The 72,089-nt window shown below is 40.3% G+C and overlaps 4 protein-coding genes across 4 annotated transcripts in view; 1 reads left to right on the top strand and 3 right to left on the bottom strand.

The window, feature by feature from the left end:
• Positions 1–4,560, top strand: part of LOC141800563 (scavenger receptor cysteine-rich domain-containing protein DMBT1-like) — a 5,857-nt gene extending 1,297 nt beyond the window's left edge. Inside the window, 9 exon segments of the mRNA XM_074683170.1 lie at positions 1–84; positions 133–492; positions 697–984; positions 1,131–1,448; positions 1,620–1,934; positions 2,082–2,399; positions 2,505–2,715; positions 4,090–4,202; positions 4,508–4,560. The exon segment at positions 1–84 is cut by the window's left edge and continues 399 nt beyond it. Of these exon segments, the coding sequence (XP_074539271.1) occupies positions 1–84; positions 133–492; positions 697–984; positions 1,131–1,448; positions 1,620–1,934; positions 2,082–2,399; positions 2,505–2,715; positions 4,090–4,202; positions 4,508–4,560 (2,060 nt within the window).
• Positions 4,561–13,879: 9,319 nt separating this feature from the next.
• On the bottom strand, positions 13,880–18,673 carry eny2 (ENY2 transcription and export complex 2 subunit). Its single transcript, XM_074683769.1, has 5 exons — positions 18,404–18,673; positions 18,186–18,263; positions 15,812–15,882; positions 14,537–14,611; positions 13,880–14,222 (listed from the first exon to the last, which is right to left on the bottom strand). Exons 2-5 carry the CDS (start codon positions 18,251–18,253, stop codon positions 14,149–14,151), a joined length of 288 nt encoding a protein of 95 aa, XP_074539870.1. The 5' UTR covers positions 18,254–18,263; positions 18,404–18,673; the 3' UTR covers positions 13,880–14,148.
• Positions 18,674–22,259: 3,586 nt separating this feature from the next.
• Positions 22,260–26,660, bottom strand: LOC141800564 (scavenger receptor cysteine-rich domain-containing protein DMBT1-like). The gene is made up of 5 exons (XM_074683171.1): positions 26,609–26,660; positions 25,537–25,882; positions 25,104–25,465; positions 22,583–22,702; positions 22,260–22,477 (listed from the first exon to the last, which is right to left on the bottom strand). Exons 1-5 carry the CDS (start codon positions 26,658–26,660, stop codon positions 22,260–22,262), a joined length of 1,098 nt encoding a protein of 365 aa, XP_074539272.1.
• A 4,252-nt stretch (positions 26,661–30,912) lies between these two features.
• Positions 30,913–38,288, bottom strand: LOC141800565 (scavenger receptor cysteine-rich domain-containing protein DMBT1-like). The gene is made up of 7 exons (XM_074683172.1): positions 38,273–38,288; positions 37,097–37,438; positions 36,659–36,976; positions 35,785–35,902; positions 34,334–34,467; positions 34,101–34,229; positions 30,913–30,965 (listed from the first exon to the last, which is right to left on the bottom strand). Exons 1-7 carry the CDS (start codon positions 38,286–38,288, stop codon positions 30,913–30,915), a joined length of 1,110 nt encoding a protein of 369 aa, XP_074539273.1.
• Positions 38,289–72,089: the final 33,801 nt, after the last annotated feature.

Consider the following 72,089-nt stretch of genomic DNA (forward strand, 5'->3'; position numbering starts at 1 on the left):
CAGGTGAGAAAACTGTTGAATTGAATTGTTGTGAGTAGGCTTTTGATTGTTGTGACAATTTTGAGAACCATGAGAAACCAGCAGGTATGTCACAGTTGTTCTGTTAGCCCTTTATACTGTGGCTTTATCGAGCAATGTCTGTCCTGTGTTCTGTTGTAGGTTTGGAAATCAGATTAGTTTTGCCTGGGCAAACAGCACCTTGCTCTGGGAGAGTAGAAATTTATTACCAACACAAATGGGGAACAGTCTGTGATGATGACTGGGACATGGATGATGCAGACACAGTGTGCAGACAGTTGGACTGTGGTACTGCAGTGAGTGCCCCAGATTCAGCTCACTTTGGTGAAGGAACCGGACCAATCTGGCTTGATGATGTTGCCTGTTCAGGAAATGAAATTTCTTTAAGTGAGTGTGAACACAGTGGATTTGACCAAATCGACTGTGATCACTCAGAAGATGCAGGTGTGGTCTGTTCAGGTAAGAAACAGCAAAGCTCTACACTTTTTGCCATATGAAGATCAATACCTGGTATCAAGGGTTCAAACCCTTAGCTCACTACATCAAATGCAATCAGAAAAAAACAAAACAAAACAAAACAAAAAAAAAAACAGCAACAAACATTTACTTGCAGCAGATACCTTATTGAAATGTAAGTTTTAATCTTACAAGGTGTAACAGTCAGACTGGCTGGTCATGGATCTACCCAGTGTTCTGGGAGAGTTGAGGTTCTTCATAGATCAACCTGGGGAACAGTCTGTGACACCAGCTGGGACTTAGAAGATGCCACAGTGGTTTGCAAACAGTTGAGCTGTGGCTCAGCACTAAGTACACCAGGTTCAACCAAGTTTGGAGAAGGAACAGGACCAATATGGCTCCATGATGTTGCCTGTTCAGGAGGTGAAAGCTCTTTCATGGACTGTCAACATGGAGAAACTGGCCAACATGACTGTGGGCATGATAAGGATGCTGGTGTGGTCTGCTCAGGTGAGAAAACTGTTGAACTGATTTTTTGTGAGATTGTAGTGACAATTTTGAGAACCATCAGAAACCAGCAGATATGTCACAGTTGTTCTGTTAGCCCTTTATACTGTGGCTTTATCAAGCAATGTTTGTCCTGTGTTCTGTTGTAGGTTTGGAAATCAGATTAGTTTTGCCTGGGCAAACAGCACCTTGCTCTGGGAGAGTAGAAATTTATTACCAACACAAATGGGGAACAGTCTGTGATGATGACTGGGACATGGATGATGCAGACACAGTGTGCAGACAGTTGGACTGTGGTACTGCAGTGAGTGCCCCAGATTCAGCTCACTTTGGTGAAGGAACCGGACCAATCTGGCTTGGTGATGTTGCCTGTTCAGGAAATGAAATTTCTTTAAGTGAGTGTGAACACAGTGGATTTGACCAAAGCGACTGTACTCATGATGAAGATGCAGGTGTGGTCTGTTCAGGTAGGAAACAGCGAATTTAAACACCTCTGTTCATATGCAGATCTTTCCTGCATCTATCAAGTAACATCGTTCAAACCTTTAGCTAGTTACTACAATTAATGCAAAAAAAAGGGGAAATTCAATATGACTTGCAGCAGTTACATACTGTCATGTGTGTCTTTATTCAATGAGGTGTGACAGTCAGACTGGCTGGTCATGGATCTACCCAGTGTTCTGGGAGAGTTGAGGTTCTTCATAGATCAACCTGGGGAACAGTCTGTGATACCAGCTGGGACTTACAAGATGCCACAGTGGTTTGCAAACAGTTGAGCTGTGGCTCAGCACTAAGTACACCTGGGTCAACTGAGTTTGGAGAAGGAACAGGACCAATATGGCTCCATGATGTTGCCTGTTCAGGAGGTGAAAGCTCTGTCATGGACTGTCAACATGGAGAAACTGGCCAACATGACTGTAGACATGATAAGGACGCTGGTGTGGTCTGCTCAGGTAAGAAAACGGTTAAATTTAATTGTTCTGAGGAGACTTTTGAAAATAATTACATCTTTATAATCAGAAGGTATGTCACAGTGCTTATTTCTATTATCTTTACAGGCTGTGGTTTTATCAAGCAATGTTTGATGTGTTCTGTTGTAGGTTTGGAAATCAGATTAGTTTTGCCTGGGCAAACAGCACCTTGCTCTGGGAGAGTAGAAATTTATTACCAACACAAATGGGGAACAGTCTGTGATGACGACTGGGACATGGATGATGCAGACACAGTGTGCAGACAGTTGGACTGTGGTACTGCAGTGAGTGCCCCAGATTCAGCTCACTTTGGTGAAGGAACTGGACCGATCTGGCTTGATGATGTTGCCTGTACAGGAAGTGAAAGTTCTTTGAGTGAGTGTAAACACAGTGGATTTAACGAAAGCAACTGTGATCACGATGAAGATGCAGGTGTGGTCTGTTCAGGTGAGATATAACAAAGCCTATCACTCTTGCCACGTGCAGATTTTTAAAAGTAGCCTCCCAAAATCAGAGTTAACTAGACCACTCCCTTTCACTCCTATTTTCCAGGAATGGCTCCTTCCTACAGTGCAGTGGTTATGGGGAGGAGCATAGAAGTGGTGGAGAGGAGGCTGTGCTGGTCTGATGCTCTGTTCTACTGCAGAGACTTCTACTGGGACCTGCTCAGCATACGCAGTGAGGAGGAGCAGAGGGAGGTGGAGGAGGTGCTGAGGAGCGTCTCCTTCCCTCTCACCAACCATGTTTGGTTGGGCCTGCGCAGGTAACGAGTCCATTTCACATAGGATGGATGCTTCCCTTCTAGTTTGTTGCTACTCTTTGGAAAATTCTTTGAAAAGCCACAAATGTTTTTGTTTTAAAACAAATATTTAAACAGACTAATTACAATATCTGGGACATTTTACAGATCATTTATTAGCTAAGAAAGTGATTAATGGTAAAGGATCCCCAACCAAGAAATTACTTTATAAAGAAACAGAAATTTAAAAAGAACTTTATTTGGTAACTTAAAATCCCCTTTAATAGGCATGGGAACAAATTTGAAACAACCTGAACTATGAGCTATAACCATCAACATGACTCAAAATATTTGTCTTTACATATACTGTTATTTAGGAACTCTGAAAGACATATTTCTTGTTTTCCGATTTTAATCAACTAGATAAATAAATGGTTCGCTGCAATTTTCTGTGTTGGGCCAGTTTCTGCAGGCTTGGCACAAACTATACAGGGTGACAGGTCTCCGTCCACTACAGCCTACTTTGCAGCAAACAGGGGAATGTAAAGAATCTTTCTTTTTGGCAGGACCCTGCTATAGCACAGACTATAGAAAGGTGGCATCCTGAAACTAAACTTTTTTTCAAATGCCACACATAGATCGTAATAAAGTGGTATGATCATGCTATTTTCTACAAGTATTACACTTTGTATGTACTAATAGTCTCATTCTTTTATTATTATTATTATTATTATTATTATTATTATTATTATTATTATTATTATTATATAATTTAATTTAACCAGATAAGAACTCGATAAGATCAGGATCTCTTTCAGATGGGTGACCTTGCCAAGAGGTCAGCAGCACATATCATAGAAACACATAGATCGTAATAAAGTGGTATGATCATGCTATTTTCTACAAGTATTACACTTTGTATGTACTAATAGTCTCATTCTTTTATTATTATTATTATTATTATTATTATTATTATTATTATTATTATTATTATTATTATATAATTTAATTTAACCAGATAAGAACTCGATAGGATCAGGATCTCTTTCAGATGGGTGACCTGGCCAAGAGGTCAGCAGCACATATCATAGAAACAGTTACAAGGAAGCGTCGGTCTACAGTATAACATAGTGTATTCATTAGAAGACAAAAAAAGTGCCATAGCGGTAGCACAACAATAAATCGTTATAGAACGAAAATTTAGTTTGTTTCATCTGTCTTCTTTTGCACGGAAAAAAATGGCTAGTGGAAATTCCAATTGGCAGGTATCTTCCAAAACTTACCTATCACATTGGCTGGTGATCAGAAAAGTTTATGTATAGAAAAGTATAAATAAAGAAGCATAAGATAAAAGATCATGTCTGACTTTTCATACTTTGTCCTCGGCATTAACTGAAGGTACCTGATGGGTGACACCTGGTTTTGGATGTCTGGTGCTACAGAGAACTTCACCTACTCTGAGACAAAATCCAACTGGAAGGAAACCAGTCCATGTGGTGCCATAGACACCGGTAACAGCTTCCACTGGGGGGATTTTCCCTGTGAGGAGCACTTTAATTTCATCTGTTTGAAAGGTAAAGACTGTGTCTCTTTATCTTCCTTTTAATCATTGCATTAAAGGTTTTCAGCAGCATTACTATAAATTCACTTACACTGGCTGCTCCTTCTTCTTTAATTACTCCCTCAGAATTTAAAACGTATGTGCTTACTATTGTGTACTTATTACTGTAATGACTTTTAAGCATTCAACACTTTACCTCACTGTTCATTACTCTGACCGTTCACCTCTCATACCTCTTCCCTTGACTCTTCACAGACCATCAGAGTGACCACAACAGAGTGGAGTTCTTCAGCAGCACCAGGCCATGAGCACAGCATAGAGACAGTCATTTAGGCTTTTTTTGTCCAGTCTTTATGGTTGAGTTGTTTTTCTTGACTTTAACATCTGAAACTAGTGTATACATTTTTCAGAATAATTTTCTTGAGATTTTCAAGGCCATGACTGTCAGTAAACGTCCAAAAGAAAATTAGAGCTTTCTTTCCAAAATGTTAGAAAATAATTTCAAATGAATGGAGATAAATTACAATGTAATAAATGAAAGTGTATTTTTGTCTGTTATGTATTAGCAAAATAAAACCTTAATAAAATGACATTACAATAATTTTTTTTTTTAATAATTAGGCAAATAAATCAATAAATAAATAAATAAATAAATAAATAAAATTAAATAAATAAGATAAAACATTTATGTAAGCATGCAAATAATCTAATAGACAAATTTTATGACCTGAAACTTGGCATCAAAAAAAGAAAAAAAAAAAGAAAAAAAATGTGTCTATTTTATTGTTGTTTTATATGTCAACATAAGTAATACTCATTTGTTTCTTTTGTCTCTTTGTCCTCTTTTTTTGTGATGGAAGGTCTTTTTTATAAGAGCTTGGCTTCGAGTGGACTTTGAAAACTTGAAAACTTAACATCTCAATCCTCTGCTGCTCACCCTGTTTATAATTATTCCTCTTTACAACACAACGCTAAATGTGTTTTGACCGTAGACTGTTTTGACATCTGATATTTCAGTTTTTCTTTTTTTCACGAACATTTAATTCGTTTGTGCTATCTACATTGTTTTAAAGTAAGGATCAGCGATTGTAAAATATTGGCCAAAAATTACAACTTATAAGGACTGTTTTGAGAACCAAAGGTAAATTTAACATAGTGTCTGAAACTAATCAACTTCTTACAGCACCAAATGTGAATATAGGTTTTTTTTTGTTTCTGAAGGAGGAATAAGGTAGGTTGTGTCTCTCATTATTACACCATAAGTCTCCTACAGATTTCAGTCTTCAAAGAGCATTTGAAGAATGTGATACTGAAAAGCTTGGCATTCAAACAAAGAAGATCTTTTGTTGCTCTTGTGTTTATCATCTAAAGCACTGGGGGAAAAAAATAGTATCTCAGAGCCTCTACCAATCAGAAAAAAAGTTCCCCAAAAAGTACATCACCAGGGTTGCCAGATCTGACCATCAGTTTCCAGCCCAACACAAAGTAAAACTCACCCACCTCAATAAAACTCATGTGAAAACCATAAAGCTTTTTAGCAGAATTGTTGACCTAAACTGCAGCCAGCCACCAGGGGGAGTGGTTTTTGTGGTGACCTCATGTCAAACTGAGTAAAATGACTTTTTTTTTTTTTTACAGTCTATGGTCATGACGTGAAAAAGCCCAGAGCACCCCTTCACTCATGCTCTGACTGTTGGTGCCGCGCTCATGGACAGAAAATGCCAAAGCGTCAAAGCACTTTAACACTGAAACAACAAAGGGTACCCCCTCTTTTAGTCCTGGTGGTGACGGGTAAGAACCACTGTCTACCAACAGCAAAGCTGGCAGCTATGTGTCAGTTGCAAATAAAAGTTCTGGAGACTTGGAAAACCAGTTGAATGGATAAAAACAGAGCTTACTGGTGATCTTCACTTCAGACAGAAAAGGAACGCAACAAAGCTTCTTTGCCGTCTTTGAGCATCTTTGGGTGTTTTTGCAATACCTCCAAGAGGCTGATTAGGGAGTCCTTTTGTAGGGTTTTCAGAATATGGTCACCCAAGCTAACCATCACTAACCTTAAAGGCACTATGTAAAAAATTACTGAATTGAACTCATGAGCAACATACAGTTTAGAAACAAAAAAAAACAAAACAAAAAAAAAAAAAAAAAAAGGCAATTTTGTCAACTGGAGAAGAAAATAAACCTAGGAGGTTAAATATTCTTAAAAATCAGATCTAATCATTTTACATTAACAAAACATATCCTAACACATTTAACTGAAAAAAAAAACACACACAAAGATATCCTTACCTACTGATATACCCCAGTGAATCCAGTAGCTGTTGTGACCTCCAAAATGAGGTTTAATGAGGTCTGAGGAGTTAGAGGGATTTGTCCTTGCTTTTTCAAGCTCTCTGACACTATCACTCGTTTAGTAAATCCCAGACAAGACCAAGCCAGCAGACCCATGGACCAGCATCTTTCTTTGTGTGGTTGATAATGTAGCCTGCTGTATGTATGTGAGGGTCTCGAGTATGGTCATTTTATGCTAGTCTTACTCTTCACCTCATTTGGCTAACATTTCAATACTATACCTTTAAAGGACTGTGCAAGGGTCCCATTTACTTAATGATGTTGCAGCTGGTATACATTTACTCCTGACCGGTGTAGCAGAGGGAGGAGAGCTTGGGAATAAAGCAGGAATGTGTAGTGGGTGCTAGGCAGCTGGTGGCTGAGCCCTGCTGGGTCGCAGGGAGCAAGGCCAGGCCAGCCACATGAGCCTCAGCTGATTCACACTACCAACACCATGCACACACAAGCCCAACCTGCTCGTCTGCACATACCCAGAGGAGTATGTATGTGTGGAAAAGACGTTCCTGGATGTTAATGGTAAGAAAGCACAGTGCCAAAAAGTACAGCTAAATTAGCTTGATGCTAATTAGAATAGACATGTTATTAATAATAGTTGAGCCTTATAGCTTTTTTCGCCCACCCAGGAAGCTACGCGCTCTTCCGCTGAATTAGCGATAATTAGGGAGGGTCAAAGAGTCTTTTCCCAAAAGTTACCATTGACCACAAGCAAATGAAGTCAGCTCTCCACTCACAACTAATAAGGCAACTGCTTTATCAAAGTCTGAGCAGAAATCCGTCCAGAAGTGCAACAGATTATTTTCTCTTACCGTAAAGACTCAACACTAATTAGTATCAAAAGAGCAGCTGCAGAACAGCAACAGCAGCCCAAGCATCCAGGTATCAGACTTATCAGTCTGCCTGGTACTGAAGCCTCTAAGGGTCACAGATCATTTACCCCTGGTACCTCTCCTCCTGTTTGCTCTCCAAACAAGGAAGCTTATCAGCTGCTGAAGGGAATGCTGGAATATTTCAGGAAGAATGCGCCACACCTTCACTTCCTCCTCATCACTTCTGGTTACAAACAGGAGTTACGTCATTTCTGACCTGGATATAGACAGGTGTAAATGAATACCTCCAGGAGCTGAGCACTTGTATCGTTCTTGTAAATTGCATGTCTTTAGTGGCCTCTTTAGGACCAGGCCGACCTGCAGTGGCCCTCACAGATGTGTGGCAGGGTAGAGTTCATGATTTAGAGCTTGTGCAAGGTGTTTTTCTTTTTTTACATGTTTACCTCTAGGATAGGCAGGCCATGTGTTGAGTTGTTCTCTCACATGCTCCAATCGGGAAACATTTCTTTTCTGCTTGTCTTCCAAGTTTTTCCAAGGAAGGTCATAAAAGCACAGGACTTCCTGTGGTCATTTAATGACACGGCATGCACTGTCATTAAGTTGCATAAACAGCCATTGCAAAGCCAACTAAAGACAATATTTCTATCTCATCATTAGAATTCATTAAGTCATGATATAAAGCTTTGGAAAAACATGAAGAACAATGAAAACATTCTACATTTGTGAGTCTTTGCCGTCAAGGGAGGGAGATGATGATGTATACTGGAGCCTGGGATTATCAACAACATAAAAAGACACCTGAGGCTTCATATTTCACACATCTGTTACATGAGAAATCTGACAAATAGGATACAAGCATTTTACCTCCTGGTCCTGAATGTATAGATTTGCCTCTGTCATCTGTTCTGTGACGCCCTCAACTGGCTACTTGCAGGAACTTTCTGCTCTGTAAACCACAAACTCCTGCAGTCCTTAGCCTCCCTGCTGAAACAGAAATAAACATGTAAATCATTTTTTTCTGCAACAAAAACAAACCAAACAACTTTTTTTTTTTCTTTTTTTTTTCAATTTTGCATGAGAACAGAGAGTACACCAGGAAGCATTTTTAACAAGAGCATGAAATTAGAGCAGAACATGTGAGTCACAAATTACAAATTAACTGGGATTAAAGCAGCTGAAAGATATTTCCCCCATTAAAGCATAAAGGTCAACATGTTGATATTGTTTACAGATGTTCTGCAATGCATTGGGAGATATTTACTGTTACAACATGTATAAAGTTGATTGAAATGATGTTATAGTACTCTGCACAATAAACAAGACCAGAAAACACCATTCCTGAGCTATATGAGCTGGTATATGAAGTGTGATCATGCACATGAGTGTAACTGAATAAGAGGAAACAATTTTACACAGCAGAGTGGAAGCTGAGACACCTGGGCTGTGTTCACACCAGTATGTATTAGGTTATTAATAGTTGCTATGATACCCACATCCTCTCTCCCCACTCCTTTGTCTGAGCCTCCTGTGATTTAGAGCGCTATATAAGCCCTACTGGGCCAGCCTTCTGTCCTTTTCTGGTTGCTGTTATTGTTGCAGAGCACAGGCCACGGTGTTTGGCTGCTCCAGCTGAGAGGAGAGCACCTACTGGGCTTTTCCCAGGATGATGAGAGCCGCGCTGCTCAGTCCAGTCAGCAGGCAGTGGACGAGGGCCCCCGAGCTGCTCCAACCTCCACTCTCCCCCCTTCCCCGAGGCCTCCTGAGCCTCTCCCCTCTCTCCCTCCCACCTCCTCCCTTTAAGTTCCCTCAAGTCATGATGTGGCCCGTAAATTAGTACTGGGAGAAAAATAGGTTCTGTAAGATGAAACTGGGTTTCTGTGTGTATCAGCACACGACTCAGGGGAGACAAGAGAGAAGAAGCAGGCAGTAAATCCACTGGAGTCCACTGATAGCGCCTGTTTGCACAGCCACTGCCGCTTCCTTTGATCAAATGGCTGGGGGAGCGGGGGGTCGTGTGGCGCTGCCGAAGGTCAGCTATATATTACACTCCTAAAAGTGATTACTGAAATTCTTAAGTGAAACCATTCTGCTGCCAGGGTGTGCTCTAATCCCCTGCAGCGTTGTCTGGGCCAAGGCTTGGGCTGGGGCCTCTCTGTGGATCTGCGCGCCCAGCACTCCTTTTCCCCTTCCCCACTTGTGTTTTCTATCATCAGAGCAGGCCTAAAAAGAGCCCCTACATGGAAACATGGCCTATCCAGTTGCAGTATCAACCGCTGGGGCTCGGAGGAAAGAGAGGGAGAGTAAGTGGAAGGGAGAAAGGAAAGGTAGTGTCAGGAAACAGAAATATGCACACACTTCAAAGGCCGGGGCAGCAAATTAAGGGTTAGGCATTGGACACGACAGTAAGTGGCCTTTACATCAGCAACAGGGTAAACAATGTCTGGATTGTGTTTCGCTTCTTTCCTCTGTGTTGTTGCACACAGACCCCCCGGCTCTCCATCTGCACGCTGGCTGTGCTGTAGGTAGAGCACTTCAACAGCTCACTGAAGTTTTTTTTTTCTTCCCCCATTTATTTTGGCATCCAGCAAATCATTTTCATCAATTGACTGTGATGAATTTGTTTTGTGTCTTTGCCACTGATGTGTGTAAATGAATGGAAAAACTGACACAGTGGTGCGGAATGAATGGTTTTAAGAGGATGTATAATTTAATAAAGCCTGTGTAAAAATTCCACAATTTATGACTGGTAGCTAATCCCTGCCACAATGTTACACCATATCAAATCAATTACAAGCACTTATAAAACACAAGTGCTGCGTTTAAGTGTGATACAAACAAGCTACAGGAGGGAACGCTGGCTGTGTGTGTGCGTGGCTTTGTCTGCACCAGTTGCAACTAAGCCAGCCAACATGATCTAAACAAGAATTATGTGAAGTCATGCTCTATGAAACTTTATACACATTTGCTGATCATTACCTAAGATTGCTTTGTGTTAACTTTGGCAGCATGGCTCTTGGCCCTCGCACTGAAAAAAGGGATGATGTATTTCCTTTTATTTATTATTTGCAGTGAGCTACTGAGAAGGGAAAGGGAGAGGAAAAAAAGTGAGTGTGAGTGGTATGCCTGTGACTGGTGCATTGATGCCAGGAATAACAGAGCGAAGCTTGCTCCTCAGCCTCATTAGGGTTCAGAAAACAGTTCCCAGGAGACACAACAGAGTGTAACTACATTTAAAAGTCTTTACACTGCAGGATGCTACACGCCAACTTCTCCCTGTTTCTGCTTCCTCCCTCCCTTTTCTTTAAAATGAGAATGTAAACGCCATCAAGTGCTGCAAGTGTGGAGGCTTCAAAAGAGTTGCAACCCCATGTTGCACGTCTCATAAATTCTAGTGAGGGAATTCAAAGAGAAATTTATCGAGCATGGCATTCACACATGTTGACAGTAAAGTGGGCCAACTGCACACCGGGTCTTGAGAATTTGTAGGAGCACATGGCCCCTTTTTCTTGCTTTGAAACACCCTCTTTGACCCTTTGTCAGCTTATGCAATGTCTCTGCCCTTTCCATCAAGAAAAAGAAAAAGATTGGAGAATTTATCTGAGACACACAAGCCCATGGCTGTGTCCTATAAATTAGAAATGTCAGACATGCTGTTGTAAACATTGAGAGATTTATCCACAATGTTGCATGACCAGGGCATGAGATATAATATTTCACAGACGGTTCTTGAACTACTACCCCTGAAGCAGGTGCACTCCTATCCCAAAAAAGGCAATGTGCTATAAAATCATCATTTCCCAACATTTGTTTATAATATGAACGAGTCCCTGCCATCTGTTTCCACCCTGTGCTGCCTTTTCTTCATGTTTGTACAGTAAGGGAGGTGTTTATGGTCTTTGGATGCTGCCAATTTCACTAGAGAGAGCTCTGCAGAGCACCTATGGGACTCAGTGTACATACAGAACCACACTTTTGGCTCAGCTGCCTATTGACACAGCTGCTATCATGCTGCAATGATCTGATTCCAGGGGTGGTGAACATATCTGCACACACTTACCTAGGCGCGCACAAAAAAGCACACAGGGACGTACATAACATGTTTGTCTTTTCCCTTTAAATGTCATTAAGCGCTGCTCAGACACAGCTTGATATTGACTTTGGTGGAGTGAACGCACCCTTGCCCTTTGTTGTTGCTTGACTTATGGTGGTTCACTCAGAGGCTGCCTCTCAGGGTGCTACAAAGTGTGCACTTCCTCACTATCAGCTGCTGCTCTTCAGCTTACTTTAATCTTACCCTGTCCCTGTCCGAAATGTACAACATTAAGCCAACTGAAAGTTAAAGGGAATTTTTCCGATAATGTTTTTTCTTTTTTCAGGGATAGCTCCACTTTTCTCTTTTTCCTTCTTGTCATCTGGTTACTGTTCAGCTGCTCTGTGGAGCTGTGCAGGTCCTGAGTGATGGGGAAAAGCTGAGAACAGAGAGTGAGAAAGTAAATAAAATCATGAATGATAATAAATTGCATCACTTGTAATACTATCCAGTGCTGGTCTGCTGTGCGCTGCAGACCCCTTTACATGCAGGGGCCCGGGGAGATCTGCCGATAACATGGGGATTGATGTAGGCCATTAAAGGAGCGTGTGTTGCCGGGCTGGAGGGGTGCATTACATTTGGCCTCCACAACAGCACTGTATATCAGCATGTTGTCACCTGGGCTGATGTCACAGCAGGTCCTTCGGCTAAGAAAACACACACTCAGTCTTGGGTGGGTGACCAGTGCAGACTCACTCACTACTCACTAATGTGCTGCTTGTGCAGGGACGGGGTTGTTTAGGGTGCACAGCCTCTTCAAAAGTAATCTATAGCTAATTAGGCAATGTATGTGAAACTAAAGAGGCCTTTTAAATAAAACAATGATGTGGCCGAGCGTGTGGGTGGAAAAAAGTGAAATGAAGAGGGCTTCAGGACTGCACATTCCTGTTATAGTCCTGTTTTTATTGACTGGATGAGGAGATTATGATGCTGCACCACAACTTTCAAGAGTTTCACTTTTCCAAGAAATGGTTATAACTGATACCCTTTAAATACATTTCATTACTTTTGCTCTCAGCTCAGTGACTTTTATATGGAACATTTGTTAGCTCTAGTTCAAGTCATACACAACACCAAGGAACTTGAAATGATTTGACAACTGATTTCAGGCAATTTTTCCAGAGAGTGTCCAACTCTCCCTCTGAGCAAAGTCATTCCAGCTAATCTCTTTGTGCCACCCTGCTCTCCCAGCACTCATGGGAACATTTTTTTAACCTGGGAGGTAAAAGCAAGTGCAGATTTGTCATTACAGGGTCAAGGTTCTTTGGATTTACAGTCTATTTCATGAATGTTGTATTGTTGGTATACAGCCAGAGCTGTTTGTGATTCATGTCTTTGGAAAGTTTGGTTTTCCTGTCAAATACATTGCCTATGTCGTTGCTAGGCGCCGCTGTGTTGTGGCTGCCTGTTGCAGCAGTTCTCTCTTCCTTGTCCGTTTCTTGTGATTTTCTCATATCTCTTTCGTAATCTTTGTGTTTGGAGTGAGTCAGTACTTTGTGTGGCTCATTTGTTGGTCATGGACAACAAACTTTTTGTGTATTCAGCAATATTTTTACTATTTTTAGTCCTGTGTTTGTCTAGAGCTCCTACATGTAACCATGGCTGCATTGTTTACATGTAAAATTAGCTGTTAGCAGCCTGTAGCATGTCAATGCTAACTGGTGCAGGGCCTGATGATTTCCGACAAGGTGAGGAGAAGGAGGTGAGGACGACGTGCTGGTACTGAGGTGTGAGCCAAGAAGTGACAACATCGACCTGTCTTTCCATCCATGGTTATTGGGAGCGTAAGTTTTATCTCCAATAAGATCGTCAAGCTAGCCATGCTAACCAAGCAGCAGAGGAATTTTCCCTCAGAGATAAATAAAGTATTTTTTATTCTATTCTATTTTATTCTCTTTATTTGAACAGATCCAGCTGTAAATGATCGTTTTCTGTGGATGCTGGGGTTGACACACCAAACTTTGGGTTGGCGCCTCATGTGGATGTGGGATGTAGAGGAAAAGGTCTTTGATTAATCTATACCATGGGAAGGGTTGTTTGTATTTTAATGTTGCAACATTAAAGCCTAGAGTGTCTCTTTTGTTGGAAATAACTTCTTTGAGTTAAACTTTTTACACCCTTCAGAAAAAAAAAAAATAGAACCAAAATTAGTAAAAAGGCTTCACTTACATTTAAGATTATTAACTACACATAATTTCACTTAAATAGTGGCTTTAGTAATCAAGATAGCCCAGGAACTCATAATGTAGTGTAATTGAAAAGACAGATTATTGTGACTGATTTGACTTTGAGACTGTAAGTAACTTGTTTTTCCTTAATCAAAATATTGTTTAAAAAAATGACTAATTTCAATCTATGTCTGATAAAACAAAAACTTTATTTAAACAGCACATCTTATACAAAGCACAACAACATGTGTAAGATAAACTCATTTGCAAATCATGACTAAATTAGTAACTGAGTAAGTAAAACAAAACAGAACAGGCACATTTATGTCTGCATGAACTGGTAACTTAGGAACACAGCATCTCTAATTTTCTGGTAAATTAACTTCATTGAAACCTCATAGAAGACGTCCTGGTAGGCAGGTGGTGTAACCGAACATTAACATTGTCAAAGTGAGTGGATTATGTAGCGTGCTGGGCCAAAAAGGCTCTTATTCTGTGGAGGAGCTCTTTCTTGACACTGTCTGGGACCAAAGCTGCAAAAGAGAAAAATAAACATGAAAACTGTTCAGTTTTTTGAAAGGGTGCTGGATGCTAATGATCCTGTAACAACATACACTCAAATCCATTTCTGAAAATGCAGCTCCTTATGACTGAACCAACTCCTTGAAATTTCAAGTGTAAAGTAACTGGGAAGCACGTTTCATCTAGTGTGTTATCAAGTTATGAGGCTATTCAGGTTAAAGCTTCAGAAGCTCACGGAGGAAAAACATAAACACAACACAGCTGCAGAAGCTCTGTGCGACATAGGTTGCACCATGAGTTCCACTTGACAGTGGAGTAAATATACCTCTTCCTTTGGGAGTGATCTCTACCACCAGGTCCTCCACAGTGACATGCTCCAAGCCCTTTTCTTTGATTACCTCTGAAAAAAAGGAGAACAAACATTAAACGTTTTACGATCACCACGAGGAAAATCCTGGCAGCTTTTGTGGGGGAACTCTTGGAAACTTGCTCTAACAGTCAAATAATACTAAACTATGATGTAGAAATTGTCTCCTCCTGAAGCTGTGCATGCTGGAGTTTGTTACCGCTCACTTCTAGCTGCCAACATGATTCATTCTTTAAAATCAGTTGGAGGGAAAGGTTTTATGTATCAGTTATGTCTATGATTTCCTACCAGTTTTCTGAGGCTGCTGTAGTAAAAACAGGCATATGAATAAGATTTACAGCAGTTAAAGTCTGCAGGTTTAATTTTAAGCCACAGTGTGACAGTGAGCCAGGTGTAAGCTTCTTCACAATCACATAGTTATGGCTTACCTGACTAAAACAAAGCTGTTATAACTGTGTTGTTGTTTATTGGCACAGATAACTTCTCATTATGCAAATAAAACAGGAACAGGAATTGAAGGTAATATTTCTCTAGTCCACTTCATTCTGAAGTATTCTTGGGCTCTAAAAGACGACCAGTAATACTCCATACAGCTGAGTTTTGACCTTGAAACTGTGATTAAAAGGTGGACAGCAACACTTGAGAATAAGAAGTGGTGGGTCTCTCAAGTGATTCCCATTATTAAAAAGGGTTTATGAATGTATGAAAATGGACTGTAAACTGTGATTTGAAACATTTCTAATTTGAATTATTTCCAGTAGAAATATGTAATAAACTTAAAAGTATGCATGTTGGATCCACAGAGCTTCAGGTCTTAAGCACATAGTCTGAAAATCAATCCTCCTCCATACCCACCAATCATAAGCAGTCAAGAACCAGAGACCCGACCACAGTGACTGACCCCTCATCTTCAACATCACCTGTTCCTTTTTACTATCACCTTTCTAACCACTTATCACACACCAATATTACATTGCCAAATATTTAGACAGAAACCTTCCTCTCTCAGTTTACTATTAACCATCCCAAGGGTAATCAAACTAAGGGAAGTTTTCTTTTCTTTTTTTATTTCCTGCCCATTGCCTTGTTTTCTTATTTGCAGTTCTTTAAATCTCTCTTTTTCCACCAATGGCTGTTGTTCTTCAACACTAAGTTATGCCTGAATTGCTTTGTGTATCTTACGAAAAAAACATGTCAATGATCCTCCATGCTGTGGGCTGCTGTATTTTTTACCTTTGCAGTGAGCTTTCATCTGATCCTTCCAGCCGCACTCGGTCAGTTTAGCTCTCAATAGCTCCTTTAGTCTGGAATAAAAAGCAAACACAATAGCAAAAAACACTTTTATTCATAGAATGTTAATACCACTTAACCATCATCTTAATCATAACTGCAACACAAGTTCAATAAATGTGTGATCTTGTAAAATGTATACGAAACAGACTGTGATGATTCACAAATCTTGCAAAACTACTTTTAATTCCTGATTGAACATAGAACAGATCAGATATTTAAAGAGTCGTTGTACCATTTCATGCAAAATATGTCCCGATTTGGAATTTGATGACAGCAACACCTCTCAAAAAAGTTGTGCCAGGGGCGAGGTAAGACGTTCTGATGAGAAACAGTTTGAGGAGCTTTCTGTAACTAATGGAGTTAGCGTAAGTTCATGGAGGACATGGAAGTCATTCGCCCAGCTGTGGTCAGCTGACAGGCTGATGTTCAATCTCCAACCCCTCTCAACCAATCACAGCGTGCGTCTAACAAGACATGGCGGCGTATTTATTCACGTCATCACTCTGTCTTATCCCTACTACCTTTTTGCTACCCAGCTGCTGCTGTCTTAATAATTCCTCCTCCACCTCAGCCTCCTCCTATTAAGACTCTGTATGTATCCTATTGATATGTATGCATCCTTCTAATTTGAACGTACGTATGGGGGTTTTGCCTTGCACTACCTGGAAACCTCGAGCAGGCTGCTCGGCTAACCCAGGGAGTACTCTAAAAAGCAGAGCTTCAACGCCAATTCTAACTGTATCCATTTGACCATAAATGTTTCAATGTATGACAAGAGTGTTCCTGACTGAAATTCGGTTAACTGGCGACAAGTCAGCCAAATGACTGGGTAAAAAAAGACCCTGGAGAGGCTGAGTCTCTCAGCAGTAAAGATGGTCAGAGGTTCACCAGTCTCTTAAAAAACTGTCACAAAATGTGGAGCAATTTTAGTAAATGTTCCCCAGCTATAAATTAGGATGACTTTGAATATTCCAACATTTATGGTTCATATTAATATGGTCACTAACACTTCATCAATCTCCCTGTGTGCAGGAGACAAGGAGAAAAACCAGTACTGAACTGCTGCCTTCAAAACAGACTTTACTCTGTAGTAGAAACCACTGCATGAGATGAGGAACACTTTCACAAATCAATGTCTGTGAACACAGTTAACTATGCCATCCCCAAATGAAAGTTAAAGCTCTGTGATGCAAAGAAAGAATCATTGGTGAACACCTTCCCAAACCATCTTCTCTGAGCCAAAGGTCACACAAAACAGACTGAGGCAAAGTGGAAAACTGATCAAATCAAAATTTGAAACTCTTTTTTTGAATCTGGATCGTGGACACTGTGTCCTTAGCTCTATAGAGTAGGGGAACTATTCGACCTGTAATCAATGCTGCACAGTTAAAATCCTCCATCTCTGATGGTATGGGGGTGCATTAGTCACACATTACACATCTGTAAAGGCTCCATCATTACTTTAGGATATGTACAAGTAAAAAAAAACAAAACAAAACAAAACATAAGCTTCCATCTGGATAATCTATCCCACGGCTGTAGAAGAGTCTGAGTGCTAAACTTGCCGGCTTGCAGTTTAGACCTTCAACAGTTTCAAAAACTGGTAAAAAAAAAATAAATAAAAAACCCCTGGCAGAGAGAACCCAGGACTGTTAAGCAGCTAGAATTTTTAAGCAGACAATAATGGGACAAAATTTCCCTCCCAAACTCCAGAAACTGGCCCTCTCAGTTCCCATATATCTACTGTGATAAAAAAAGACAGTACGCTACAGAGTGATACACATGTCCCAGCTTTTTTAGACGTAGTGCTCTCCCTAACAAAAAAATAACCTTGTTTTTTTTCCCTTAAAAAAGTTGATTTGTGTAGTTGAGACCTTCAATGCGTTTTCTGTTTGATTGGTTTATGAGATTTGAATGCCTTGTATCAGATCACAATTTTCTTTAGAAATGTTGACATTTCTCTCATTATTCCCATAAATTTAAGGACCCACTTTAATTCAATATCATGACTTGAGCTATATCCTGCCAGTTTAACATCTCAGAGCAGTGCGTTGGCTTAGAGACCCATCAGTCATAAAAGGTAACTCTTAGCCCAATTCATAAAGTACTACCCTGAACTACTAGCATTGTGATAAAGCCCAACGTAAGATATCTCAAGTAAAATATATTCTGTGCAAATATCAAAGAAAGGATATCCATAATTAAGCTATGAGGACGATGTACCGGAAAAAAATAGTCAAAACATTGCAAACCACGTCACCAGATTTTCTGCTGTGTACATCATAAAGACTGTTTCAGGGTTATTTTACGTCACCTCTCTCGTTCCCCCATCTCGGTCAGCTTCTGGTTTATCGTTGCTCTCATCCTGGTCTCTTTACTCATAGTCTTTTACCTTGAGAAAGAGAAACAACACAGCATACTTTCACCATAACAAACAAGATTAAATGTTTCTGGACACCCAGTGTTTTTAACAAACAGAAGCTGGGTCACTTCCCCACTAATGTTGCTGAGTATGTTTTTAAAAGTACTTACACACAGGAGGAAAATGAATAAAAGAGGTCCCAACTCCTCAATCTCAACGGAACAGCCAGACTGTGGCGCACATCAGAAGTTAGGACGACATTACGGTACCCGTGCTCAATGCGAGGCAAAGAGGAAAAGTCTGAGAAAAGCTTTCACTGCTGGTTCAAGAAAAGGTTTGACCAACGTTTAGGATACATACAGCTTCAGTCAGACAGAAAACAGGCTGTTTATGAATTTACGAGGTCAACCCTCAGATATTTCATTCCGAGAGGAAACATCCAGTGGGAAACAATGGTTCCTGGGCATACATGAACTGCACTACTCCGTTACACCACACGGCGGCAGTGTTGGTAAAGAAATTTAAGTTAGTGTAAGAGCTGTATTAAACAAAGTCTACGGATGAAATTTAAGTTAGTGTAAGAGCTGTATTTAACAAAGTCTACGGATGACATTTAAGTTAGTTTAAGAGCTGTATTTAACAAAGTCTACGGATGAAATTTAAGTTAGTGTAAGAGCTGTATTTAACAAAGTCTACGGATGACATTCAAGAGTCAAGGTTGGTTAAAAATTTAAAATTCAGCTGTGCTATTTTAATTAAATGGCCAGAAAATATTTAATGAAAATACAACGAAACTTGTTCAAAAAAAAATAGATAAAGATAAAGATGTGTGTAAATTTGTCAGAATTTGAGAAAACATTTCAGAGAAAATATTAACAAAACACTTCCCATGAAAGGGAAAAAGAAAAGAATTAAAAAAAAGTTAAAGCTTACACATTTTAAATAACTGTTGTGTCCTTGCACTCACATCGTGAGTTCATTTATTTTATAAGTTGGGTTCTGGTGTTTGGTTACTCACATTGCATGTTGATATTGGATAACTGTTTTGTGGTTGCCTTAAAACAACATCATTAGTAGAGAAATCTGGGTCAACTGTTTTGTTGTCAGATGCACTTTTTGATTGGAGCCTGTTTGTCTGGCATCTTCTTTTTTTTTCTTTGGAGTAGTTGTGTGCTGTTGACATTCTGCCTGTAATAGTTTTATAGTTTCAACATTAGTTTCTAGAGAGGTTGAGTTTCGGGGTGGTTTTGATTGAGATGGGCAGGTTTTACATCCTGTTCAGTTTAAAAATTCTAAGTCAAATCTGGCAACCCTGATGACCTACCTTGACATTGTGACATTAAACAGTTTGTTCACAATGATGGCAGTGGTGGGGGTGGTGGTGGTCGTGGAGGTGGGTGTCTGAGTTTGTAAGTTTTTTTTTTAACGCTTGAGATGATATACAACAGAGCAACAAATAATTTTCTAGTTATTTTCTAGTTTTCCATCCAAATAATTTCAATCTTAAAGAAGTACTTTGGAAAAATCCACTCTGAAGATTATCTGCAATCTTTAGGAGATTTGTAGTGAAATAAAGACAGAGTAAATTTAAACATGGCACCGAAAAACAACTGGATACTTTAAGAAGTTTGATGTTATTCTTAGATTGCATGTCCATTTAATTTACCTTTGATTCTTGAAACAGTCTTTATCAACAAGTTGTGATTTGCTGACAACATTTTACAATCACTGACCATTATTTTAATATCATATAAATAGAAGAATGACTGGGTCCTAAAGTGTTTGGGAAATTATTATAAAACAGCGTGAAGAGGACTGAACCGTTAAGTATATATTCAATAAATAATTTAAAGGCATTTTATAAACCTTTTTCTTAAGACCTTTTAGGTTGATTCTTGTACATTTTGACTATTAGGTGCCCAATAATTTACATTCTCAGACAAAGGATGTTTTTTTTTTCATGTGGGTTTCTAAGTGAGTAACAAATGTAGTAATTTTATCAAGGATTCATTTCAAAAATGCATAACAAAAGGCAAGAGTTAACTTTCATTCATTGCATTGTGATTTATTTCATTCACCTGACTGTATTTTCACATTTTACACACCAAGCACTAAAGTTTTATTTGAAATGTACTGAAAGTTATTACCTTAGAATTTTAAGGAAATGAGTTCAGAAAGATGTTAACTGCTGAGAGATGCTGGAGTCAGGAAAAAAAATAAATTACAGACTAGACAAAGAAGACCTAAATGACTGTCTCTATGCTGTGTTCATGGCCTGGTGCTGCTGAAGAACTGCACTCTGTTGTGGTCACTCTGATGGTCTGTGAAGAGTCAAGGGAAGAGGTATGAGAGGTGAAAGGTCAGAGTAATGTACAGTGAGGGGAAAGTCTTGAATACTTAACAGCCATTATGTAGAAATGCATCAGGGACAAAACAGACAAAAATATTGGTCAGTAGGTTTTAATACTGAGTAACTGAGAAAAAGGGAGCAACCAGTGTGAGTGAATTTATTGTTAAACATTGCGGCTGAAAAACTTTGTTCCAATTATTGAAAAAATGATGATGAGACACAGTCTTTACCTTTCAAACAGATGAAATTAAAGTGTTCCTCACATGGAAAATCCCCCCAGTGGAAGCGGTTACTGGTGTTTATGGCACCACATGGACTGGTTTCCTTCCAGTGGGATTTTGTCTCAAAGTAGGTGAAGTTCTCTGTAGCACCAGACATCCAAAACCAGGTGTCACCCATCAGATACCTTCAGTTAATGCCGAGGACAAAACATGAGAAGTCAGACATGATCTTTTATCTTATGCTTCTTTATTCATACCTTACGGCATTTTCTCTTATTGAGACAGGTCAGTTGTTGAGAGAATGAACCTGTGGGAAACCGGAAGAGCAGGGAAGGCTACAGCAAAGTTTCATGCCTGGAAGTCAAACCACTGACGGCTGCAACAAGGACTGTAGCTTCTGTGATTAGGATGAGACAATGAAGAACTCTACTTTCACTTTTTTGATCACCAGCCAATGTGATTGGTAAGTTTTGGAAGATACCTGCTAATCAGAATTTCCACTAGCCAATGTTTTCCTGTGCAAAAGAAGACAGATGAAATAAATTAAATTGTTGTTCTAAAACTATTTATTTTCATGCTATCGCTACGGCATTTTTTCTTTCTTGTAATTTCTTGTAATCGCTACGGCACTTTTTCTTTCTTGTAATGAATACACTATGTCGTTATACTCTAGACTGACGCTTCCTTGTAACTGTTTCTATGATATGTGCTGCTGACCTCTTGGCCAGGTCACCCATCTGAAAGAGATCCTGATCTTATGGAGTTCTTATCTGGTTAAATCAAATTATATAATAATAATAATAATAATAATAATAATAATAATAATAATAATAATAATAATAATAATAATAATAAATAATAATAATAATAATAATAATAATAATAATAATAATAATGAGACTATTAATACATACAAAGTGTAATATTTGTGGAAAATAACATGATCATACCACTTTATTACCATCTATGTATGGCATTTGAAAAACAGTTTAGTTTCAGTATGCCACCTGCAGACTCTTGCCGAACACAGGAAATTAAAATTACCCTTTTATTTATCCGGTTGATTAAAATCCAAAAACAAGAAAAATATCTTTCAAAGTTCCTAAATAACAGTATATGTAAAGACAACTATTTTGAGTCATTTTGATAATTAAAGCTCATATTTCAGGTTGTTTCAAATTTGTTCCCATGCCTATTAAAGGGGATTTTAAGTCACAAAATAAAGTTCTTTTTACATTTCTGTTTCTTTATAAAGTAATTTCTTAGTTGAGGCTCCTTTACCATTAATCACTCTCTTAGGTAGCTAATAAATGATCTGTAAAATTTCCCAGATATTTTAATTAGTCTGTTTGAATATTTGTTTTAAAGCAAAAATATTTGTGGCTTTTCAAAGAATAATCTAAAAAGTAACAACAAACTAGCAGGGAAGCATCTCTCCTTTGTGAAATGGACCAGTTACCTGCGCAGGCCCAACCAAACATGCTTGGTGAGAGGGAAGGAGACGCTCCTCAGCACCTCCTCCACCTCCCTCTGCTCCTCCTCACTGTGTATGCTGAGCAGGTCCCAGTAGAAGTCTCTGCAGTAGAACAGAGCATCAGACCAGCACAGCCTCCTCTCCACCACTTCTATGCTCCTTCCCATAACCACTGCACTGTAGGAGGGAGCAGCCATTTCTGGAAAATATGAGTGATAACAGATCTGGTTTACTCTGTTTACCAATGGTTTCATTTCAAGATCTGCACATGGAAAGAAGTGCCAGGCTCCCTATTATTACTCACCTCCATACACCTCCACCTCACACAAAGTCAATACATCGTATCTCCTAAGTAACACGTTGACAAACTGACCAATCATTCCCCCACAGTTGAAGGTTACTGTACTTCCTGCTCCCATGCTGTCTATAATAGCACATCTGAGAAATAGTGAAAGAATTCAAAAAGATTTTTTTGGTTTGTTGTTTCACAGTGAAAAAAAAAAGAGAGAGAAAGAAAAACAGCACAGGACAAAGGGGGAGTTCAGGCAACAGAAGAGGAGTGTGTTTGTGATAACGATGGATAGCGATGAAAGAAAAAATATCGCCGAAATGAGGGATTTTGCAGAGATTATGTTCCGCGCTGAAGCTCCCTTGCCGTGCCCCCCACTAAGTGCGGCTAAAATTGGTTGGATCTAAATACATTCTGAAGGACTCCGAGCTGCACAATGTTTGTCTGAGTGAGTATATGAGCATGCACACACCTATAAATAAGGTCCAGGTGTCAAAAAAACAGAGTTGCCCTTTAAGAGGAGCCACTGCAAGATACCCATGCTGCCAAAATATTGTCAGATATCAGTCTGATAACATACTGTACAATGATGTCACCTGAAGAAAGTGGTCCATTATGTATTTGTAGTTTTACCTTGGGTTATTGTTACCGTACTTCTCTGGGGAGTTTCCAATGAGGATCTCAGCACCTCTGATCCTGTGATAGCAATCAAGTCTGTTGGTGATGGTAATGTGTGTGATCCTGTACATCGCTGGAAGGATCAAACTCCACCAGTTGTTGCTTGTTTGTGCTGTATGGGTGCAGGAGTACTCCCAAAAAACTGGGTTTCTATTTCCATCAATAGCCACTGAAGCACTGGTGTACCATGTCGATGACTGAGATGCTGTTCCAGTTGGTGCCACATTTGGTGAAGAGGCAGCTTGTTGGAGAGGAAAAAAAATCAAACATGTATTTATTTTCGTGCTGTCAGGCGATAAAAAAAAAATCTAATTAATTACAGGATTTATAATTAATTAATCTAAATAATCGCATTTTAATCTCATATCTGCTTAAGGTCCCAAAATAAAGAATTTGAATTCCAGGACATTAAAATTACATTAAAAGACATTAAAAACTTTTTATTTAAATAAGGTGGGAATATATACAACACATGTTTAGCTACCCTGAGGCATAAGGAACACATGAAAAAAAGTTTTATGGTGTTATCTTTACAAAATCTACACAGTCCTGCACCTAAGATAAGCTGATTTGATTTTTAGGACGGTTTTTGCTTCTGTCACATTTTTACTCAATTTTCACTGCAATATGAACTTCTATACTTCTATGAGGTCAGGAGAACCAGGGCTAAAGGCTAGAAACTGTGAGGAACTATGTACAAAACACTTATTTCAAGTCTTGGATCAAAGAAAAGTGAAGTATTTTCAGTTTTACGTGCTCTGAACACACAAACTGTTGCTCATTGGTGCAGAGCAGCCCCAAGCTGAAACATGACACCAGGAAGATGGAAGGAAATTTTCTAAGAATTCTTTAGATTTAAATTAAGGACAAATATCAATCATTCAGGATTTGTTTAATGCAGTAAAGAGTGTAGAATTATCTGTTTTTTACAGAATTGAGCTAGAGCAAACGGTTGATTTTCTGCAGATTTTCAAAAAGGACGTGTGAATAAACGAGATGTGGACAGCAGTCCCCCAAAAATCACTCTCTTCCCCGGTTTAAAGCATGTTGCTGACGTCACATGTGATTCAGGGAGCGTCAGAAATTTGAAAATCTGACGAGAACAACCCTTTTTCTTTTTTTTTTCAGCTTTTGAAAAGGACAAACAGTTTGAAAATGCCAGACATTTGAAAATAAGTGCGTCTTTGAACGCCCCACCGGTTTAGATCTAGATTAATCTGCGTTAATTTTTATAACGCGTTAATGTGCGATGTAATTAGTTAATATAATTAATGCGTTAAAATGACAGCCCTAATTTATTTATATATTTTAAGTGGTCAGTTTCTTTTCATGATTTCCAATGGTTGAGAATGCATACAGTCTGAAGTACATGAAACATGTGATGATCAGGGGTTGTGGAGTTGGTGACCAGTTGGAGTTAAAAAGGTGTAGGCTGGTTAAGTTCTGTGCCTCGAAACTGAGTGATCCTACATTTCACTAACAAACTATTTAAAACCCGACACCGGCAGTCTTTAAAGAACACTCTTCTCCTGTTAGGACAACCGACCAGTGTTTGCTGGGAGGATGTTGAAGATCTTATTCTTTCTATTCTTTCTATTCTTCTGGGTGGCTACACCAAATAAAAGCACAGCTCTTGTTGCACATATCTCCTTTTTCTCCAGAGACTGAGGTCTGTGCTGTCTGCTCGTTGAAGCTACATGGCCTGATGCCCTGATGGAATCTTATAACCACTGCACCACCCAGCTGAACCAGAGAGGAGTTGACAGTTGATATTATGACCAAAGGGTCAAAGCGAGGTGCAGGATGGGAGGGCAGGGCAGAAATTTGATGCAAACACTTTATACAAAAGTTTTCTCACCTGAACAGACCACACCTGCATCTTCATGGTGAGTACACTCACTTTGGTCAAATCCACTGTGTTCACACTCACTCAAAGAACTTTCACTTCCTGTACAGGCAACATCATCAAGCCAGATTGGTCCAGTTCCTTCACCAAAGTGGGCCAAACCTGGGGCACTCACTGCAGTACCACAGTCCAACTGTCTGCACACCATGTTTGCATCATCCAAGTCCCAGTCGTCATCACAGACTGTTCCCCATTTGTGTTGGTAATAAATTTCTACTCTCCCAGAGCAGCGAGTTGTTTGCTCAGGCCAAACTAATCTCATTTCCAAACCTACAACAGAACACAGGACAGACATTGCTTGATAAAACCACAGCCTGTAAAGATAATAGACATAAGCACTGTGACAAACCTGCTGATTTCAAAGATGTTACTTTAAAGAGCCTACTCACAACAATTCAATTCAACAGTTTTCTTACCTGAGCAGACCACACCAGCGTCCTTATCATGTCCACAGTCATGTTGGCCAGTTTCTCCATGTTGACAGTCCATGACGAAGCTTTCACCTCCTGAACAGGCAACATCATGGAGCCATATTGGTCCTGTTCCTTCTCCAAACTTGGTCGACCCAGGTGTACTTAGTGCTGAGCCACAGCTCAACTGTTTGCAAACCACTGTGGCATCTTGTAAGTCCCAGCTGGTATCACAGACTGTTCCCCAGGTTGATCTATGAAAAACCTCAACTCTCCCAGAACACTGGGTAGATCCATGACCAGCCAGTCTGATTGGTAAACCTTATCAGAAGCAAATAATGAGATGTTTAAATATTTGATCTTTAACATCAAAAGCTGTTAATGCTAGTTAATGAACTTATATCTGACTATCATATTGACTTACTTGCTCTGTCTGAATATGTTCCTTTAAACGTGTCCACTTCTCCCAGTCACTTTAATACTCATAACCCTCGAGACACAGGCCATGGGTGTGTGTGTGTGTGTGTGTGTGTGTGTGTGTGTGTGTGTGTGTGTGTGTGTGTGTGTGTGTGTGTGTGTATTTTCAGATGCAGCTTTAATATTAGCACTAGGCCTAAACTAGGCTTTAGCTCTTTTGAAAGTCTTTTTCTGAGTTTCTTGCAGCAACCTGTAAAAACCGTGCGGCCGATTTTGTTTGTTATCGTCTACTGGCCTCCTGGCCTCCTGGCCCATACTCTCAATATCTCTGTGCTTTTTCTAAGTTTCTTTCCAACATCGTTTTTCTTTCAGATAAAATCACCATCGTTTGTGACTATTCTATTCATGTGGACGTGGATGATGATAGTCTTTGTATTGCCTTCATGTCATGACTGAGTTCTTTTGGTTTCACACAGTCTGTGAACCATCCTACTCATTGCTTTAACCACACCTTGGATCTTGTTCTTGCTCATGGCGTGGAACCTGTCAACTTGGCAGTCTTACTGCAGAATCCTCTTCTGTCGGATCATTTCTTCATTACTTTCAAATTCTTGCTGTAGGATTTCTCACCTGCGAATGAAATCATCTTGTCCAGGAACTTGTCTGACAGAGCTGTAGACATTTTCAAGGAAGCTATTCCTGCTGCCTTGAATTCTTGCTCTACCTTTGCAGGGAGCTCTTATGCTCCCTCTCAGCTTGATCAACTTGTTGCGGACACCACGGGTTCTTTTTAAGCCGTCCTCGATTGCTCCGCTCAGACAGAGGACTCTTAGACAACGTAGTTTGTCTCTGTGGCACAATGCTCAAACTCCCGAGCTGCAACAAAATTTGTTGAAAATAGAAAGAATATGCCACTAGACTAAAACAAACGAGTTCTGCTCGCGTTGGAAAAATAGTCTGAATGAATAAAGGAAAGCTTTGCGGCTTGCACGTGCAACTCACTACTCGGCTGTAGTAGATAAGAAAATAACAATCCTAGATTCCTAGATAACTTACCAGTTGAGGTCCGGGGAGCAGACACGGTCTGAACCTTTAAGAGTAGACTTAAAACTTTCCTTTTTGATAAAGCTTACAGTTAGAGCTGGATCACACCTGAACCAGCTCTTAGTCATGCTGCTATAGGTTTAGACTGCTGGGGAAAACTGACGACAGGGCTCAAGTTTCCCTCTCTCTATCTGTCAGTCTAACTTCTAGTCGTAATGTCCTGTTATAGTTACTGACCATACACCTCTCTGGGAGGCTCTGAGTTTGTCTTGTAGGTTCTTCGGGATCTGTGAAGTGGACAGTCTGCTGCTATGCTCCTGTCAGACTCCAGCTGCTACGGCTTTGGTTTATTGCCGGGAATTGCCGGCTGGTTTTATCTTAACTCCAGACTATGTCTGTGTCTGTGTCTCCTAACATGAGTCTGGTTCTGTCCGAGGATTCTGCCCGTTAAAGCGAAGTTTTTCCTAGCCATTGTAACTTGCTAAATGCTGCAAGGTCCTGTACTCATGGTGGGTTAAGATGAGATGAGATGAGACTCCTTATCTTGTCTTGATGTTGGGTTTCTGCTAATAAAATTTTATTATCATTTACGGGTCTAGATCCGTAAATGTTTTTGTAAAGTGTCTTGAGATAACATTTGTTATGATTTGGCGCTGTACACATAAAGACTGATTGATTGATTGATTGATTGATGTTACAAACCCCTCCTCCACCAGCAACAAGCAATGATGAAACTTGTGTTTTCATGTCATGTTTCAACTTCATTTAAAATGCCCATTTGTTCTTTAAGAAATGCATATTTTAAAATTAACAATTTATTCTGGAAGCAGCTCGTACCTGAGACGCTCAGCAGGGTCCATAACTGGAAGAAAATCACTTTAACACAAAAGGATGACTTCATCAGTTAAAGTACATTTTGAGTGTCATTTGCCCAAATTCATCTGAAAACTTGAAGAAAAGAATAAAAAAAATAAGATAACTATACAATATTTTTCTTTAAACTGAAGTAGAACATAATATCCCATTAAACACATTACACAGACTGTCAATATTAATCACATATTAAGAACAATAGAACATATGTGAAAACAGTGGCTCTATAGCCTTAGGCTTTCAATTCAGTAAAAAGTGCAGAGACCACATAAGTGAAGCACAATCTGACTCTGGTGAAGCTTCTGAATAAAACAAACATATAATCACTGTTAGAAACATTAACTTTTCATCTGAAGTTTGGCTGGAAGCAAAATCATAATTTGAAGCTTAACAACCTCAAAATGACTGTTTCAAGGCAAATTGTTTTATTAATTTAAGCCCTTAATTAAATAGTTAAAAAACTGCATTAAATCTCATTGTTTCTTCAGATGAACCTTCTGTTTGTTTTCGCAGTATTTGATTTTCATACTCACAGTAAATCTCTTTGCCCATCATAAACCGCTGACATCAGGAGCTACAGAGACTGGTGATCTATCAGAGATGTTTCCACTGCTCTGTGTGATGTGTGAGGGATGTGTGTGGATTTGAGTATTATGGGAATATCAACTCATTTACCAGTCAAAACTCTCTCAAAGAAAAAAATAATAATTGCCCCTGAGAGCAGACCATATCTGACTTTCCTTCATCCTTCTTTAGTAGCATACATGCAAAGCAGCCTTCAGTTTACATGTACACAAATCCTCCCAAGGTCGACCGAAGGTTCACACAAACATAGACTTTAGGCGAAACCCAAAGGTTCAAACTGCAGTCTCCTCTCTCCTCAGGGGCACTGGAGGTACTTTCTTAGCTGCCATATTGACTAGTGTCCAAAAGCGTTAATTGTGCACAGAGTGCGATGAGTGGGGAGATATGAGCGCAGGCTTGGTGGAAGTCTTTTCACGGATGTTGATGTTTTTTTTGGGTTTGTTTGTTTTTGTTTATTTTGTAAATAAAATTTATTAAAAGGGACATTGCATTTAAATAAACTATTTTTTTTTTTTGCATTCCATGTTTATATGCAAGAGTAAGCCATTCCTCCGATTCCCTGAGCATTTGTTTATTATTAATTTCAGACATCCACCAAAATCCATTCCAAATGAAAAATGCTGCTTCCCATGTCAAAAATTGGTATGCTTCTAAAATGGGCTTAATTTCAATGAAGTACACAGTGTGTAATTAATAAGATTCTAATCAAGTTAAGTAATTATGCAAAAGAGTGAAAAGCAAAGGACAGTGAAGTTTTCAAAGTCCACTTTAAGCTCAGCTTTTTTAAGGCCTTCAATCAAAGAAACTTTTGGAGAACAAAAGCTGAAAAAAAAACAAAAAACATTTTATTTAAATTTATGTATTAAAAAATACAATAGTGCTCTCCGCCTTTGGCAGAGGGCACCTCCTAGCCTGCTGCTCTCTGCTCTGGCTGAGGACCCTAAAAAAGAGAGTGATTTTAAAATACTAGGTCTTCAGGCTGAATCTTAAGGAAAATTGGTCAACAGATGCCCCCAAATCTAAATTCTTAAAAAAAAGTATACTTTTAATTTGAGTGGCCAAATTTTTAAACAAAGTTGATGTCAAGTAGTTTCATCAAGCATTTCTTTAGATAACACAGACAAAAACACATTTTTAACCATTGCATTTTGATTTATTTTCAGTTAACTGACAATTTTTCTCACTGTTTGGAAACTAAATGCTAACTTTTCTTTGACATTTGCTGAACGTTATGACATAAGCCTTCTGCTTTGTTTTTAAATTTGAATAATTTGAAAGTTTTATCTCAAAAAGATTTAATTGATTTGATTAGACTGACCAAGAGTTCCATGACTTTGTCCATGCAGAGGTTTTAAACAAACAAAATACATTAAAATTATTTTAATCTGGATTATATTCACTGTGGTCTCTTTAACTGGTTTACACTACTGGTGTTAAATAAAGAAAATTAATGACACATGCATTCGCATGCACCTGCACACGCACACACACACACACACACACACACACACACACACACACACACACACACACACACACACACACACACACACACACACACACACTCTCTCCCCCACAGGAACAAAGCCTGTTATCAGTTCTTAAAGGCAGTTTCAACAGAGTTTCTATATTTGTTTGAATGAAGTTTACTTTTCCCATATCTTTGGAATTTACAGTGTGTATAGATTTTTTTTAATTTTTTTATTTTTTTGTCTGTGTGTGTGTGTGTGTGCGTGCGTGTGTGTGTGTGTGTGTGTGTGTGTGTGTGTGTGTGTGTGTGTGTGTGTGTGTGTGTGTGTGTGTGTGTGTGTGTGTGTGTCACTTGCTCACCCCTTTGGTGTGTGGCTGCATCACACAAAAATGCCCATTTGTTCTTAAAGAAATGCACATTTTAAAATAAACAATTTATTCTGGAAGCATAAATATCAACCCATCAAAAAAGCTCGTACCTGAAACGCTCAGCAGGGTCCATAACTGGAAGAAAACTACTTTAAAACAAAAGAATGACTTCATCAGTTGGAGTACATTTTGAGTGTCATTCGCCCAAATTCATCCAAAGAACTTGAAGAAAAGAATCCAATAAATTAAGACAACTATACAGAATTTTGAGGCCTATAAGCCATAAATAACGAACAGAAGTTCAAAAGTTGGATTGATCACAAGAACTGAAGTTGACAAAAGACATTTTAACACAAACAGTTCAACTATTTGTATGATAATAGTTTTTTATGATGAATCTCAAAGTAGTGGTCATTTTTGACCAACACTCAAAGATGTTAAACATAAAACAAACACAAAATGAGCATTAAAACTGTCAACAAACTCAATTCAAAAAGATGCATACAGTAATTTGAAACAACAATGTCAAGAAAAACGACTTAACTATTACAGACTAGACAAAAAAGACCTAAATGACTGTCTCTATGCTGTGTTCATGGCTTGTTGCTGCTGAAGAACTGCACTCTGTTGTGGTCACTCTGATGGTCTGTAAAGAGTCAAGGGAAGAGGTATGAGAGGTGAACGGTTGGAAAAGGGAGCAACCAGTGGGAGTGAATTTATAGTTAAACAATGCAGATGAAAACCTTTGTTCCAATTATTGAAAACAAGATGATGAGACGCAGTCATTACCTTTCAAACAGATGAAATTAAAGTGTTCCTCACATGGAAAATCCCCCCAGTGGAAGCGGTTACTGGTGTCTATTGCACCGCATGGACTGGTTTCCTTCCAGTGGGATTTTGTCTGAAAGTAGGTGAAGTTCTCTGTAGCACCAGACATCCAAAACCAGGTGTCACCCATCAGATACCTTCAATTAATGCCGAGGACAAAATATGAAAAGTCAGACATGATCATCTTTTTTATTGCACATGCTTCTTTTTTTTCAAATGTTTTGGGCATTTCCCTTTTATGAGATACAACAGATGATGAGAGAATGGAACTGTGAAAAGCTCTGAGAGTAGGGGAGGCTACAACAAAGTTTCATATCTGGAAGAGGCTGCTGCAACAAGGACTGAAGCGTCTGTGATTAGGATGCGTGGTGACCAAAAAGCCAACCTTTACAACGAAATCTTATTTTTGTATCCAAATCATTTATTTCTCTATCATGTTGATTACAAATTCAGCAGATACGAAACATGTTACATCTCTGTGTGATGTGATTTGAATGGGAACATCTACAAGCACATCATAGTACATGCAATGATATACACTCACCAGCCACTTTATCAGGCACACCTGTCCGACTGCTTGTTAAAGCAAATTTCTAATTAGTCTATCACATGGCAGCAACTCAATGCATCTATGTCGACATGGTCAAGACGATCTGCTGCAGCTCAAACGGAGCATCAGAATGGGAAAGAAAGGTTATTTGAGGGACTTTGAACGTGGCATGGTCATTTGTGCCAGAAGGGCTGGTCTGAGTATTTCAGAAACTACTGATCTACTGGGATTTTCACGCACAACCATCTCTAGGGTTTACAGAGAATGGTCACAGAAAGAGAAAATATCCAGTGAGCAGCAGTTCTGTGAGCCAAAATGCCTTGTTGATGCCAGAGGTCAGAGGAGAATGGACAGACTGGTTGGAGCTGATAGAAAGGCAACAGTAACTTAAATAACCACTGGTTACAACCGAGGTCTGCAGAAGAGCATCTCTGAACGCACAACACGTCCAACTTTTGATTTGATTTATTTCGGTCATGTCAGCACACTTATACAATATCACACATTTTCAATAGATGATCACATTGTACATGTCCTAAAGGGAAGATGGGAGAAGCAGAGCTTATCTAGTCCCGTCCCCATTTCCTCAATATTTAGTCTCCTCTTTTTCACATTTCATCAGATTATCATGAATTTTGATTCCATTTACAGATGTATGACATAATTCTTGATTGTCTTTTAGTGTCCATATTTGATCGTTAATGTCCATCACTTGTCTTACGACATCACTTCATTCACTATCATTGTTTTGGAACATTTTGTCCTTCCTGCTGTCTTACAGACCAAACAAACCCACATATTTACATTTCAGCATTCTTCAGTCTTGACAATTTTGGATGGTACACACTTAGCTATTATCATTTTCATATCCGTTAAAGGTCATTTTGACTTTTTTTTTTTTTTTCTTAAATATGTTCATGAAACCGCTGCACCTGGTTTCTCCTTGTAGCTAGTGTTTTTTTGGGTTTAGTAAGTCAGTGTAAGTAATACCACAGATTAAACCTTTTTTCTGCCCAATTTCTGAGAAAAGATCTCCAGCATATGTGATGAAGCTGTTCAGATTCGAACTTGGTGCTCTGTAAATACAACAAATAATAATATTACAATTCTTCTTTGTATGGATTTCAACCGTAATGCATTCTAATATGTTGTCAATTACTACAGATATTTCCTTCAACACTCTGAATTTGATATTTTCAGCTATGAACAGTGCAACCCCCCCAACTTTGTTTTCTCTGTTCATACAAACAAGGTTATATCCTTCTAGTTCAAAGTCCATGCCTTTCTCTTCGTTGATCCATGTTTCTGTAATTGAAACATGAAAACCTTAAGGCAGATGGGCCACAGCAGCAGAAGACCACACTGGGTGACCCTCCTGTCAGAACAGGAAACTGAGGCTACAATTCACACAGGCTCACCAAAACTGGACAGCAGAAGATTGGAAAAACGTTGCCTGGTCTGATGAGTCTGGATTTCTGCTCCATATTCTGATGGTAGGGTCAGAATTTGGCATCAACAACATGAAAGCATGGATCCATCCTGCCTTGTATCAACGGTTCAGACTGGTGGTGGTGGTGTAATGGTGTGGGGGATATCTTCTTGGCTCACTTTGGGCCCCTTAGTACCAACTGAGCATGGTTTAAAGTCCACAGCCTACCTGAGTATTGTTGCTGACCATGTCCATCCCTTAATGAGCACAGTGTACCCATCTTCTGATGGCTACTTCCAGCAGGATAATGCTCCATGTTAGATAGCTGGAATCATCTCAGACTGGTTTCTTCAACATGACAATGAGTTCCCTGTACTCAAATGTCCTCCACAGTCCCCAGATCTCAATCCAATAGCGCATCTTTGGGATGTGGTGGAATGGGAGATTATCTACATGGATGTCCCAGTACCTTGTTGAATCTACGCCACAAAGGATGAAGGCAGTTCTGAATGCAAAAGGGGGTCCAGCCCAGTAAAAGCAAGGTGTACCTCATGAAGTGGCCTGTGAGTGCATATCTTGATGATTATAGCTCATATAGTTGAAGTTAGTAAAATGTATCCTTGCGTAAATAAAGAAATAAAGGTTAAAATGCAGAAATGTCCTTGATCTTGAAATCTTTGTTACTTTGTAAAAACAATATTTGTTCGGGGCTCCTTCACCATAAATCACTTTCTCAGATAGCTGATAGATAATCTGGAACATTTTCTTGATATTCTTATTTCTCTATTTGAATGTTTGTTTTAAAGCTAAAATACTTGTGACAATGAATCACCCAATAAGTAGCAGTAAAACTAGCAGAAAGGCATCCAACCTTTGTGAAACCAGTTACCTGCGCAGGCCCAACCAAACATGTTTGGTGAGAGGGAAGGAGAGGCTCCTCAGCACCTCCTCCACCTCCCTCTGCTCCTCATCACTGTGTATGCTGAGCAGGTCCCAGTAGAAGTCTCTGCAGTAGAACAGAGCATCAGACCAGCACAGCCTCCTCTCCACCACTTCTATGCTCCTTCCCATAACCACTGCACTGTAGGAAGGAGCAGCCATTTCTGGAAAATATGAGTGATAACAGATCTGATTACTCTGTTTTTCAACGGTGTCATTTCAAGATCTGCACATGGAAAGAAGTGCCAGGCTCCCTATTATTACTCACCTCCATACACCTCCACCTCACACAAAGTCAATACATCGTATCTCCTAAGTAACACGTTGACAAACTGACCAATCATTCCCCCGCAGTTGAAGGTTACTGTACTTCCTGCTCCCATGCTGTCGATAATAGCACATCTGAGAAATAGTGAAAGAATTCAAAAAGATTATTTTGGTTTGTTGTTTCACAGTGAAAGAAAAAAAGAGAGAGAGAGAAAAAAACAGCACAGGACAAATGGGGAGTTCAGTCATTTCCACCAGATCACTTTGACCATGACACATTTACTATAACTAAGCACATCGAGGAGTTTGGTTGGGTTAGGTCAGGTTTGGTTTAGGTTAGATTAGGCTGAGTTAGACTCATTTCACTAGCCATATTACTACTAACAGCAAAATCTCAACCAAATCCACAAGCAGATAAGCTAGTAGGCTCAATTAAACATACATCAAATTATACACAGTTCTTCCTGCTTGTGCAACGTTCACTGCTATCAACGTCTATAACCAAAAGAAAAGAAAAAGATAAATTTAATGTATGAAGTGAATAGCTTTTTTGCAGCTGTCTGTGTTTTGTGTAGTATGTTTAGAAATACTCATCAACAGCAGAATAAGGTGTTTTGACATGTTTGCACTTTGTTCATTTCAAAATGTTAGCTGCATCATTTTATTTATGTATTGTTGTACTATAGTACTTGATGAGTCACAGCTCCACAGTTTTATTACCATGAATGAGGATAAGTTTTGAAACTAGAGCTGGGGCTTGAAGACATAAATTACAATTGATTATTTACAGATATATATTTTTTTTAATAATCATGCACTGACATCTAAAAATACCCCAAAAAGAGACCTCTGAGCTGCACAGTAAAAGAGAGAGGAGAATTCCCAAACTACAACCTGGTCCCTGAAAGAGTCCGTTCAACATGATCAACAGTCTCCAGGTAGATGATTTCTTGAGGTGAAAGTAAGGTTAAGTCATCTGCAGAATTAGTTAATGTTTTTTTCTAAGTTTTAATGGCCATCCAAGTTGTCCTTTTAAACAGACAAATAAAATATATACTCTGTGGGAAAAGTCCAAAGACCTTGATTTCAGTGGTCAACCTTACATTTAAAAATTATATTTGACTGAAAAAAAATCGTGACTTTTGTTTTGGCTTATATTATCATTTGAGTCAATCATCTACCAAAATCCATTTAAAATGAAAAACGTCAATTATTGATATGTGTTTACAATGTGATTCATTGCATGTAATTCATTACAAAGACTCAAATTAATTTGATCAAATGTTTTTCATTGAATTTCACCACCAACTGAAAAATCTCAACTTCCTTTAGTTAAGAGGAGCTATTCCAAGATACCCATGCAGCCAAAATATTGTCAGATATCAGTCTGATAACATACTGTACAATGATGTCACCTGAAGAAAGTGGTCCAGTATGTATTTGTAGTTTTACCTTGGGTTATTGTTACCGTTCTTCTCTGGGGAGTTTCCAATGAGGATCTCAGCACCTCTGATCCTGTGATAGCAATCAAGTCTGTTGGTGATGGTAATGTGTGTGATCCTGTACATCGCTGGAAGGATCAAACTCCACCAGTTGTTGCTTGTTTGTGCTGTATGGGTGCAGGAGTACTCCAGAAAAACTGGGTTTCTATTTCCATCAATAGCCACTGAAGCACTGGTGTGCCATGTCGATGACTGAGATGCTGTTCCAGTTGGTGCCACATTTGGTACAGAGGCAGCTTGTTGGAGAGGAAAAAAAATCAAACATGTATTTATTTACTTATATATTTTAAGCAGTCAGTTTCTTTTCATGCTTTCCAATGGTTGAGAATACATACAGTCTGAAGTACATGAAACATGTGATAATCAGGGGTTATGGAGTTTGTGACCAGTTGGAGTTAAAAAGGTGTAGGCTGGTTAAGGTTTGCACCTTGAAACTGAGTTACCCTACATTTCACTAACAAACTATTTAAAACCCGACACCGGCAGTCTTTAAAGAACACTCTTCTCCTGTTAGGACAACTGGCCAGTGTTTGCTGGGAGGATGTTGAAGATCTTATTCTTTCTATTCGTTCTATTCTTCTGGGTGGCTACACCAAATATCAGCACAGCTCTTGTTGCACAAATCTCCTTTTTCTCCAGAGACTGAGGTCTGTGCTGCCTGCTCGTTGAAGCTACATGGCCTGATGCCCTGATACAATCTTATAACCACTGCACCACCCAGCTGAACCAGAGAGGAGTTGACAGTTGATATTATGACTAAAGGGTCAAAGCGAGGTGCAGGATGGGAAATTTGATGCAAACACTTTATACAAAAGTTTTCTCACCTGAACAGACCACACCTGCATCTTCATGGTGAGCACAGTCACTTTGGTCAAATCCATTGTGTTTACACTCACTCAAAGAACTTTCACCTCCTGTACAGGAAACATCATCAAGCCAGATTGGTCCAGTTCCTTCACCAAAGTGGGCCAAACCTGGGGCACTCACTGCAGTACCACAGTCCAACTGTCTGCACACCATGTTTGCATCATTCAAGTCCCAGTCGTCATCACAGACTGTTCCCCATTTGTTACGGTAATAAATTTCTACTCTCCCAGAGCAGCGAGTTGTTTGCTCAGGCCTAACTAATCTCATTTCCAAACCTACAACAGAACACATCAAACATTGCTTGATAAAACCACAGCCTGTATAGATAACAGACATAAGAACTGTGACAAACCTGCTGATTATAAAGATGTAATTATTTTAAAAAGCCTACTCACAACAATTAAATCCAACAGTTTTCTCACCTGAGCAGACCACACCAGCATCCTTATCATGTCCACAGTCATGTTGGCCAGTTTCTCCATGTTGACAGTCCATGACGAAGCTTTCACCTCCTGAACAGGCAACATCATGGAGCCATATTGGTCCTGTTCCTTCTCCAAACTTGGTCGACCCAGGTGTACTTAGTGCTGAGCCACAGCGCAACTGTTTGCACACCACTGTGGCATCTTCTAAGTCCCAGCTGGTATCACAGACTGTTCCCCAGGTTGAATTATGAAGAACCTCAACTCTCCCAGAACACTGGGTAGCTCCATGGCCAGCCAGTCTGATCGGTAAACCTTGTTAGATGAGACACCAGTGGCAGTAAAGTAACTTAAGGTCAAAACTATTTTTTTGTTTGTTTTATTTTTTTTGATTTATAAATAAATTGACCTGCAGAGGGTTAGAATAATGTGGCTGGATAATGGGGAAAATTCGTGGCACATGTGCTGGCTGAGCCAAAACTTCGACCAGCTCAGCCAGAGCTTGAATTACTCTGTCCAAACATTTATATTCAATTAAGTATCAAACATCCACTGACCACTGTTCACACAAAAGGAAACCACATTCTAACGGCAATAGCCAGGATGCAGCTGTAGCTCTTTCAGTTTCTTACATGCTTTGAGTTACATTACATGGTGTTTGTTTGTTTCGTTGGAGCGCTGTGACCCTATTTCTCATGGTCATCTACTTCCTCTTTTAATCACGCTGAATACGTCCTGCTGAATCTAACTACAGTCTGGTGGCAATCACATTATCTATGCGTGTCAATCGAGCTCAGTCCGTTCTCAGACTAAGCTGTTTACTATTCCATTCCATCTGCCTCACACTTGAGCAAATGAAAGCCGTTCCTGATGTGCATGGGTTTTTAGAATAAACTTTTACTTTCAACTCTCTGAAAAAACAGAAACACAAGCACAGATATTCAGCGTGGCCGCATCCTGCATTTCATCCTGGTCTACTAAATGGCACACTTGCACCCGTGCATTCAAACGATCCCAAAGCTGGCCCACAATGGCTGTGTGAGCTCCTTTTAACCACCAATGAATTACTAAAGTATTACATTAGTGCCTGAATATTCATCTTTTAACAGCTGAACAATGTATAATACAAATTTAAAAGTAAAACATTACAGTAGGGGGTATCCATGTCTATATGCATATTTTACACTGTTATTATGAGTCCTACACGTCTTCCACCCATAGACTGTATAAAACATGGACGTAGTCTAGCCGATGTCACCCCTCTGTTTCTGTAATGAAAAATAAAGCACATCGGCTATAGCGGCCATATTGGTAGTGGCAAGGGTTTCTCCTACAGCCATAGGGCACCTGTTGGTCACGTGACCCTCAGCTGTGCCTCTTATTGGGGGAGCTCGCAATCTTAATATCCTCTGAACGGCCGCGTTAGCAAAAAATTCACCCCCCGTACAGTGGGTGCCGATAGTAAAATTAGCGACTCAGACAGGAGACGTTTTTTGAACCAGGCTGTAAATAGGTTAATTTCTGCTTTAATAATGGCTTTTTTTGGCTTGGTGTGTATGTGACTTCAGGTACTACCGGAGCCAGCCTCAAGGGGAAACTCAAGAAACAGCAGATTTTAGCAGATTTTAGCACTTCTGCATTGTCTCATAATCTTAGACCGGAGGTTGCCACTTGCTTCCACCTCTCATCTGGGTCCGGGTTGCAGGGCAGCAATGCCATAAGCCAAGACCAGTGACCCCTATCCCCAGCCACTTCTGCCAGCTCCCCTTGTGAAAACCAAGGTGTTTCCTCTTCACCACAACAGACAGGTATAGCATCCGCGTCACTGCTGATACCACTCCCATCCTAAACTGTTGACATGCATCTTAACAGTCTGAGACTGAGAACAGACTGGTATGGGCTCATATTAAGTGATTATACCATAACTGCCTCATGGCCACTGTCCTATACCAATCAGATAATGGGTGCAGAGTGTGATTACACATTCTAAATAACTATCAGCTTTACTTTCCAGTCTAAAAATGTTGTATGAAAAACGTGAGATCACATGTGTAAAATTATTTTGATGGCACTACACCTTTCCTGGGCATAGTTATTGAATATTACAAACAAAGCATAAATATATACATATTTTTCAGTGTTGCAGTTTGCAGACGGCCCCTGTGCATTTAAGCAAAAGCCGGCTCTGCATTGAGGCCAATGCAAGTTCCCCAGCATGGAGGACAGCTTGTTTTCGAGGAAAATATGATTGCAGCTGGCAGACTACCTTGCTGTGATTGCAGAAAAGTGTTGGTTTTTTTAAAGTGATGTTCCACTGATAAGTTTTTGATCAGGGAAAGCTTTCTAACTTTGCCCAAGTTCTCAGTAAAGTCTCAGTTTCTTGCCTTTTCAGAGTCCTCATACTTGTGACAATGTTATACTGATGTGATGGAAGATGAAGTAATTCCTTATTTGTGAAACCTTTACCAAAGTATGACTTTACAAGATGCTTCACATTCCTCATTTTTGATGCTCCTCTGATAGCTAAAAACACATTTAAAATTTCAGAAATATTTATTCTTGTAAATTTATGACTTTATTCTCATAAATTTATTGGACTGATCTTGTAAACTTGTTTTTTTTCTTTCTTGAGAATCCCTAATCTACTGTTGTAAAACAAAAAAATTTGTAATAAATAAGTGCAATTTTTTAAAGAAACCATTTACTCTGTAAGCATATATATCAACCGATTATAAAGGTTCTTACCTGAGGCGCCCAGTAGGGTCCATAGGTGAAAGAAACCTACTTCAGAATAAAAGGACATAAGACATTGTTGCCCAAATCCATTCAAAAACTTGAGGAAAATAAATCAATAAATTAGGGGGACTATACAATACTTTTATTTAAACTTGAATTATAATATCCCTTAAAACACTTTACACAGACTACTTATTAAGAATTAATGCACATACATACGGGCTCTATAGCCTAAGGTTTTAACTTTACAAAAACAGCAGAGACCAGTTAAGCAAAATCTACCTTCTGGTGGAGCTTTTGCACAAACTGGACATATAATTCCTGTTAGAAACATAAACTTTTCAGCTGAAGTTTGGCTGTCTCTGACTTTCTCTCATTTTCACATGGCACAGCACCATGTGCAATGACGTGTTTTTTCACTAAAATCATGAGTAAATTGAAGCCTACTCAACTCAGTACCTGCTCTCTGTGGTTTAGCAACCTCAAAAGACTGATTTAGGTCAAGTTGTTGGGTGCATAGGCTTACGATCTGAATAAAGAATTTTGGATTCAGTCTAATTTTTCTTTGATATAAGTTTTCTGTTAGCAAAGTATTTAATGATCATACTTACAGTAAATCTCTTTGCAGGTCATAAGCCTCAACATACCGCTGGCATCAGAAGCTACAAATACTGGTGTTGATCTATCTGTGATGTTTCCACTGCATTGTTTGATCGGTGAAGCAGGTACATCATCAGTGAGAATTTGACTGTGAAGGGGAATCAACTCATTTACCATTCAAAGCTCTCCTACTAAAAAAAATGTCTCTGAAGAAATGATGTCTTCCTTTCTTCCCCTTAAATAGCACACATGCAAAGCAGCTTTCAATTTACATGTACACAAATCCTCCCAAGGTGGACTGAAGGTTAGCACAAAAGAAGAGTCTCTTACACTGAAGCAACCTGGTTAATGTGCATGTGAGGATGGTTAAGTTCACATGTACAAACTTAGGCCTGAACCACACGTATCTGGATATTTTTTTGATCGGATATCTTTGTCCTTGTTTCAAAAAAAATCTCCGTCCACATAACAGAAATATCTCTGTCCATACGAAGAGTAAAAACTGAAAACGATCGCCTCTGAAGCCTGCAATGCCATGCCTGGCCGATAAGTGGCAGGTAAGCAAAATGTGAAAACCATAGAAGAAGAACGTTATGAGCATGCACAGTCAAACACAGTGGCTGTTTCCCAAAGCCCAGGTACCTTGCCTTGCCTTGCCTTTGAAGGCAGTGCCTCCGAAGCCACTTCCTGCCAATCCAAGGCAAGTGTCCTGCCTCTGCTCAAAAGGAGATGCTAATGGAACAGCCTACAGAGGCATATTTAACCATCAGATTCCTGTCACAAATGTATATGTAATTGGAGTTTAATTGTTTCACATAACATATGTTGCACTGTGGACAGTGCTTGGAAAGTTTATACAAACATGGGAGGAGCTCAGGCAGCTATGCATATTGTCACGGCTTGCCACTTTTGTACGCCTTTTGCTTTTTTATTGTCACATCATTGACACTCTGCAGGTGCAGCTTCTCAGTAATTATAGTTACGTGAGTGAAACACAAAAAGAGTTAAGTGGTGGACATGGTGTAAGTTGTTATTTTTTTAGAGGTGTATTTTGTTACATAGATTTAAATCGGAATTTACCACATGCCCCCGCTGGAGCGTCTTTCCCTCTGGTGTGTCTATTCCTTCCATTTTTTTTCCTTTTTTGTAGATTCACCCGTTGCATGTTGGGTATTTATGGCCATGGCAAGGCAGCAAAGGATACACCTTCAACCCCTTTTTGTCTTTTTGTTGTTCAATTAAATTTACAGTATAAATTCTGTCACTTGTCTGACACTGACCATGTGAAAGTGCTCACATGCATTTTATACTTACAGAGTAACTGTAGTCTGATGAAGAGCCTGTGCACTTAAAATGTCACTAATCTGGTGAAGTAAATTGTCCAGAACATTTGAGTCTTGGGGTGTACAAGCCCTCTTTTTCAGTTTCACTTTTACTCAACTCAGTACCTGCTCTCTGTGGTTGGGATTGCATGTTTCTCGACATTTGCAAGGATTAAATTGCATCTACATAGCATTTATAATGTTTTTTTTTTTTTTTTTGTGCTTATTTCAACTTCAGCTGAAATGGGGCAAAAGACCGTTGAGGGCGACTCTTTTACACTTTTAAACCTTACTTTAGATCAAACTAAATACACACAAAAGGCAGAGAATTAAGGCAGTCGAGGCTCTCGGCAATGCTCCCAGCTATACGAACTCTCTTTTCTCTGATTGGCCTGCACTCAGGAGGCATGTCAGGGCAGAGCTGTGTGCCTTGGTCTTGGAGGCCTGCCCCTTCATCGTGTCATGAACCAGTTTCGAAATCCATATGTGATGACTTCATTATTTCAGCATGTTTCATGAGGATCTTGCGTATTCCTACAACACAGTGCTTTAAAAATCAGCACAAGTTTAGTATGAGCATAAAAGAAAAAAAGCCTAACTCCCAGCCCAAGCTTCAAAGACAGCATCTCATGAATGTGATGTCAGGCTTCCTTATAGATAAAATCAATAAAAAGTCAAAGAGTCTTTATGTCCCACATGATGAAGTAATACCTTGAGGTAATGGCACATATTCTTCAACAGGATTTTTTTTTTATAATCTCTATAAGAGTTTTTCACAGGATAATACTGTAACATGGGCCAGGTTGAAAACTACAGTTAAGTAGATATATTGGCAGACAATTGTACAAGTCCCTGCAGTGCACCCAGTGTACCACACTGTGGTACTGTATGCCAGGATGCTCTCCACGGTGGCTCTGTAAAAGTCTACTAGCAGTCTTTCCTCCAGGTTGTATCTCCTGAGAACCCTCAGAAAATTGAGTCTTTGCTGTGCCTTCTTTACCACTGCTGTGGTGTTAGCAGACCAGGAGAGGTTTCTTTTCTGCTCTCAACGAAGGCAGACACTTTTCTTCTAGCTTCCTCTTCCCTATCTGCCTTGCTTGCTCTTGGTCTGTCTCTGTCTGAGCTTTCAGAGCCTCTCTTTGTATCCTATCCAAAACCTAAAACCATGGATTTGACCGGCTGGTCCCTCAACACAATTTTCTTAACAAGAAAACTGGGCAAAGGGGAGCCCGCAGCAGTTTGCAGCTGGGTAAACGATTAACTCCTGGTATACTTGGAGGACCGTATGCCTGTTGATCCTTTCCGTCGAGGATGTTAAAGATGTCTATATATTTGGAATTATTTATAACAGTTTTTTTTTGCTGTTTGGAGCAGGCGGTTTCCTGATTTATCGCACACTTCAGAAGTCGCAGGCAGCACTATTGGCAATTGATAAGCTGGCCGCCATTGAGGGATTGTGCAGGGCTGTCAACACACAGACTCATGCGATATGCAAACGTAATCACAGGCAGGATGTGATTCTTGGACTTCTTCGCAAGATGGATAACAACTTGGAAAAGTTGTCAGCTTGGCTGACAATTTTTACTCCTCCTTTAGCCAGAGCCCGAGGTTGATCAAGTTCTGGCGGCCGCACTTAATGGCGTGCATGTGGCCATCTTGAACAGAAGTACTGAAGTCAGCAGTCAGCAGAAGTATGCTGCAACAGATATGACAGATAATGCCACATTAGAACAGCAAACATAGATATATAATCTGTCTATCCTCACACAAGAGATGACATTGTGTTCAGAAGCATAAAAATATTCTAAATGATCATAAAAAGGGGAGTGGACTGCTGACTTCTATTTGTATTCCCGCAGTCTGTGTAATTACCAAGAGAAAGGTTTACCCTCTGAGGTTAATCAACTTCTGATCACAGCAGTATCCAGCTGTCAGCAGCAAAAGAGTCAAGCAGGCTCAAATAACCAAACGTGTCTTCTGTTGAATATTCGAGTAAGGTCCAAAGTGGCACATAATGAAAAGTGTCAAAGTGAAAATGACAGAAACAATTAGCAGATTTTCTGCAGCAAACAGAAGAAGAAATTGGATGCAGGGGAAGATGTGGTTTGGGCTTTATTATGCACAGTAGCCCGGTGGAAATGCTGTCGTATCTGCCTGATGCTCATCATGGCTTTGATAACACAACACGGTGGTCCATATCAACATTTAGACAATTCAGTTGTGGCAGGTTTTCACCGGAAAGAGAGGCCACCCTGAGGACTGTGACAACTCTGGAGGGCTTGCACAGTTCCTTGGCTTTTTATGGTAATGACGTCTGCTGAACTTGAACAGCTCCTCTGGAAGCTGCTGTCACTGAGAGAGTCAGAACGTTGACAGATGCCCGCTGGAGTTCAGACTTCAAGTGGCAGATCTCGAAAAACTGCTCTGAATCCATAGCTCTTATTTAGTTTGAAGAGCAGACAAGTTTTCATTTCATGCTGTATGTTTTACCACGGTGTTTGTGTGTTATTTTGCTTTATTTTTATGGATTACTCCTGAAATTTTCATTGCTTTTTATGTTAGTTCAGTCCAATGGGTTTCAAATTGTATGTCTGCTTTCTGGTCAGTTTGACATTTCAATATTTTTCATTTTCTTGTTCAAAAAGCAGTTGAAACTCACCTGAGTTTGGTCATGATTTTGTTAACATAAGATGAAAAAACACACTAACTCTTAACAGGGTTTTCTTTTGCAAAGTTCTGTGGGATTCAGGTTCAGAGGGGGAGCTGAAGCAGGACCTGAGAAAAAAGAGAAGACTCTGAGGAGGCAAAAAGAAAGCTGTAAGTAGTGATGTGTCAAGCTCAAAAATGCAGCTCTAAGAGCCGATGTTTTGTTGTGAAACCGGACAGCCGACTCCCATGGAGTGAGAGCTGGCTCCCAGCTTTCTTCCTTTCCTTGCTCAGCTCTCACCCTGATGCTCAGCTCTGCTCAAGGAAGAACTTTGTTTCGACTGACAGCGTGGCAGCCATGCAGCCAATCACATGTGAGGATATAGGATCATACCATGATGTGATAGCAGAGAGGGGGACACTCAGTCAGGTATGAGGAGCGTGTGGGATGCACATAAATATGAGTGACACCTGTAAACAAAGCAGCATCTGGATCCTCTCCAGGAGGAATGACTTACTTCCACTTTCTCGACACTCATGTAGCTGTAACTCCAGAAAAAATATTGAGAATTTGTTTTTCAGATCTTTTGAGTAAGACAGAATAACTTTGATCCAATACATGATTATTATCTTTATTACCCAAGCAGAGGGGTGGATTCAGGTTGGGTGGTGTCTTTTCATCTAAACCAGTCAAACATTCAAATAGTTTAACAAGTTAGCTGATAATTAGGACACACTCTTTAACAACATTTTGCTGTGTAATCACTAAACAGCTTCAGTGTAACTGTTGACAAGAGGACCTATCATACATCTGGCACAATGGGTTATGGTCATTGACTGTGTATAGAGTGGTAAGTGTGGCTTCGACATTTACCATTGTAGGGTTCAGAAGCCAAATATCCCTTGAGTTATACTGCAGTCAGCCACCAAGGGGAGAAGTTTTTGTGGCGACCTCACTTCAAGCCAAGAGATGAAGTCCATGTTTTTTTTTTTTTACTGTCTATGGTTATGAAATGCAATGTGAGCGTCATTGCCATTTTCTACAATCATAGTTTTTTAAGCCAGTGTGTCTGAAATCAGTGGTGCTGTTCTCCTGATATTTAGATGACACATAGGATGACTGTAGGAAGGGTGTATGAGTTCACTTTGTTATTCTTACAGACAAGCAGAGACATACAACTGTGCTCCCTCTTGGGAGAAAATATAATTATTTTACAGATAGAGTGATGCTGAGTTTTGAAGGACAGTGGACTTTGTGACGTAAGGAATGTCTCCTGTATGGGCTAAAAACTCCAAACATCTACAATGAGAATGCACTTGTTGTAGATTTTACTTAAGTGTTAAAACAATCTGCTGCAGCTCCGCTCATGCATTTGTATCCTAAACTGAAGTGAACAAACTGAGACTGGAGCAGACAAAACCAGACCAGGTATAAAAAGACTGGACCGAGGTCAGTCAGGAGCAGTCCATTAACAACACAGCACTATGATTGGCAGTGAACTTAATGGACCTGAGTTCATGTCTTGAGTGTACACACACACACACACACACACACACACACACACACACACACACACACACACACACACACCAGAGAAAGTTTAAGCTCAGAAGCATAACAGTTCACATCATCCCAGCTGTGATCTGAACGCTGCGTGGCCTCCTGCCTCCTGCAGCTGACATTTGAATGTCAGCTCTGTCAGTCACCAGCAAGGGGAGCTCTGATGCAAAAGCTGCCACTGTGTTTGATGACACTGAAGCGTCTGTGTATGCACTTTGACTGTACCTGTCATTTCAACTTGTTTTGAACACCTGCGAGACAGCATTGTCCTCAAATGATTCAATCCATGTCTATCAAGTTGGATTCAAAAAAATAATAGACTCTTCAAAAGGTTACAGTATTAATTCTTTTTTTTTGCATAACACGCAAAGAAATGCCGGGGTGTTTATTCGACCCAGCTGTTACGTTGAGCCTGTTGGTTAATTTATCTGGGTTATTTTCATTGAATAGGGAATCCTGAGAACCTACTTTGCTCAGTTATTTCTGTTGGGAATGGAGTTGTTAGCTGTTGGGTTGTTAATTCTTTTTTTTTTATTTTATTTTATTTTTTTTCCCCTTGTCCTGTTCAGCATCATGACAACAGAATTATGGTCTGGCTGCCGTATTGTGAAGAACACATTTCCAAAGGGAGCCGTTAGTGTATAAGGCTCCCCATCAGTGTTGAAATTATACTCTTTATTAGTGTTTTTGATATATATTTTATACATAAATACACATACATATATATACATACACACACACACACACATACGTATATATGCACATATATATACATATGCATACATGTATCCATACAGTTTCCTTCCCGTATATTGCCAAGTTTGAAGATTACTGCTTAACCAGAACAGGGTGATATCAGGAAAGAAACAGTGATAAAGGGAAAGATTGTAGAGAAGAGACTAGACAGAGGGGGAGAGAGAGACAACAAAACAACAGTAGAGAGCAAGGGTTGTTAATTCTTTAATGCAGTGGTGGTTTACTGTAGACTGCCCAACACCTTGGGTTTGCGTTCAGGCATGTGCAACCAAGCCCCTCCCACAAACTTGACCCTGACAATCGGTTATGTTTGGACCACACATCTCATCTGACAAGACTTGATTCTGGATAAAGCAAGGTTTGTTACATGCCTTTTTTTTTTTTCTTTTTTTTTACCGTATAGTTGTACTATTTTATAAAGCTTCACATAGTTGTTAAGATGTAGGTTTGTGAAGCACTGCTGAGTACTAGCTTCAGGAATCGATTGGTACATTAGCAATCTGATGTCAATTAAGCTATCTTGTCAATCTGTTTTATTATGTTATATCACTACAGTGAGAAAGTGTTATAAAAAAACAAACAAACAAACAAAAAAAACGTAATAGTTAATGTGAGCGTGGTGATAAATTAGCGTTTTTTTCTTAGCTATCCCGCTGCATGCTAGCAGACTTCAGCTCATTAGCCCATTAGCCCTCAAAAGTCCGGCAGTCCTTAGATCCCTCTCCAGGAGGTGCAGCCAGTTTGAGTTATTTAGGGGGCGAATTTGACAACAATGTTGTAAGTCGTATACAGTTAAACCGCCAAACCGACTAAGTTGGCCTGTTGCGAGGGGTGCATCTTAACTTAACTTTTTAAACTTCTGTTTAGAATTGGTACAAACAAGTTAAGTAATTTTTGTTGTGCCAGCTCATTAAAACCATGAGTGAGGAAGGAACGCAGTGCATATAAGACTCTACTGTGCATTAGGATGGTACTTGAAAGGCTGTCTGTGCTCCATGGCCATCAACCCGCTGTCTGTGCCCATCTGACGTGGACCCCGTTGTCTGTGCTAAAAGTGTTTCTTTCCAACAAATAAAAACATTTAGAAGAGAAAGATATCAACATTTTCCGGCTTCATTCAGCGCAGTAAACTCAAGGGAAGCTGCAAGTTTTCATCCTTCACAATTAAAGAGTTAGAACTTCAGCGAATGTGAACAAGTCTTTTATCATCACAAAATACTCTGCAACCCTGCTACCATCCCACTTCTGTTCTGCTCAGCTGCACTGTTTAATTGATCTCTTTACCAACCTTTAATCATTTGCATGACTTTAATTACCTCAGCTTCATTTCCGATCCTTGATATTCAGGAGGGTAACATTTAACTCCAATCAACAGACTGGCGCTGCAGGATGTGAAGTAAGCACCCTTTAAAAAGAAAAGAACGAGATGTAAAGGTTACATATGAAGCGTATAGATCTGACAGGGACTTAAAATTCAGCCTAGAAAAGGAAAATCTTTGAAGTCTGGACAAGAATTACTGACCATCTGTCTGAGAGTGGAATTTGAAGGGGGTCTCTCTCATGTTCAAGAGGGAAATGCCTTCACTACATCACCTCATGACGGGCTGATTGATGCTGTACCTGGTCTGGACAGAGTAATGGCCTTATGTGAGTGCGGGTCTACATGAGGCAGAAAAAACCCTGAGTGTGAGAAAGAGGCAAGGAGAGAAAGTGTGTGTGAGTGTGGAGCCCTGGCTAATAACCTGCCGCTGCTGACAGTTGGTCGACAGGAGGTAAAACAGGAGAAAAGTTGAGGGGTAGTTTTATTGCAGCTTGTTATGGTTTCAGACACAATCTGAGGTGTTTATACCGCTATTTAGTTGAGTGGACGTGCTCGAGCAGATGTGCCTTTAGGGTGAAAGGTGAATGCATGAGTGCAACAAGGTGCATAAACAATTCCTCTCCCACTCTGACGACTTCAGTCCCCTCTTATCTTCCCACCCTCCCCCTCTGTAACTGACAGAGTCCCAGCCTATTACCACAGTTATCTCGGCTGAAGCAGCCTGAGGCAGGTAGACGGGCCAAGGAGATGTGCTGCACTCCCAGCAAAGCAGCCGCAGGGGTCTTCATCTGAAGGCTTCTTCACAAACAGGGAACCATCAACACAAGAAGTGGAAGTGCTGCTGTTTTTCAAATGCAAAGCAGGTTGTTCTTTGCTTTGTTTCAGATTAAACTGCAATTATTTCCTCTGTGAAATCATAGAAAGAGGAATAGCTTCATGAGAGGCAGAGAGAATGAAGAAAGAGACAATAATCCTCAGACTAAAAGGCTGATGATACATCAGAGAGCTCTGCTGTGAGCCCTCAAGACCCCTGTCTGAAAACTCTAAATTGTGTATTAACATTAAATTGGCTGTTTTTGTGTCTTTGCCTCCTATCTGACAGCCCTGCACACCCCAAGAAGCCAGTTCATTGTCTGATGTGCTATTAATAGATATATGGTGCATCACGCTTGGCATGGTTTGCAGGGAAAATTCTACATAGGGTGTAGGGGAGGTAACCACCTGCATTCACTGGGTAATAACTACTGAACAAATAACCACTTACAGCTTAATGTCATGCTGTAGAAAAGCTGAAGAGCAGGACACAGCTACTTTCAACTATTGTCCTTCTGGTCTCAGACACTTATTATTCTTCCAATGCATATTTATAACATGCATTGTCAAAAAGTGTAGCATATGATGAGTATGGCATCATTCTATAGAAAAAAAACAGTCTGTGCTAATTGTCTATAATGCAAGATTTTCAATTTCCGTGCCTCGTTCCACTGTCAAATTAACATTGGCGCGGCTCTCATTAGAGCTCATTTTAAAGCGTGTCATGATGCCAAAAATATTAAAGACTTTAATTTCTGACTGCACCTCTAAATTTCCTGTACTGTCACACAGGTTAAATCTCTGAGTGAGCGTTTCCAGCTGAAGTCTACTCCTACAACTTTAAACTTTAAAGAAGAACATTTTCAGAGGCCTCCAAAAGACTGCAGTGTCCAGCCCTTTAATCGCTCCATGCTCCACCTCACTCCTCTCTGTAGGCATTGAAATGAAACGTCTCTATTACACTGCTGAAGTTATATGAAACTGACAATTTCACTAAAATGTATGCCCTGCGTTGAAATCCCCCCGATAAAACAACTTTTACAGACCTATTAAGTTTATTATTGTGTTCTCTCAGTTCTTCAGGGCATGCACCTGCATCCCGATGAACCAACACTGTATTGAGCCAGTTGCAGCATTATTGGCATCATTGCTCAGGCTTTGGCAGTCTGATAATATGAGTTTGTTTCAAGCCAAATCTTCTGGTCTTAAAATATGAAGCCGATGAGTAGGTGTTAAAAACTGCAGTTCAATGATTATTCACTCAAAGCAAGCTGCAGAAGCACCACATACACCCCATTTCAAAAAAGCCGAACTTAACGGCGGAAATAAACATGTTTACAGTCTGGGTCAAAAAACAGTGTTAGTCTGAATAGCTAATATCTCGTATACACACTCTAGACAGGAGTGATATGTTCAGAAACTTGTTATTCTTGAAGATACTTCACATGACAGCTCAGAGCACTGTAGCTTTTAGTAAGGAGTAGTGAAGTGTCATTCCTGAACGTTTCTTCAAAACAAATGAATCATCTGGGTGAATGGTTCAGATTCAGTCAGTCAGTGGATGTAATGAAACGATTCCATTCAGTTCAGTCAGCAAGTTAAGTGAACGTACTGAACAGGAGCGATGACACAAATCACTCACTGACTGCCTGGTAAGGAGAGAGGATCTCCCACTCAGAACGTTCACTCACTAATCAAAGTCACTGAACCTACTGCAAAAAACTAAAACTAAATGAACTGAGGCTGGTTGAGTCTCGTACTTTCACTTTCAGTTGTTTATTGGATGAACTTAGTGAGCAGGAGCTCCGTCTCCAAGTCTCTCTCTCAGTCAGTCAGTCAGTGTGTAATCTGTGCACTGAACGCAGCCGGGGAAAAAAATAATTATTGTTTTAGCAGTTTTCAGTTAGCAAACTGTAGCTTTATCCCACTAAATTCTAAGCTCATCAGCCGTTTTCAGTCCAATTGCAAGCAGAATTTAAGATTCCACCGTCTTTCAGGTTATAAAATTCTGAATCGCAGGCAGAGCAGCAGATAAGTACTGGACATTTTGGTTGGCAGATATATTCAATGAATCATTTTACTGATCTGATTCCAATGATTCAGTACACTGAGTCGAGCTGTTTTCCAATCACTAGTAAGAAAGCTAAAGGCCCCCTCCACTTCTCTGGTGTGTATGACTTAGTGTGTGGTTGTGTTTATTAATGTGATTTATAATGCGAAGCTGAAAAAAATAGTTGTTTTTTTCTTTTTGGATTGTGTTTTATGTGGTCGTGGTTCATTTTCGTGTACCACATATTAAAGAAGGCATGTATACTTTCATGTGCACATAAGCACCATATATAACAATGAATACTTTGTATTGCTTGATAGCTAAGTTGACTTTCCAGCTGGCTCACTGATCCACATTAGCCCCGATTCCACCAAGCAGTCCAGGTCAAATCAGTGCGGTTTGGCACGGTTTGGTACAGTTATGCCCGATCCCGTTTGCGTTTCCACAGCCAACCATGCCTCTTCGTGGTAGGCAGCGTATAGGCTGGATGCCGACAGCCGCATGTAGTGTGACGCCATAGCAGCGGGACACAGTATACCCCACTAATAAATCCAACAAAGAAGAAGAATGCGACACATAAAACAAAGAGCAATGATGGAAGACATGCAGCATTTTGTCCTCTCTGTGATTGGCATGTAGCTCTTTGATACAAAGTGCAATCAAGCTTTGTTTCAGAGGAGGCTGTGTGCCACCAGGAGAAACACAGCCACAGTCACACGGTAAGTAACGATTCTTTGACCAATCAACGATCTGAAGTTTTGTTGCTCCACCCTCCGAGAGCGGATGGGTTCAGTCTGGCACTCATACAAAAAAGGTCCCAAAAAGTGAGATGGCTCATCTCAGTTATTTGGGGATTGACCCCAGGATAAGTCAGTGGAAACGCCACAAAATGTGCGCCGTACCGAGACGAACCAAACTCCTTGCTGCTGCATGGTGGAAATGTGGCTACTGTTACTGTGAGCTTGAGCTCATGGAAACAAAAGTCTGTAACACATATTTTTGAATCTTCCACTGCATAGGAGGAGCAGAAGGCAAATGAGAGGCATGTCCCAGTCATAACCCAGCTGTCTGCAGCTCTTAAAGCAGAAACACTGGAGACTTTTTGGGGGGGGGGGGTAATGGCATTGTCATTTTTAAGTACCACAAGTGTGAACCTGTGAGGTATGAATCAATAGGTACTTAGGGCTAAATACCAGTTTTGCCTTCCTTTTCAGTGTGGCTGAGCTGAGGGAAAAGGAACTCCACTCGCCACCATCCCATTATTCCCCATGCCTATTATTCAATGTGCTCTGCTTGCTGCCTCGGCAAAATTGGTGGACACTGTTAGTGAGGAACACATGGGCAATTGAAACTGTGGATATTCCATTACAGCTTTTAAATCTGACATATGGAACGCAGACACTGTCAGACTGCAGTCACCTATAGTCATAGGACAGAGTTCACTGGGAGGTCACTTGGCAAATTTTTAATTTGTAAACTTTTTAGATGATGTGGAGAAGAAAACTTCAGCAAAGCCAAAAGACAAAAAGGAAATGTTCAACAGCCTTACTTTCCCATGAAAGTGCAAGAGATCACAAGATGTGTCACTGAACATATAACCAAAGACCTGAGGACATTATTTGTGCTCAGTGATAAAGGATTCTCAGGCCTAAAATACACCAGATACGGCTGCAGTGTGACTCCATTGCAACTCCATTGCGCTGTGTCTTGACTGCGTTGGTCGACTTACATGGGCTGCGTGTTCAGTCAAACAAGCTGCATGACTGAGTCTCCATTGTTAAGTCTCTCTTCATTCATGTTGGGCTGTAAAAGCTCAAACCTGTTGACGCCTGGTGTGGCTCCACTCATTTTGTCCATTTGTCATCGTAGTCAAACGAAATATGGACTGACCTTGACACAGTCTATCCATCCATCCATCTTCTTCCGCTTATCCGGGGTCGGGTCGCTGAGCAGCAGCCTAAGCAGGGAAGCCCAGACTTCCTTCTCCCTAGCCACTTCATCCAGCTCTTCCCGGGGAATCCCGCGACGTTCCCAGGCCAGCCGAGAGATGTAGTCTCTCCAGCGTGTCCTGGGTCTGCCCTGGGGTCTCCACCTGGTGGGACGTGCCCTGAACACCTCACTAGGGAGGCGTCCAGGAGGCATCCTCATCAGATGCCCGAGCACCCTCATCTGGCTCCTCTCAACGTGGAAGAGCAGCAGCTCTACTCTGAGCTCCTCCCGGATAGCCGAGCTTCTCACAATATCTCTAAGGGAGAGCCCGGCCACCCTACGGAGGAAGCTCATTTCGGCCGCTTGTACCCGTGATCTTGTTCTTTCGGTCACTACCCAAAGCTCATGACCATAGGTGAGGGTGGGAACGAAGATCGACCGGTAAACAGAGAGCTTCGCCTTCCGGCTCAGCTCCCTCTCCACCACGAAAGACCTGTGCAGAGTCTGCATTACTGCAGACGCTGCACCAATCCGCCTGCCTATCTCTCGCTCCATCCTTCCCTCACTCGTCAACAAGACCCTGAGATACTTAAACTCCTCCACTTGGGGCAGGATCTCCTCACCGACCTGAAGAGGGCACTCCACCCGTTTGATACGGTCTGTTTAATTTTAAAAGTCACTGAGTGTTTTTAGGTAGTTTTCTACTCACTGTCCCGCTCGATCTTCCCTACACTGAATTTAGTTAGTGACTTCCAGTCTTTCAGCAGTCAGCCTCAAGCGGATTCTCGAACAAAACAACAACTTTTAGCACTTCCGCATGGGCTTCATTTTTCTAAACCAGATGTTGCCCCGTGGACAAAAAAAGGGTGGCTGCATATTACCTGCGACATGACAGAGCAGCCATGCAGATGTACTACAACAGAACGGATCAAGTGTAAGTTGACACATTGACTTGAATGGAAACCTTTTTAATCCGTTTGTCGTGGCACAACGGAGACACAGTGCAGACGCATCTGGTGTATTTTAGCTGTTACGATTGTCAGACCTTTTGTCCAACACATTACCCAATGTCTACAGAGAAGAAGGCTTACTAAAATGTTATTACACCATTACATCGATATTTACAGCCATGTATTAATACACTTTTTATATACGTGTAAGTTCTCATTTGCAGAGCTCTATTCAAAGCTTTAAATCATTCACAAATTTCACAAATTTGACACATTTGTGTACGAATCTGTGCATCGGATGATCCCATTTCCTATGTGAATCTTTGTAGTTTGAGCCCGTTAAACTTTCACACAAGAAGTCTGACAAACTGCTTATATTAATTCATGGAAAAACTTTCTTTCCTAATGAGATGAGATCATCTTTATGCCTCACAGCTCAAAGTTTTCCTTTCTTTGGTCATTGGTGGTATTGTAGGCTTGAGTTCTGCCACCAGGGCTTTCATTAAATGCAAGTGATTAATCAAAAGGCAGTGTCACAATAGTCAATTTCATTTTTCACGAACCTTGCTTTTGGCTTTACAGTCTTAATTAACAGTGACAGAGGGCACCTTTGAAATCTCATCATAATTTCAAATATCCTAAATCCAGATGCTTTACTGAAAGACACTGACAGCCGACAGTGAATTCACTTGGGTGTCTGAGCTAGTATTCTCACAGTCAGGTCTTTCATAAACCTTGTTTAGCAGCTAAGAGGTGTATTGCTTAAATCTGATTGGTTAATCAAGGCCATTTTTTTCTCTCTCTTAAAACCCAAATATTCAACAGTCAGAAAACTGACCTGCAGCCTATAGCACAGAGCGATTTAACTTACTATGGGTAACTTGCATCTAACCATGGTTGACTCATCCCAACAGCAGCAATCAGGATAATCGATAGCACAACGCGAGTTATCAACACGGTAACTCAACCCAGGTTTATTTCAGTAAGAGCCATGAACGGGCACGTATGTAGGGAGGGCTTAAAGCCAGCTGACCAATTCCAATTGTGAGTACAACAAACACAGAGAAGCTGAGTGACAGAGCGCCCTACTTCCCCCTGTGAGGAAAAATCTGATCATGATTAAATTTGAAGAGGAAAGACCCTGAATAACAAAAAAGAGAACATGGTGGTGGCTGCCAATCGCAGGCAAAATGTGTTGCAACTTATAGCAGACTGTGTAAATGCATAAGTTACTGATCAATGGCTCAATCTGACACTGATCACACTCATGAACCTAATTAAACAATATATTGTGGAGATGAGTCGCATGTATTACAATCATCATCTCAGTCCCCAGACGTAATGACTCTGGAGTAAAAAGGGCATGGGGCATAATTTATAATACATTTTTTTAATTATTTATATTTATTTTATTTTTTTAATAAAACAAAGTACAAAAACATCTTTGCTTCTGGTAAGTTGGCCTGTTTCATGTCATAACATCATGCTAAAATTGAGCTTTAGGCTGTCCCCACAATGGAATCATGTCAAAATACCAAGGTGACGTCTGACCCAAATTAACAATTCACAAATCAACTAGACTAAAAAACACTGTCCCCCTTTGGAGAAAGAAATGCCGTACTAGTTGTGTGCCTCTGTCTTCTGGGTTCGGAAGCAAGGGACAGTTCATCGTTTCAGAGAAGCTGATTGGCCAGTGAGTGGGGCATTTTATAGGACCAGATTCAACTTCCACATCGCTCTGCTCTGATCGTCAGTCACCGTAGTGATCATCCCGATAAGAAATGAACCAGCTTTGTGCTGTCGATAAACCAGGGTTAACCCTGAAGGTACCTTGCTAAGACATTAATCCTGCATCGTGATATAGGCCCCTGGTTATCAAATATCTCCTCTTGTGTAAAGTGTGAGAACATTCACTGACACATTTTAAATTCTGAGTTTCAATAGCTGTTCAACATTTGTTTCTGTTTTCACTAAGTTTCATCTTTTCAGCTTGTGAATAAAAGTGTAAAATATAACAATTCAGTGAGTGTAAAGTGAAGACTATCATTTAGGACTGCTGGTGATGAAGTTTTACAAAACTTGAAAACAATTACAAACTCATTCCGGGGTCATAACCAGAAATTCTGAGGCAGAAATTTACCCATTTTTCATTCTCTGGACTGGATGGGGTCATGAACAAGTGAAGAGGGAAGTATGAGATCAGCCCGTCTGCCTTCTCCCCGACCTCAACTGAATGACTTACCTCATAAAAAACAGAATGCTTTGGCATGATGCATCTGTGATTTCCAGTCTCCCTACAGCCAGCCTCAAGCAGAATCTCCAAGAATTGCAGTTTTCAGTAATTCTGCATTGGCTATTTCTTATTTTTAGACTCGAGGTTGCTAGATTATTCCCCATGAGTCATGCTTCAACCTAACCCTCTCAGCCTCTATTACTCAGAGGTAGACTAGCGTGAGCCATGATTTGTTAGCATTACTTCATGAGTCCTTCAAAGTAAGAGCCATGTAAAGCTTTCTCCACTGACTGGCACTGTTCTTTACTGTCTTGTTTTGAAAATAAAAGCTTTGATCTACGATCTGAAACCCAGTTTGGCCGATAAGACACATTTGAAGAATGCAATCTGCCCCCCTCCCCCCTCACTCACCCCTCCCCTCCATGTTCCAAGATCCCGCTCCCCCAGCTCGTATTGCCCTACCTCGCCCCCTAACAAGACGCCCCCTCCAACAGAGCAAGAAGCCGGCCAGCAGAAAATGTCAGCAGCAAAGCTAGGTTCAAAAACAACTCAGAATGTTGTAGCTGAAAGTAAAAAACACGGCAGTCAGCTCCCTTGTAACACACGGTGGTAGCTTTTTTAATTGGACTGGCGCAATCAAAACCATAAACTAGCAGGGTGAAGTGGGTCTGGCGTTGCCAATGCCAGCTGATCAGAGCAGAGCCGACTGTGGGCGAGGCTTTACCTTTCTCAGTGTGTCTTCACCAGCGCAGTTCACAATGCTAAAGATGTATGGCTAACTCATGCTAAAATCTATTGACAGAACCGACCCGTTCCAACCAGCAGCATTCAGTCATTAGCCAGTAAAGGCACAGACTAACGAGAGTTATTCAGCTGACATCTCCCACTGTGGTAAACAAAGTCATTACCTGTTTGTGACGGCCCTCCCACCTGCTGTTTTTGTGTGTGCCGTCTCCTTTGTTCTGTTTTTCAGGGTGCTGCGGGGCGGTGTTCCGCTGGGCGACCTGGCAGGTCCGCCCAGGAGCAGGCTATTTAATCCCTGCTGGTCATCCCACGGGTGGCGTTGGCTCGAACTCCGAGACGCGAGGCGTGGGTCGGCGTCCGTCCATGGCTTTGCAGCGTTCTTTTGATCCCTGCTTAAACTTGTTTGGGGAAAAATACATCTTGTAAAACTGCTTCTGTGGTGCATAGTCCGTTTTGTCAGGCCTTGTGAGCCGGGTCGTGACATGTTCAACAGAAACTCAGCTGTCTCAGAGTCAGTCTTCAGTCCCAAATCCATCTGCAGCATTTTCCGCCAGTCGTACAGTCCAGTATTCCATCTCTGTTTGCACCTGTATCACTCATAATTCTTCCTTGCTTCAGCCTTTTCCTCGAAACTTGTTCTTTTCTTCCCTTTGCTGTGGAGCGTCACAGTAACAGCTTCCTGGTTTTGGTTTTCTCTGGCTCCATGACGCTTCAGTAGCTGAGCAGCTAGCTGACGTGAGAGGGGTAGTGGGGAAGGGCGAGGTGGGACCATGGGCGGGACGGTGCGGAGCAGGGGGGACAAGGGATTGGATGGACTCAAGCACAAACCTGAAATGAGGGGAACAGTGGTTCGGATTGGTCAATAATTCAGCCGTTTTGCAGGTGATGAACTTATGAGATCTTTTTCGTTCTCTTGCTTTTTATATTGTGTTGATCGGACCATAAAAGCCTCATAAACAGTGTTGTTAATAATTACTAAGCTTCCAAATCATAGACCATAGCTTTAACAGGGGTCCACACCTGCGTGAGCACAAAGCTAGTTTTTGCCATGACTTAAGTGACAAAATAAGAAACCCTTAAAAGAAAAAAAGTATAACAACTACAGGAAAAACCAGATTGAGTCTTAAACATAATATTCTTTTCTTCACACTGGAAATCATTTCCTGGTGAGTGGATAATTCTAATGCTCAAATGTTGGCCCCGTCTTCTTAGGACCCAAACCCTTTCATTTCTTCACATTGCAGAGATGTGCTCATGTTTCTGTCATTACTGAGCTCATGAGAAGACAGAATCTGGCCAGAAACTCACTGGATATGAATGCCAATGACTGGCCAGAGTGAGCCACAGCTGCTCCTCCACTTCCTCCTGATGCAGCGCTGAGGAGTCTCTTTTGTTGTTGGTGTTGGTGAGCAGAGAGAGATAGATGGCTGGGGGAGCAAGCAGTGAGAGCGGTGTGATCGCTCATGCTTTCCTGTGTGTTGGTGGGAGAGGAGAGCGTGGTGTGCTCTGAGGCTCCCTGACTTCATTAACGAGAAGGGCAACCGGCCTTGATAAATGGTCCACTTGGAGAGACACATTTGTCACCTCACTCACTGTGCAGCACACTGTCACAGAGTCACGGACACACATGGATAAAGCATACACACATGTAACAACAACACTAACACGGCTCCACACGTAGTTACAGAAAAAAACTCAAACAAAGCGGCAGTCAGAGCTGCGTCAGAGCAGTTTTGTCATGAAAGCTGAGACAGAAGCGGTGATCATGGTGTCAGTGATGGAGGGGCTGAGCTGAAGTGTCTACTTCTCTCTGGACACGCTGTCACAACTCACATCCATCATCACAGTGATGGGCTTCACACACTAATAATTCAACACCAGTGATGGAAAAATAAGGATCAGTTAGAATGCTGTTAGAGTTAGCTGACATATCTGCTTCGCTCTGTGTGCTTAGCTAACCAAAAGCAGTCAATCACTGCTTCGCTGCTGCCTTCATGATGAATGTGTAGCTCTGCATGGTCAAAGAACAAGGTTGGATTTATAGCAACTTTGCATTCACAACTTTATTTATATCCCATCCTCATAGCTGATTGTAGTAAGAGATTTCTGCACAAAGTGAAAAAAAAAAAAAACAAAAAAACAAAAAACAAACTCAACATGTTGTTCAGGAAGCTGGTAATGAGTTTGTGTAATCCTGCCAGGCAACATGCAGAGAGATAAATCAGATGTGAAGGGAGAAAATGCTTCTGACACCATTTCACAGTAAAGTGTTTGGACACTGATCGATGACTTCTATGAGCTTAGGGCTAAAAAAGTATCAGTCTCTCTGACCAAATTATCAAGTGCACACGTCTTGTTGGTAATCTCACTCATTGCTGTCTTTTTTTCAGATGACAGCATTGAGTCATTATTTCTGCCTAAAGGTCTCTTTATGGCAATCAGTGCCTGCTGCACAAGCTGTGAAATATATCACTTATATAGCTAATTATATAGAAACCTATTACATAGATTGCACCTATATTTTTTATGAGCGTTGAAGAGGAATTTGAAAGATAATTGCTCTTTTTTCAGCACTGTGCAATTCATTTCACGTGCAGATTAAAGATTTTGATCAAAAGGAAAGGAGACTGAAAAAAATTTCTTCAGGTGATGAGTTGAATTCCTGCATGAATAAGAATGAGAATAAGGTTCAGATTTGTTTATCCATGCAGTGCGTGGTTCAAACTGTACTCATGGAGGCTGGGTCTTCTGGTAAAGGTTAAAGTGGAGCTGAAAAGACTGAATGTGTTGCTTAAAAGGCAAAGAAGCTGCCTTTCAGGCTTGATTCTCGTAAAACACTCTTCTTTTTTTACAACCCAGGTTTTATTGGCAGGCTGAAGACACCACTAAAAGAAGCAGCTTTAGGCTTTTTACTGAACTAAGAGGTTCACACTTGATTTATCCTCACAAAACTGACCCCCTTTGCATTGATTTATGTAATTATTGATTAAAGTAGAAGACCTTTGAAAATGTGGGACTTCAGATTGGGCTTGACTTGTCTTGGTACGGCACATGTTCTGTGGGGTTTCCACTGACAGATCCACAGATAACCTCGACAAACCGTCCCACTTTTTGGTTCCCTTCTGTTTAGGTGCCAGGCACTTGACCCCAGAAGGTGGAGCTACAACACTGCAGTCCACTGATTGGTCAAAAGAATCTTCACTCACCGTGTGTCATTGGTTGCTGTATTTCTTCTTGTGGCATACAGTCCTTTCTGAAACAAAGCTTCTATGCGCTTTATAACAAAGAGCCACATGGAAATCACAAAGAAGAGGAATTCTGGATATCTTCCATCGTTGCTCCTTGGTGTCAAGTTTTTCTTCTTTGATGGATTTGTGAGCAGGGTACACTGTGTCGCACTGCTATGGCATCACACTATTATGTAACAAAGGCGGCTGTCGGTATCCAGCTTACACGCAATCTACCAAGAGGAGGCCTGGTTGCTGTGGTAATGCAAACAGGGTCAGGCTTTACCAATTCAACCCGTACCAAACTGTATCAATCCAATTCGGACCGCTAGGTAGAAACAGGGCTACCAGAAGGCCCAGGGTTCCCAGGTCCTGCTATTCACAAGCCGAGTTGATCTTTGGCAAGACTTTAATCCACATGTGTCAAACTCAAGGCCCAAGGCCTGCCACGCCATTCTATGTGGCCCTGCAAGAGAATAGAATAGAATAGAATAGACATTGCAATCAAGAAAATAAAAGTAAGAAAGTGTAAAGAAAGTGTACAAAGGTCCATAAGAAAATAGATGATGACAGCTTGTCCATTATTGTCCAGTTCAGCCAGCCTCCACCTCCACAGGGTCCAGGACTGAGCTTCTTCAGCAGTCTGTTCAGTCTCTGTCTCCTGGATCCTGTCTGCTCACAGCAGGTGAAGCTCTTCAAATGTGGTGTTGGTGTCTGATGTTAGCTCCGTTAGCCATGTCTGTGATTAGCATGATGCTACTCTGCCCTCTGGTATTCCCTCTGTTGCTGGGTTAGCATGGCTAGCTCATCCATCTTATTGGAGATAGATCTAACGTTCCCAATAACGATGGATGGAAGGACAGGTCCATGTCATCACTTCCGAGCTCACACCTGTGAACCAGCACATCGTCCTCACCTCCTTCTCCTCACCTTGTGGGGAAACATCAGGCCTTGCACAAGTTAGCATTGACACGCTACAGGCTGCAAACAGCTAAGTTCACAATGCAGACAATGCAGCCATGGTTACATGTAGGATCTCCAGACAAACACAGTAAAAAAGTAGTAAAAATATCACTCAAGCCACAAAAAGTTTGGTGTCCATGACCAACAAATGAGCCATACAAAGTAATGATCCACTGCAAATGCAAAGATTATGAAAAAGAGACAGAAAATTACAAGAAACGGACAAAGAAGAGAGAGCTGCTTCATAAGGCAGTCATAGCCAACAGGCGGCGCCTAGCAACCAAGAGTTCAAAAGGTCTGGTTGTCTTGTGATAGATAAGTCAAAGGGACGTATAGGGTGCACCAAAAACTGCCACCTGATTGCAGTGTTTTTATATCAGTGCTATTTTCCAAACTATTGGAATTAGAAATAAAATAATGATCCTAAAATGTCCAGGAAAAAAAATGTTGATGCAGATGAAGGCTGTTTCAAGAATTATAAGGCTGTATTGATGGGATGGTGAATATTTTTTTGTGCTTCACAGAGAAAAACCTGTATGTCTTTGTGTCATGAGGCTGTGGCGGTTGTCAAAGAGTACAATCTGCATCAGCATTTTAACACCAAACATGGAGCTAAGTCTGCCAAAGTGAGCCTTCAAGAAAAACAACAAATAGATTTAAAATTTAAACTGCAATCTCAGCAGGATGTTTTCAAGAAAGCCACAACCAAAAACAAGGCAGCAATGAAAGCTAGCTTTATTATGGCTAAAGAAATTGCCCGCGCTGCAAAGTATTTTTCAGAGGGTGCATTTTTGAAGCAGTAGTTACATTTGTTTTACTTTGCATCTAGCTACATTTTATACTGTCTGACAGTTACATCTGGCCTCTTGAGGGCAGCCATTAGGCTGATGTTGCACTCAGTGAAAATGAGTTTGACACGCATGCTATTTAACTAAGGATGTGCCATCGATGTGTGAGTGAGGGTAGATTATACCATTGGATTCTTCATGTTGCTGCTTCTGCTGTCTGTGTATGGATGTGGTGTCTACAGGTGAATTTGACATTTAATGTAACAGCCCTTTGAGTGTCAGAAGACTAAAGAAAGCATTATATAAACTGAGTCCATACCATCCACTTACAGCTCACAGGGCTGCTGGCCTTTCTGGTCATTAGCAGGACTTCAGACTGAAACATCTGTGATGAAACATTACAAATGGGCATTTACCGAGGGAGTCCTGTCGAGGCGGTTGAAAGACCAGTGCTCCAAAGAAGAACAGTAAAATTAAAGACATTTTATTCTCATGTGATAAAGTCATTAATCAAACCTAGTAAATATGACGGGAACAAAAGAGGAAGTGAGGTCCTGATTTATAGAGTGGCACAGCCTGAGTGTCAACATTGTTCCTCAATAGTGCTTTTTACTTATTTATGGAGCCCAAATAATTGTGTTCCCATAAAGTGCAGTTATGAGGTGGTCCAGTTTATATATGAGTGGTCTCAGGGTTAGTCTCTCTGGCCCTCAGTATGTTTCACATTGATTTATTGGTCCTATTGATCACTTTAAGGGGTCTTTGTGGCCAGGCTCTTTTCTTTATTGCTGACCATGAAGTCCCACACAGCAGGATAATTTACACAGCAGCTGAAACTGTACTGTACTATATATGATACTGCTGCAGGAAATAGGTTTTGGAGGAAGGGTAAAGCCTGCTTTCTTACATTTCTTGATCTTGAGCATGTATCATGCGTTGCTTTTAGTTGAATCTAATGTTCAGTTCAAACAGTTTTTGCTTGTGTGGCTAAATGAATAAGGGATGATGGATAGTAACAGGCTGGTTATCCATGTTAGAATCCAGACAGCGTGAGCAGGATCCTGACCTGAGCTGATTTCTTTAATCATTTATCAGTTATTATACTTATTACCTTACCACGAACATAAGGCATAAATACGTTTGCACAAAAAAGATGATGTATTGATTTAAAAATGCATTCAACAATCCCTCTGATGCCATTGTCATTAACACTTAAATAGAAATAGATTCCTAACAGCCTCTCTTGCAGGATGAACGAACATAAACTGAACATTTCTATTTATGGTCAAGAGAAGACATGCATATGGCCTGCATATTTATTAATAATTTGCATGAATGCCAACATTCCCAAATAGTTATGTTATACACGTGGTGAAAAAACATCTGAAAAATGTTAATGAAGACATTTCTATTCTTATTCAGCTCTCCTTCCCCTTCTCATCAAGGTTTGTAGCTGACAACCCTCAAATAAGGCAAACATCACAACTTTAAACCTTGCAGCTATTTTCTCTGCCATCAATTTTTCAAGTTGCTTTATAGTGATCCACAAACTAGAGATGCACTCACCAGGGGACTTATGTATAAATAAAATAGTGTACAAATTCCCTCTATGAGTGTACAAAGGCTAAAAAGTCAGAAATAGCATGCACCTTAAATAATTCAGATTTACAAAAAGAACATTTCAAAGACTCAGCTTTAACCCACATCAGAGACTCAGCAAAGCTGATTTTGATCAACTTCTTCCTTTGATTAGCAGCTGATTTCTGTTGCAGAGCCTCTCTCCTATTTGAGTCTTGAGTTCTTCCTCTACTGAACAGGGCTGAACCCTCAGGTGTCAATATCTACAGGCTGATTTCCTTTCTGATTTTTCATGTGCTACCAGCTGTCACCATGGAGAGTTGGACAGAGCAGAGTGACCAAAAAATGAAGTTTAAAGCCATGGAGCTGGAGGTCTGGTTGGAGGAGGCAAATCAACAACTGGTGAACTCCAGCAGAAGAATCTCGATTTGAGGGACCATCTGTAAAAAGGTGAATACTCTGAGCCAATCCAAAAGATCTGCTGATGAAATATAAAAGACAATGTTATGTCATCAGATATGATTTCTTACAGTGTTTCAAATGTGTTTGGTGCCTAATCGCACACTGACCCCCAGCTTACACTGGGGCAGTTTGCAGCTGAGTGTGAAGCAGCACCCCAAATCCAAGGCCGCAAATGTCAGTCTGATCAGGGTGGAATAGTTTTTGTCCCAAGTGGAGGAGTTCAAGTACCTCAGGGTCTTGTCAAGGAGTGAGGGGGAAAATAGAACGTGAGATAAACAGATGTATCAAGGTGGTGTCAGCAGTGATGAGGACGCTATACTAGTCTGTTATGGCGAAGTGAGAGTTGAGCTATGAGGCAAGGCTCTCAGTTTACAGGAAAATCTACCCTCACCTATGGCCACAAGCTATGGGTACTGACTGAAAAAACAAGATTGCGGTTACAAGCAGCTGAAATTAGTTTTCTCCTTAGGGTGTCTGGGCTTAGCTTTAGAGATAGCGTTCGAAGCTTGGACATCTGGGAGAGGCTTGGAGTAGAGCCACTGCTCCTCCTCATCGAGAGGATCCAGATGAGGTGGTTCGGGCACCTAGTGAGGATGCCTCCTGGATGCCTCCCTGGGAACATGTTTCGGGCATGTCCAGCAGGGAGGAGACCTCAGCGTAGACCCAGGACACGGTGAAGAGATTAAATCTCTGAACTGACCTGGGAACGCCTTGGTATCCCCTCAGAGGAGCTGGTGGATGTGGCCAGGGACAGGGGCCACTGGTCTCTGCTGATGGCACTGCTGACCCCACAACTCCAACCTGGATAGGTGGTGAAAAATAAAATGACTTGACAAATGTGTTCACACACACACACACACACACACACACACACACACATACACACACACACACACACACACACACACACACACACACATACACACACACACAAGAATCCCTCTCCGTTGTCTGTCATTACACTTATGCCCTTTTCTCACCAGAATGACTGCAGCCTTTTGTGTGTAACCTTGTGCCAGTTTACACCTGCACTTCTAATGTGCTATATAAAGATACAAAAACACCAACTGCCATCAGTTTCAGGTTTGATAAATCACTCTGCATGCTAAAAAATTACTTTTCATTTCCTCTCCCCAGCATTTTGCACATTCTGATAATTCTGCATATTCATGAAGGCATATCAACGTGAACACAAACACCACAAAAAGAATGCAAAAGTCACAACACAACGGAAGGGCAGCCACAACAGAAGTTAAGAGGACAGTTTTCCTTGACGGACACAGAAAAAATGTTTAAGTAAGTTAATGATTGTTTTTTTTTTTTAATGTATATAACTTAAGCTATAATAAATAAAGCTGTAATGCTATCGACAATAAAGAAATATAAGTACTTTGAAGAATATCACAAGGTGACACCCCTACAAAGCTATCCCCATACATGGAGTTAATCATTGACTTAAAAGGGACATATCATGCTTGTTTCTCCTTTTCACTATGCCAGACTAGGATGCCTGTAAAGCATTTCTGCTCTCAGAACGAGTCATTTAGTTCCTTCATTGCCCCACAATAGCGTTCTCAATATTAGTTTAGACCATTCTGAAGATCTTGTTGAAACGCTCCGTTTCCAGAATGACCTCCAGTAACCTCGCAATGTCACAGCCCTTTGTGCTCTGATTGGTCAGTTCTATCAGAGGGGCGGAGAGGGTAGAGCCAGGGGGGGGGGCGGTTTTTGCAGCATGGCAGTATTTACGAAATCGCCATATTGAATGGAGAAGACTGAGCGAGTTTGCTGTTTGCCAAAACTTCACCGTAAGGCATCGATAGCACTAATAAAATGGCAGAGTACTGTATACAAAAAAACTTTTGTATCGGACCCCGAGTCAGACCCGGATGGTTCTGCAGCTCAGGAGAAAGAAAATCCACCTCGACACAGATCATCTCAGGACGCTTCAGTGTGGTGAGTCAAACCGGTACTGTAACATGTATGGTTTATATGTTTATACTCGGCTCTTGGTGGGTGTATCCCTCGGTGGCGGTTGTGTGACTAACTGACATCACAGAGGAGGAGCTGCTTTATAAGAGTACTCCAATAAAAAGAAAGGATCCTCGTGTCATCACGACGGTCGAAATCTCGCAGCCAAATGTCAATGACCTATTTTCAGAGGCATCAAATCTCGTTCTAGGATGTCAGAAAAAATACAATATCTCATTTTTTTGAAAATTCAGGGGGTGTAAGGTCTTGTTTTCAACTTTATTATTTTATATCTAAGTATTAAATCACAGATCAGCATATGTCTCCTTTAATGTTACAAGTTTTATGTATCTGTTTAGATAAATAACCTCTTTTAACTTCCATTGTGGCCATACTTCAGTTGTGTTGTGGCTTTTGCATTTGCATTTTGCTCACGCTTTCATGTTTTTGCTCTTACATTTGTGTTGTAGCTTTTGCAAGTCATCTGGCACCCATCAGCCACCATAGAAAATGGATTTTGCATGCTCATTTGCTATTTTGCTCATTCGACAGAACCAGTCCTCAACACACCTGGTTAAAATATCGGCTTTGCACGCACTATCAAGTGTGCACGTTTTATACACACAAACCTTTTGTAGATCATGCCCTATGAATGCAAAAAGCTGGATCCAACCCTTCTCCACTCAAGGTTTTTTTTTTTTTTTTTAGGGTGTTTTGGACGCTGTGGTGGGTGCAACTGATTGTATGGGTAAAATCCTCTAAGAGGACGTGTTTTAACAAGGCTACAACTTTATTTACTGAGATTAACATGAGTTTGGTTTACACATCCTAGTGCAAAAACACAGACAGAACAAGACAACACGGGCTGGACACAGTCAAAATGTTAATGTCAATAGTGGTCTTCACACTGTGTCCACAAAAGCCCACCCACATAAAGTACATTTATTAGCTCATACTGAGTGCACGCTTTCAACATAGGATCCTGTCTGTGAGAAGTTTATTTTTTCTCACCAAAAATGAGAAACAAACTGTGATTATGTCTTGAGCTGTTTAATTCTATCTAGAGGTTATTGCTCTATACTGTATGAAAAATGAAATTCAGTCATAGCAGGGATCCAGGCTGCAGCCTTCATTACCAGCTATTTTCCAAATGTTCTCCCTTTCTTCAAAGTCACAGAGCTCAATACCTCTTCTGTGCCTTCAGCAAGTGCATTCACATTAGTTTTTGTTGTACTCCTTCCAACCTCCGGTTTACAAAGCACCAAACTCATTAAAAATATGAAGTTTCCCTTCAATCTTTCAGGTTGCCACAGTAACTGGTGAATGGAGTGCATTACCTTTGAAGGAGCACCACCGGATGTTGCTCAGCACAACATGTGTTTTTCTTTTTTTTTTTCTTTTTCTTTTTACAAAAGGGGTCATCGAGTACCCATGATCCTTCTGTATCCCTGAAAAGGTTAATGCACTCCTGTACTAATTTTCGTCCTGAGCGCCTGCTTTCCCAGTGATCCTTTCTTCTTTTTTAAGCAACCTATTAGGTCTTGTTTATTACAGTTTAAATACAGAAAAAAAAACATGAAGACAGCCATGACATTTTCAAGTACTGCTCCAATATGAAATTTGTTTCTTTTTTCATGTTTACTCAGATATTTATGAGCATCAAATTTACCTACTTGCTCTTTTCACCCCAAAACAACAAACTTCTTCTTTATTTATGTTTCAAGCTTTATGTAAAATCAGATACAAAGCTTCAGACCATACAGGCAAAGATTAGAACTGTTAAGGCGAGACAAATTTTGATTTGCTTTTTTTTTTTTTTTTTTTTTTTTACTTTAACTGTAATGGACCAGCTTTTAACATTCTCCCCTAAGTGCAGGATTCAACAATGTGAGAATAAAAGGAGGAAAAGCTTAGTTAGAACCAACTATATGAAAACAGTACAGCCTCAGCTCTCTTAATCCCACATTAAAAAAAAGAAATAGTATTTAAAAACTAAAACATATCAAGCAACTACTTTCCACAGCACTTTCAACTGTGCTGTCTGAAAGCTGCAGCAGTGAACTTGCTGTCTAGCCTCAGTAATGTACTTATTCAAAGGCATAACAGAAAATGAATGACTGTCTGCTAGGGACTGAGATTCTTGATGAAAACAAACTTTGGGGTATGATTGCTTGGACATTTGATTTTCTTTCTCTTTTGTAACTCTTGCTCTGAACGAGAGACATTCGTCCTGTCAAACCTCAGCAAAATGGGATCCTTGAAACAGTGTCACCTCTCTTTTCTCATCATCACTCTGAACTCTTCTTTCTGGTTCTGCTGCTCCTCAGAATATTGCCACAACAGAGCTGTTTTCTCATCTTTAATCTATTTACATACTTATTTGCACATACAGTTGATGCATATGATTGGAAACCACCTCTATGGGAGACTGCACTAAAGGCAAATGAACATAGTTAAGGGTAATCTATTAGGCTTAACTGCAAATCAATGACCCAAAGAAAAACTGTCTTCAGATGGCATAGGATCTTTGGGATCTTCGCGTTGTCCTCTGTTTCTTTTTCTTTCTTTTTGACAGTTTCTTTCAGTTTCTGGAAAAGGGAAACCTCTGAAGATCATTTAGAGGACAGCTCAGCCTGAAGTTTGCTTATTACATATTTTCTATCCAAAAAAGGAAGATTCAAAGACAACCATGTCACAAGGTCCCCTTAAGTAAATTGTCTGTGAAAGAGTTTCCCCAGAGTTCTTCCTTTATTTTCATCACCAGCTTCAGGCCACAGGTGAGATGAAGCGCCGACTCTAGAGCTCTGCAGAAATTAAAAAATAAAAAGAAAGATAGAAAAAATCTATTCACCCCTGCCTTTGTTACATCTTGGGGTTACTGACCTTTCACAGGAATAATACATTGACATCCAGACACACTCACACTTAAGCAGTGACAAATGAACTGACCGAGCATGTCAGAGGAAGCCGAAGTCCCTGGAGGTTAGCAGATATGCTAACTACACAAAGAATGGCCCCTGCTATGACACTTTGGGAAACCCCTTATAATACATCAACTTGTCTCTGAGATTGTAAACTTTTGGGTTGTATCCAAAATGTGTATTTCCCTCCTTTTACTACATTCCTCTTCATAGTTATTCTCATCTTTTTGTTTAAAAGAAAAAAAAATCTGCATTGGACGGATGGCTGATCACATTACTCGTGTCCTTCTGCCATTGTTCTTGACACTTCAAACCTAATGGTATATATTGATTGGTCTGTGACTTTTGATCACAAAGCATTGTGGGGAGGAACAAGCACTTTATATGCTAAATGATCTCAACTCATAAGTTGAAAAGTGCAACATAATTGTATTCAAGATGCAGTGCACTACATACTGAATGGTGGATGTTTTCTGGCATTGTTTAGACACAGATATGCTTCAAAATGCTAACCAGAGGTAAGGTATTAATCAGTACAGTTACGTAGCGCTGTTGTTTGAAACGTGACATCAAGCAAATGTTTGTACTATACGTCAGTAGCCAAACATGACAACAAGTAAACTTTGTCGGTTTGTACAGTAGTTTAGTAGCTGTCCATATGTATTGCTCCTGGCAGCCTAATGCTGTGAGAAGTGTCGGTAACGCTAGTGAATCCTGGATAAATCCCACCAGCACTGATCTACCAAGCAGAGCTAACGTAACCTCACTCTTCTTTTTATTGATAGACTCTCAAGTTTGAACAGACCACTGCAGAATAACTGCTGACTGTGGGTTGGAATGAACATTATCACAAACAGGTTAGCTCCTGTGTTAGCCTTTAGCTCTGGCTGTATCACTTGCCTGTCTAGCTTTCTTCTGCTCTTCTGTCCTTTTTCTGTCTGACAGTTAGGCTCGAGTGTCCATCATCACTAAAAAATTAATCACTGAAATTGTTTTCAGTAAAGAAAAGCACAGACATATTTCTTACTAGTAAATTTCGTCAGCCAGCGTGGTGTTGTCAAATTCAGACGTGCTGTAAATCATTCTGGTCCTGCTTGACCCCATCAGGAAGCTAAGAGAAAGGATTTTGAAATTTTGTATATTGGTGCTGATAATCTCATTTTAAAGTTTGGATTACGATTGGGCATATATCTAGAAGAGAGACTTTTTCAAGATCACTTTGAAACTCTTCACAACAACGTTAACTCATTCTTAGAGTTTAAGATTTCAAGTATCTGGTTTTATAAATGGTATAAGTCCAGTTACATAAACTTTTTTATATACTTTTTTAATTTATGTTTGCTTTCATGTAAACAGTTTTTTTGAGATGGATAAAGAAGTTGCCAGTTAAATAATAATTATAACCAAAATTTAAGTTGACACTTTGAAAAAATTTCCATTCTTCTCACCATGTCTGAGTACAAAGCATCACATATGTCCTCAAAAAGTCCACCTCCCCTCAGCTCACACACACACAGCCAGTTGGATCAGGATGTTGATGTCATGTGTGGGCACACAATCCCTGATTTCCTGTTACTTCGATGGCCTGAGAGCATTTCATCCCTTCCAATTTCCTGCTAACAGATACTGACAGGAGCAAGCTGGGTAAAGAGCATCATAGTTCCATCAGGTGTGGGCAGTAAAATCAAAAACAAAGCATGCTTCAATGTTTTGTTTTCTTCTTGAACATTTTCTTCGAGGTGTTCTTTCAGCCTTTCAGTTCAGACGGATCATGATGTTCTAACTGTTCTCCGTGCTCATTAAAGCTAATGAGAGCCACTTGTTCAAAGGAGAGAGTGTTTTAAAGAGTCTGTTCATTTCTTGTTCCTGGGAACAATTACTGTACAGGAAAAGAGCAGACCACTGCAGGGTTCAACATAACAGATATACCTGTCAGGAGTCTTATGAGGCTCTGATTTGACGAGGTTCTGCAGCTAAAGACCGGGGCTTTAAGAGTTGCCCAGCAACAATATGAAAAGCAGAAAACTCATTTTTTGTTTTTCTAAATTGCCATTTTCAACAAAAAGGAACATATTGAATTCCTGTTTTTGCAACTTGTATAAGTGTTCTGTCTAGACGGGCTTCGGAGGACCACCTTGTTCTCCCTCAGAAACAAAAAAAATAACAAAACACCAGAAGAGTTATCTGTTGTCTGTGGGGCACCGCTGTACAGGAGCAGGTTTAATGATTTGCTAAAATACTCTGCTCTATTGTCCGCCACAACCACCAAGACAGTTTCAGACTTTTTAGAGATAAAAAAAACAGCAGCCAGTAGATAACTAATTTCAGTTCTGTCTTAATTTGATGTAATGATTAGTGTTGTCAGATTAAACAGAATAATCTGATTAAGGTCAAACATTAACATGAACATTTCTTTATTTTAGTCACGTCTTTTTTTTTTTAAGCTCCTTTTTAACACACTACAGCTCCACTGCTCCTCAGGCCTCTGTAGAGATGATAAAGACTCCTCTGCACCTCTTAAGTTTAACTTGACATTTATTGGACTTCTTAATGTTGATGAAAAGGCATTATTCTTTTAACATACTTAACCATTAAATATTCATACCTTGCTCTTATGATTCCTGTATGATAGAATGCTGAATCATTCACACTTTATTTCACTTTATAAACACATTGTAAAACGATCTGTACTGCCTGCTGATATTCAGTACCCTTCATGGCAATAAAACTTTTGTCCTCAAATAATGAAACAAGGAATTTAAAGGTTGGTAATTGTCTGTAACAAAGAACTAAACCCCACACCACAATTCTTATGAGCTCTAAACCTCTTTCTGCGGGTATTTTGCAGTGATCTTAATCAATGCAGGTCAAAATCCCAACATCTCTATACTTAAATTCATCATTTTATGTTAAAACACATGATGACTGCTCCTTGGCAGGTTGAAAACTGGTGAAGCCAGGGACTGATATGATGCCAGCTTTCAGCACCAACCCTAAAATCTCTGTCACCTGACTGAAAAATCTGTGTTGGTTAGGTGAACTGCATGGGTTATGGGTAAATCCCAAAGCTCTGAACTGCAGCCTCCTCTGTTCTCTTCCCTAGCCCTGAAAAATGTCTTAAAGCTGGAATAAAAAAAATGTGTGTGATGTGAGATTATAGCACAAATAAACACACATTTCATTAAAAACAGTATAACAGAGGATCACTACAAAGCTTTAAGAATTGTTTTGGTCTGATCCATCATCTGATATAATAATCCATATAATTCAATAACAATAAGTATGATCAGTTAATTATCCTGTTTCACTTCCTGTTGATTCTCATTTTCTTCATGGAGAGAAGTTAAGTCTGACAGAAGAGTCCATTAAAAAAGAATAGTTGTAACATTTTCCTT

Source organism: Halichoeres trimaculatus, unplaced genomic scaffold (assembly GCF_033239565.1).
Source record: "Halichoeres trimaculatus isolate MK-OKI-2021-1 unplaced genomic scaffold, fHalTri1.1 fHalTri1_scaffold_12, whole genome shotgun sequence".
NCBI lineage: Eukaryota > Metazoa > Chordata > Actinopteri > Labriformes > Labridae > Halichoeres > Halichoeres trimaculatus.

Coding starts and splice junctions, on each gene's coding strand:
- eny2 (XM_074683769.1), bottom strand. CDS start 18,253: ATGAGTAAAGAGACCAGGATGAGAGCAACGATAAACCAGAAGCTGACC. Junction 15,883..18,185: donor GAGATGGGGGAACGAGAGAG/GTGACGTAAAAT, acceptor TTTTTATTCCAG/ACTAAAGGAGCTATTGAGAG. Junction 14,612..15,811: donor GATGAAAGCTCACTGCAAAG/GTAAAAAATACA, acceptor CCTTTTTTTCAG/AGGTAATCAAAGAAAAGGGC.
- LOC141800564 (XM_074683171.1), bottom strand. CDS start 26,660: ATGTCTACAGCTCTGTCAGACAAGTTCCTGGACAAGATGATTTCATTC. Junction 25,883..26,608: donor CAAGATGATTTCATTCGCAG/GTGAGAAATCCT, acceptor GCTTCTGATAAG/GTTTACCAATCAGACTGGCT. Junction 22,478..22,582: donor TGAGGTGGAGGTGTATGGAG/GTGAGTAATAAT, acceptor CATATTTTCCAG/AAATGGCTGCTCCCTCCTAC.
- LOC141800565 (XM_074683172.1), bottom strand. Junction 36,977..37,096: donor AACTGTTGGATTTAATTGTT/GTGAGTAGGCTT, acceptor GTTCTGTTGTAG/GTTTGGAAATGAGATTAGTT. Junction 30,966..34,100: donor GGACCTGCTCAGCATACACA/GTGATGAGGAGC, acceptor GACTCTTTACAG/ACCATCAGAGTGACCACAAC.